Source organism: Sminthopsis crassicaudata, chromosome X (assembly GCF_048593235.1).
Source record: "Sminthopsis crassicaudata isolate SCR6 chromosome X, ASM4859323v1, whole genome shotgun sequence".
In the NCBI taxonomy this organism is placed as follows: Eukaryota; Metazoa; Chordata; class Mammalia; order Dasyuromorphia; family Dasyuridae; genus Sminthopsis; species Sminthopsis crassicaudata.
Window position 1 is genome coordinate 50941185 of NC_133623.1, and position 72089 is coordinate 51013273.

General features: G+C 41.6%; 2 protein-coding genes across 4 annotated transcripts; both read right to left on the reverse strand.

The window, feature by feature from the left end:
- Window positions 1–1478: 1478 nt before the first annotated feature.
- Window positions 1479–26236, reverse strand: SLC25A14 (solute carrier family 25 member 14). Of its 3 annotated transcripts, none has more exons than XM_074278206.1 (10): window positions 26093–26236; window positions 16101–16191; window positions 12485–12632; window positions 10902–10996; window positions 9759–9844; window positions 7831–7926; window positions 6490–6614; window positions 5571–5706; window positions 3133–3213; window positions 1479–1966 (listed from the first exon to the last, which is right to left on the reverse strand). In XM_074278206.1, the coding sequence occupies exons 2-10, from the start codon at window positions 16162–16164 to the stop codon at window positions 1925–1927; spliced, it is 873 nt and encodes a 290-aa protein (XP_074134307.1). In that variant the 5' UTR covers window positions 16165–16191; window positions 26093–26236; the 3' UTR covers window positions 1479–1924. The 3 variants fall into 3 exon arrangements, with proteins under 3 accessions (XP_074134307.1, XP_074134308.1, XP_074134306.1); XM_074278207.1 differs by lacking the exon at window positions 26093–26236 and adding an exon at window positions 21786–21927; XM_074278205.1 differs by lacking the exon at window positions 26093–26236 and adding an exon at window positions 16415–16724.
- A 20980-nt stretch (window positions 26237–47216) lies between these two features.
- Window positions 47217–60293, reverse strand: RAB33A (RAB33A, member RAS oncogene family). Its single transcript, XM_074278208.1, has 2 exons — window positions 59770–60293; window positions 47217–47793 (listed from the first exon to the last, which is right to left on the reverse strand). Exons 1-2 carry the CDS (start codon window positions 60037–60039, stop codon window positions 47338–47340), a joined length of 726 nt encoding a protein of 241 aa, XP_074134309.1. The 5' UTR covers window positions 60040–60293; the 3' UTR covers window positions 47217–47337.
- Between the last annotated feature and the right edge of the window lie 11796 nt (window positions 60294–72089).

Sequence of the window (72089 nt, forward strand, 5' to 3'; positions counted from 1 at the left end):
GTTCTGAAAATCCCCTGACCCGGTGCCGTGTACTTATATAGGGAGAAGTGTGATACAGAGGAGGTGGTGCTGTCTTCGTGGGGTGAGGGAAGTCTACAAGACTTGAATTCGAGCCCTGTTAAGTTACTAGCTGTGAGTCCGGACAAATCATTTTACCTCTTTTAAGCTTTTATGTCCTCTTCTGTAAATAATGGCTCCCTTGTAGGCTGTTGTGAGCCTCAAATGAAATAGCATAGGGGAAACTGTTTTCTAATTATAAAACATGCACAATATATATGTTTAGGAATGGACCTTATACACTGTTCATATGGCACAGGCATAAACATAAATTACTAGTCTTCACAGACTACTTCAAAATGTGCTTTTACTTCCTAAGTCTTCTGCATTTGCCTTTGTTCAATAAGTAGCTTGTGACTGACTATTGAGATGGAAGAGAAAGGGTGCAACTATTCTTTCACCTGGGCGGGGGGGGGAGTGAGAAAAATAAGATCAGAGGGCAGAGGGCTGAGGAATAAGGTCAAAAGGGCCCTTAGACAATGCCAAGTCCAAGGAAAATGGGAGGGGGGGCAAAAGTAATAGTGGGTAGCCAACAGCAGAGCTGAAATTCCCATGGGCCAACTCCTAAGGTCCCATGTGAGAGAATCATGAGAGGGGCAGATAGCTCGAGTGAGATTTCACTTTCACGAGTGAAAACCAGCTTGTAAATGAGGCCATCTGCTGGCCAAAATTCCAGCCACCAAAAATGATCTATTATGGTGAGGATCATATTTCTTACATAAACAGGAAAAAAAAAAGGGATGGAATCTGGAGGGAGACAAGCCAAAATACAGGAAGACCCTGACATCTGAAGAAATGCCAATACTAATAGCTTTCTACATCAGAGGAAGCATCGTTCACCGTGGTGGAATAGCTTGTAAGCAGCAAGCCTCCATGGGAAGTCTGGTCTCCAGACTCTGACTTCAGTCTTGTTCCTTTCCCCCACCCCTTTTGCTCCCTGCCCCTTCATTAAGGAGTCAGGATCTGAAGGGAAAACTAGAACCACCACCACAAAGATACATCTGTATGGCATTTTACAGTTCAGAAAATACTTTCCTGCCTACTCTCTCACAGGGAGCCTCGGGATCCTTTTGCCTACGGGGCAGGGACTTTAAACCCCATCTTCCAGAAGAGGAAATCCAAGCTAACGGAGGTCAAATGCCTTGAAGGTCATTGACGGATCACGTGGTATGGTCCCTGCACACAAATCCTTCTACCTAGTAGTAGGAAATACAAGTTTCATGCAAACTGAGAATTTTGTCATTAATATAAAGCACCTGGAAAGCACATCATCCAGGGTCTAACCTCAAACAAGACGACTTTAAGAGAATTCGGGCGATATCCCTCTCCTCCTGCCCTCCCTTCCCCACCGTGACCTCCCTCCTTTATGGAGTATATGCCAGTCAAGGAGCAAAGAGGAAATAATGACAAGACCAAAGCAATCCTGTCAATAAATACTTTAATGGGAAACAAGGTCTGCAAGACTACAACAGCAGGAACTGCCCTGGCCTCTGCCTTCTGCTCTACCCCAAGGCAGGGGCTATCTTACTACATTTGGACCCAACTTGGGAGGAAAGTCAATTCTGAAATCCCCTGTTAGTATCCATCTTCACAGAAGATACCAGTCTGGGGCCAGAGAGTCTCACTTTTGACACTTTACTTCATGAAAAAGGCAACCACATAAAAACACAAACACAAAACACAACTCCAAATCCTTTGCACCGTCCAGTCTTCTTCATCCAGGATGCCTTCGGGAACTACGTGCTCAAAAGATATATAGATTCTTGTCAAAAGTGCGCCAAAACACAGGGAGCAGGAGAAAAGGTGGTGGGGTTGGCAGCGCTGGGCTCACACACATGTGAGCTACTACGAACAGCGTCACTTGCCTCTAAAAGGCAAACCTCTTAAGCTGCTCATAGGTAATAAAAAACTGAAGACCGAGTCATGGAAGAGACACAAAATTGGGACACTCAATCACAGCCAAACAAGTTCCCTTAGTCCCTCATTTACTTAGGGCCCACTACTCTTAAGCTGCACTCATTCATTGACAATATACCCATTACCCAACTGTATATCTGGCTGGCACTGTATCAGGCACAGCAGAAAAGCAGGTCTGGTGACTATGTAGGCTGTGTGTGTATACATATATATGTATGTATGTACATGCACGCACGCACGCACACACACATATATTTCTAAAGTCAAGCATACTTAACAAGGCTTCATAGAAGGAATATTCACGGTTGGACAAGTGTCCTGGTTTTTGGTTCAAAACCTATGGGTACGGTGAATATAAGCCACGGCCTTTCTCTTTAGCGAGTTTAAAATTTTGCTGGGACATTAACATTAAGCTACATGCAATGGCAGAGAACAACCTAAAGGCTGGGAGAAATGATTTGTACTACCAGTGGCAATCACTACTGTAGGTCTGGTTGACCTGTTTTGGGGAAACATACGTGGGTCAGGAAGTACGGAGTATCAGGTGGGAAATATCTGCTGCGTCAGAACAAAATATATCCAAGGTTACGTGTGTGGTAGACTGTATAGTATAAAAGCTCCCCCCCCCACTTCCTAGCACCATCCCTTCACTTATAGCTAGACTCCAAACAATCAGGGAACGTGCTTTCTGTTAACCTTCCAACGAACACACCGATGTTCAATAAATGATTATCACAGCGTCCTCCATGTTGAATGCTACTCTGATCTTCCCGATGTCACCTTGCAAAACCACCCAAATCTGCTGTGTCCTCTGGGGACTTCCACAAAGCTTTTTTGGAAACCCTGTGACTCAGGAGCCATATCATTGCCACTCACAAGTCAAGAACAGTTTTTAAAATAGAAACAAGCCCAGCCAAAACAGTTTGCCCATCTATTCCTCTTTGTGCATCTGCCTTTAGAGATCTATGGCTCCCCAGTTCAGCCTCATCCAACAAGCTGTTTCAATCTCTAACCCACTTGGGACATGGGGAGTTTTGTTTAAACCTTAGTTCATTTCTGCTACCACTTGTGCCCTTGAGTTTCTCATCACCAAAATCTCCAACAGGGTTACCTGGCATTTTACAGCACCTGCTTCCCTTCTCAAGTTTCAAAGGATACAATAATGTTCCAGGGGCCCAGGCGGAGCCAGTTTGGCCAAAATCCCTTATACAGGGCAAAGAAGCCCTCACTCTTCCAAGTCTGGGGAGACAGAAAACAAAAAGCAGAGTGTATTTATTTTGCCTTAGTCTTCATTTCAAACAATCCTCCCCTCCTCCCTACAGAGATTATGATTACCTTCCAAAGCAGCCAAAGTTCTTGACACTGCTAGAATGACCTGGTTTGTAAACAAGTTTGTACCTCCTAACCAACCTCTCCCAATAGCCCACACCGAGCAATGATCGTTTCTGACTTTACCTGAAACTTTGTAATAGTTTGTATTTTTTTAGGATGGACCATATACGTTCATGTGTGTATTAAATATGCCCCACTCTATGCTGCAAAAGACACTGGAAGTGCTGGAGAAAAATACCCTTTTCTGACCAGTTTTCTGGATCCCTGAGGATAAAGCTCAATTTGGGAAGTAACTCTATTTCAGGGGCAGAGCTAGAATGAGATCCACCTAGTGACTGTTCAGGAGCTGCCTAGAGAAGGAATTCTCTATGGGTGGCCTGTGTACACTCCCCTTACCCAAGGCCTTAAAAACTTGTTCACCAGGTGACAATTATAGCACCCAAGTCATTCTTTTGTGCCTAGATGCAGAAAAGGATGAAAGGAAGCCCAAATGAAATCCAGCTGAATTAAGCAGCCAGAAGTAAAAGGTACAGAGGACAATGGGATAGACCAATTGGTTGGCTTCCAAAAGGTCAGCTTCCTGGAGGCCCACTGCCACCATCACCCCCAAAATAATCTTGATACTCTTGCTTGATACTCTTGTTTTGAGACAGAATAAGGCAAGAACAGCCAAGGCAAGGAAGCGTTCTTCATTTCCTTGCTTTCTACAAGTCAGTCTATGGTACTCAAAGATAATGAACACCAAAATAAGCAGAATTTGACCTTCCTTCTCAGATACAAAAAGTCAAATTCATAGATACCTGCTGGGTACTTTTAGGCTTACGATCATTTGAACATAAACAAATCCTGGGTGTATGGCAAATAATAATAATAATAATAATAATAATACTTTTTTTCTGAGACAATTGGGGTTAAGTGACTTGCCCAGATTCACACAGCTAGGAAGTGTTAAGTCTCTGAGGTCACATTTGAACTTAGGTCCTCCTGACTTCAGGGCTGGCGCTCCATCCACTGCACCATCTAGCTGCCCCACCCTGACACATTTTAAAATCCTTTGTGATATCAAAAACTGTGCTGGTGATTGAAAATTTACTGAAGATATAATGAATTAAGGGGAACTGCAATAATTCAAAACAGACTTCCTCTGCACATTTTCCTTTGTTTTTTATTATGAGGGAAAGAGACAATAATGATTTTTAAAAGCAATTCATGGTTTTTGTCAGGTCCTTAGAAATGACAGTGTATTTCAGCACCTAGAGCAATGATAGTAAGTTCCTGTGGCATCCCTTTCTACCAAGGGATAAGGCTGTGTCGGTCACTAAATGGGCCAGGCAACTAGGAGGCAGGTCCAAGATCTCTTGCAGCGAGAGAAGTACAGCTATGATGTGACAGCTGTTAAATGTCAGATCATTTCATTTGGCTAATATTTCTTTGCTGGTAGGCAACTGTTGCCCTGGCTGGCAGCACATATTGATGGAAAGGTAAATAATTTGGTGTTTAAAGAAAAAAAGGCGAAACTATTAAGTCCATGGGTTAAGGTGTTAGGAAAACAATTTTCAACTTTGTATATACTTTTGTATCCATGAATTTATTCATGTGTTCCTTAAAATATGGCATTTTTGCCCATCAGATCTTTTTTATTTTAAGAAAATTGGGGGAGATTGTTATTTAAAGATATTTGTGCCTGAGAATTTGTTCCAAGGTTGACTTTGATGTCCCTGTATATTTTTAGACTAAGAGAAAACTAGACTGAAAACAAAGTTAACAAAAAAGGAGGATGGAGAAAAGAGAGTAAAATGATACAAGAAAATGTGCTAAATTTCAGAGAACTTTCTCCCCTCTCCCTCTCTGTCTCTTTCTGTATCTCTCTCCCTGCCCTGCTCTCCCAGCTCCTCCCAATAAACTGGTCAAAACAAGATATCCCAAAATAACCAAATCAAGCTTTGGAGCTCCAACAATCCAAACAGCTTGGGGAGGTTGAACTTTCTCAAACCCAGGGCCAGATTCTTACTTTGTTTTCAGAGCTCATACCAACAATCATAGCTGCTTTCAAACCTGATTTGTATCAATATACAGATGTGGCCAAAGATTTCTACAAGAACATTTGAGCCTGAAGGTAAGACAACCCAATCTTTTGCCACCCCACTCCCCCAGGCAAAACTATAAGGGTGGGAAGCAATTTCAGCAAGCTAAACAAAGTATTCTGAAGCCATCTTTTAAGATGGCATTTAGAAGCTCCCTCATCCCATCTAAATGCTCCATACCTTGAGCAGGCCATCCAACGTTCCCTTGTACAGTTCCACATTGCCCACGATGGCCCGCTGGTTCATCATACGGGTTCGCACCACATCAACTGGGTTAGAAGCAAGTGCTCCAGCCAAGCCACAGGAAAAGCTAGAACTGAAGATATAAACTGTCAGAGAAGAGCTCACTAGGCCCAAATGTACCCCATGGCTCCCTAGGCCTAAAAAGGCCAACCCTTTGGGAAGAACTGGGTGCTTTCTCCTTTGTATCTATCAAAGGAGACAGAAAGGGCTCTTATTCAGGAAGAAAAAAAAAACCTCTAACCAACTCGCAAGTTATTAACATGGACTGAACCCGCTGCTTGGGAAGGGCAGATAACAAGCTGAAATAGGCTGCCTGAGCAGGAAGCGTCACGCACCATCCATTAGTTAGTTACCAACGCTTTTCAAACCATAGCTTCAAAAGCATAATGCACTTGTTTAGCAGACTATCGGATTGACTACAGGAATAAGCAAGAAAATCCAAGAGAAAAGGAAAAACTCCCCAGTGTTCAGCCAGGACCCTTTGGTTCTGATCCATGCACCCTAAAAATTTCAGCTTTTTCCTAACTCCCACTGAGCAGTTTCCTTTGTAAATACATGTCAGGCCAAAGCAGTTTCCAGATGTGCGGCTCCACTAGGGGCTCCATACCAACAGGTACCAAGCCTCTAGCATGTGGTTTGCTGCTGTTTGGGGTGCTGCCCAGGCTTGGGAATCTCTGAGAGGAACACTTCTCAGAAGGCTTTGGATATGGGTAACAGGAGAGATTTTTGCCCATGTTGACCACATATTGGCCACAAAGCGCCACAGACTGATTTCATGGGAAGAATGCAGTGAATGAGGCCTTAGGAGTGCTCAAAATCCAGAGTACAAAGAGTGGGAGCCACACGGCATACTTACACAAAGTGGGTTAAGATTGTGTCTCCCAGCAGCCCTGACAATATTAAGTGCTTTTTGGTAATATCATAGACCGGCAGCTCCACTCCCACAACGATGGCAGCACGCTGAGCGGTCGGGACCACACCCTGCCAAACACAAGTGTCAGTGAATGCAGGGGAAGAGCACAGCTACCAGGATGGGGCAGAGAGTGGCAAACAGTCTGGGAACTGGGAAGGGCCAAAACAGCCCAGGCTAAAAAGCCACAAATGGCTCTTTTGGAGCGAGAGCACTGGTGCTAGGATATCAGAATTCTTATTCAGTCCTCTGATAAAACAAAACAAAACAAAACATATGCAGCAAGATCAGCCAACAAGGAAGAAAGCTCATCCCAAGGCTCTTCCATCCACATCTAGTATGATCAGGAAGGATGCATGCTGGAAAGGCAGCAAAGGCAGAAGGCAGATGGGCAATGAGTCCATGCAATTAGGCCCCATCTTGGAGCTTCATTCCCAGCCAGCACTGCCGCAGAGTCTCGCTAGGCCACAATTGATAGTAGTGCAGGGGCTTAAGCGCCTCCAAAACCCTATTTTTCTGCTCTTTGGTCCTCCCTTGCTTTGAGCAAGCAGGTGCAGGGGTTTCTTTTGCTGCTCTAGCTAGGCCAATCAGGATGGCTATAGCCTGTCATTAACAAATGGTAAGCCCATCTTTTTATTTCAAACTATGTGGAAGGATTTTCTCTCTCTTCTTCCCTCTCTCTTTCTTTGTCTCTCTGTCTCTATCTCCCTCCATCTCTCTTTCTGTCTCTCTATTTCTCTGTCTATCTCTCTTTTCCTCCCTCCCTCCCTCTCTCCTCTCTACCCAGGGCACAGCAGGCTTGTGAAGGTGAGTCTCATTTGTCTTTATTCACAAGGGTCCCAAAGCTCTTGGACATAAATCACCATTCAGTATCAGGGAAAAGAGCAGCCAAGGAAATAAACCCAGTCATATCCTAGTATAATATATCAAAACTAAACAATAGAGGCAATTCACTGTACCACAAATCAGGAGACCTGCCCTATGACTTTCTGCAGTTAAGTTTCCTCCTCTGTTATGTTAAATTATCTCCACAAACTTTCTTTCTTGGCCTAAAGTTCTTTAATTCTGAGCAAAATTAGATGTAGTAAACTTCCAATAAATATTTACCTTAAGATTATTTGCAAAGTTTCATCCTTTCATAAACAATTTGATGCCATAAAGGGCTTGTTACTGAATGTTCTTGAATTACCCAAGAAATGATAACTGCTTAGCAACAGCAGGATCTATTTAAAAAACCAATTCCCACCACCATTCACACAGAATAATGCCCAGAAAAGCAATGCTCACCCTCCACAGACCCCTTGTGCCTTCTTGCTGGTATATATCGATGAAGCTGCCAATCATGCCCCCTTGGAACAAACTTCCTTGAGCCTGCATTCGAATCTAAGACAAGAAAAGGGCAACATCTCATTCTGACCAGAGGGAACTCAGAAGGAACTTTATGGTTAAGAAAATGAAAACTGACCATGGTGATGAAATAGATATGTCACATTTCATGAAGGTATAGGGGGAAAGAAAGACTTTTCTTGCCTCACTCACATTACTCACAAGCAAATTCTGCCATGACTGAAAGAGGAAACTAATTCTGAGGGACTGGAGCTGGTGCCTTCAATCAGGAAATGAAAAGAACACATTTTGACCCTCCAACGGAGGTGGGCTGCTCGTGAATGACAGAGAAGGATCAAAATGCATGGGTGACACCCCAGAAGGCTGTGTCCTGAATCCCACTGGCAGTCAGAGGAGGCCCTTCCCAAAGATACTCCTCCTGGCAGCTTTCCTCAGTGGAAGCCCTACTGAAAACTACAGTTGAGATGCAACAAAGTGGGGATGACTCTGGATCACCAACAGACCCAGAGAGGGTGCTCAGAAATAAGATACACTGTTGAGTCTGAGAACCCCAGGGACTCAAAGAAAATACTACGTGTGGAAAGGACCACAAAGTACAAAGAAAGAAAGGCCATTCTCAACTTGGGAGTGAGAAGCAGGAGAGGGGCCACAAAAGGCTTCATGATGGAAATTCCATTTTGTCTTTCTGTGAAGTTCAAGTTATTTCTCTATTTCAATTTCCCATCAGTGTAAGTCTATCTAAATATTAATTGGGAAGCACAGGGAGGGGTTAGACAATGATGTCACTAGTGTTGGGAATTTCAGGGCTCCCCCTGAAAACTCTCTTCTGCAACTTCTAGCTTTTGAGAGCTGTCTGGGGCACTGAAGAGAGGAGGGGTTCACATAGCCAATCCGGATCAGAGGGGAGACTTTAACATCGGGCTCCCTGAAGTCAAGGGCAGCTTCCAATGCACTACATCACAATGCTTCAATAGCCTTTCACATTATTGCCAACTGTAGATATTGGACTAGATGATCTCGAATATGAAAGCACATGTTAGCCTAAGGAAGCCTGGCCTCGGAGTCAAAAGACCTGGCCTCAGCTCTGCTACTTGATGAGTTGTGTAACCTTCGGCGAGCTGCAATCTCTCTGGGTCTCGGTTTTCTTCTCTGTACGCTAAAATCCCTTTCCACTCTGACAATCCAATATTCTGTGATTCCTAGTCCTCCTAGTATTAGCAGTGGGGCAAATTCTTTTTAGAAATTAGCAACAAAAATTACTCCCATTTATAAAGAAGATTAAATGCTTTTCTCCCAACATTCCTGTGAGGAATGTTTGAGAAAGAAAGTTATTTTTCTCATTCTGAGCTTGAGGAAACTGAGGCTCAGGAAAGAGAAATGACTCAGCCAGGATCACATAACTAGTAAAGGTCAAGTCCAATATTGGATCTCATGTCTCCTGATTCCTCTACCAGGAGTTAACTTAGGGGTTCCTGGATAGATTTCCGAGAATCTGTGACCTTGGAAGGAAAAATAGATCATCTTTATTTTCCCTGCTCTAAATTTAGCTGAAATGTAGTCTTTCATTCAATGATTTAAAACCAGGACTTTGAGAAGGGGTCCATTCCTAGATTTCTTGAGACTTTTGCTCCAGGGGTCCAGAACACATAAAGGAAGTGAAGAAGCCCTGAACTATGCTCTCAGCCTTTCATAAACCAGAATTCTCAAGTGAACTTGAGCACTCTTCCTCTGCTACCTCTGTTGCTTCTCAGACTTCCTGAATTTAAAGGGAGATTTGTTCCTTCCCTACGAGGCCAGTTACCTTGGGTTTTCTCCAAGCACCAAATCAAACCACATACTCCTATCAGTCTGAGACACCACATACTTACCTTTAACACATCGGTGGGGTTGGCTATAGTAGACGATATCACTCCAGACACCACCCCACATATCATATTAATTAGCAGCGTTTCATCTGGAAAGAAAAAAAGAGGATAGAAGTTCACTCACTGGGATTCATGCCAGAATCCCAGACCACAGTGCTGGGACAGTGGAGGAAGAGAGCCATGGGACCAGCAGAGATTGCCTTAAAGTAGAACTACCGATCTTTTGCCAAAGAAATCCAAAGATTTCAGATGTCACCTTAGATCCCTCAGCCTTTTATGTTCTTAGAAGTCTCGATCTTAAACTTAGGCCTAAAGAAGAAATGAGAAAATGTATCTCACTCCTCTTTGCAGAGGTGGGGAATCAATCACTTGACCAATAAACATTTATTAAGGGCCTACAACATGTGCCTGACACTGTGCCGAGCACTGGACAGACAAAAAGAGGCCTTGAGGAACTCAAGTGCTAGTGGGGGAGATTATAAACAAACTTTACCCAGGATAAAGAGGAAATGGTGACAAAAGTAAAGACAGTAGAATTAAGGAGGGCTTGGAAAGGTTTCTGGTAAAAGGTAGAATTTTAGTTGGTTCTTAAAGGAAGCCAGGGAGGTCGGTGGTTGGAGCAGGCATGGCAGACAGCCAGAGACAACAGCCAGAGCCGAGACATGGAGTCTCTTGTGTACGGAACAGCCAGGAGGCCAGTGTCACTGTATCAGAGAATACGTGTGATGAAGAATAAAATGTAAGAAGACTGGAAAGGTAGAAAGGGACCAGGGTATAGAAGACTCTGAACACCAAACAGAGGGAAATAATCTTCTGAAAGCATTCTCCAGCAGAGGAGAGAACAAAAGGGGCTGCTGGTCTCCTCTGAGAGGATCACCTTAGCTGTTTGCTGAGCAATAGGGATTCTACCACAGGCCCTCCAGGAGGGCCAGGAAAAGAAGGGGTGAGCCTGAAGGACAACTCCACAGTATGCAGAAGTCAGCTCCCCAGGGACAGTCAAGCTAAGTGAGAACATTTCCCCGCCAAGCATACAAGGTGAGTGGGCTATCATCTGTCGCACTGAGGCCTGGCATCAGCTCTCAGGAATGGAGGGTTCCAATAACACTTTCCAATAGACCCCCCCCTGAGAAAACTACCCACACTGACCTTCTAAACGATCTACAAACAAACGCTTCAAGCTCTGATAGATGCCAATCTTGATGGTGCCATAGGATGCCTGTCTTAGTAAAGCAGGAGCAATTCTGCAAAAGAGGCAAGGACAGTAGTGACCATCTGCAAAGGGGCCGGCCAGCATCATATAGGCTTTCTTTAGATCTCAGGGACTTCATCCAATATACACTCATCAAGCACATATGACCAGCCCTTTCCTAGCTGCTGGAGGACATACGGACATGGTCCATGCCCTAGAGAAGCTTACAAGCTAGTGATTCAGAAGGCCTGTATTCAAATAAATAGAAACCAAATTAGAAAGTAATTACATAATTGGAATATAAAGCACTATGAAATCAGAAGATGGAACAAACACTGACAGCTGGAAGGGAAAATCAAGGAAGACTGGCTAGAAAAGTAGCATTTTAACTGGGGATGTCAACAGAAGAAGTGGGGAAGGAGAGCATTTCAGGCACAGGGAACAGGATCCGAGACAAAGAGCTGCAGGAGCATGGGACATACTCAGAGGAAGTAAGTAGTCTCGTTTAGCATTGAGTATGTGATGGAGTAGAGCAGGTTAGAAAGCTGGCTTAAGTTGTAAATGCCAGGCTAACGAGCTTATTTTTCTTTTAGTATGTAATGGGGAACCCAAAAGGGCTTTTGTGAAACAGTTTTATCTGTAAAAGAATTAGATTTTTTTGGAATTCTCCCTTACTTCATAAACAATAGACAATTCATCTTCAAGAGATATGAGAGCAGGGGGTCTTAATATGGGGTCTGTGAACTTGTTTTTATTACTCTGATTTTCCCAGTGCAGCTGGCTTCCTCTGTTAACTTGTGTACTTTATTGTATGCATTCTGAGAAGACCTTAACCAGGCAGACTCCCAAAAAGGTCCTTGACATAAAGAAGGTTAAGAACTTGTGTTCTAGACCTAAGCTCCTGAAAGACCCTCCTCCTTTAAAAGGCTGCTCAGTACCCAAGGAATTTTGTCTCATCTATCTCAGAAAATTTCTCCAGTAGATGGAGCTGTAGCTTCTCTCTCCACTGGCCAAACATACATGTCTTCTCTATCCTGAAAGCTCCCCTTGGCTCACTCACCCCTTCCAACTCTCACCCTGTGTCTCACCTCCCTTTTGCTGCCAAACTCTTAGAATGTTCTGTATTTGCTGTCATTATTTGTTACCAAGCCCAATTCTGAATGCCTTGGAATCGAGCTTCTGCCCCCGCTGCTCAAAGCGGCCCTCTCAAGAGTAATTAACCATCTCACAGCTACTAAATAAATCTAATAGCTTTTTCCTCAGATCTCATCCTCCCTGACTTCTCTACAATTTCTAACGCTACTGACTGGCTCCTAAATGCTTTCCATGACACTATCTGCCTACCTATCTGACTATTCATTTTTAACTTTTCCTTTTTAGCTTTTCATCCATCTCCTGTCCCCTAAGTGTACATGTCCCCTAAACCTCTGTCCTTGTCTTCCTTCTCTGGTATGTTAGTTAACATAACATAACCATATATTGGGAATTCTGTGGCTTCTTTGAAAATTCTACCTATCATAAAAAAGAAAAACAGTCTTACCCAGAATACAGGGCTAGAATACCTTCTTCTTTATAGATCCGGAATAAAGCATGGAACATTCCTTTATATTTGATCTCTTTAAAGCGAGCATCGATGGTTTGGCCTTGAACCTGAAGACGTGTTTTGGTAAGATCCACTGGAAATGTTCCTGGGTAGGGAAACATTCTTTCAGAAATATTTACAAAGAATACCAGGAGAAAATCTGAGCACAAGAACTGAGTCTAAATATATTACAATTTTAAAAACGATTACTCTCATAACCAATAATACAAAACTGGATTAGGAATCAGGAGATCATAGTTGTAACTTGAATGTTGACTAGCTATGTGATCTCGGACAAAATGACTGCTCTTCTCAAGGTTTTAGCTTCTCCATCTATAAAATGCAAGAGTTAGATAATAACAAGGTCTTTCCCTTCCAGCTCTATAGTACTATGACTCTATACTGCCACAAAGAGCTATCAGAAGACCAGGCTTCTTTGTGTTAAAGTGAAAACACCCTTTCCAATATAATATATATGTAAAGTACTATATATAAAAAGTATTACATTATTATAATCACATATTACCTACCATATTGCTAGATGACTTTCAGTATTAATACTATTGAACTCATGGTATAGCAAGACATTTTATGGCACTGTTTTAATTCATTGCTAATTCTATGAAATTTAATAAATGACCAAAATATGTGCTGGATAAGTATATGTGTAGTATACTATTAGGACTGAGGTTCTGCCTCACAAAATGCTCCAAAAATCCCACAAATAAGTGCAGAACTGATGCTGAGAAGCCTGAGAATTATCTGTTTCGTTAAACTCTAACTCTCCCGTCATACTGCAAGCTTATATATTTCCAGACAATTGTTTTCTTAGATGAATAGTCCAACCAGTTTTTAAATTCAATCAATTACCTGCTCTTCTTCAAAGATGGAGGTCCCCAGGTGTACATCAATGCATATAAACTCTGGGGCTTTTTAATATGTTGATTGGTTTTGCTAAATTTTTTTCTCTTGTTCCTCTTTAAAAAGACTTTATCATAAGGCTGGCTCTCCAGGAGGAGAAGGGGAAGAGACAGGGGAAATGGTGATGCAAAAAAAAAAACAAAAAAAAAAACAGCAACAAAAAAGATACCAATAAAATCTACTTAGAAAAAAAGAATGTCAATTATTTCCTACCGAATTTAGAACCATAGTGGACCTCAAAGACTTTTCCTTTTAGATTGTTTTAAAAAGTCTAAGGGAAGCTACAAAAAATAATAAGCAAGACAAAGTCCATCCAAGTGTTTACAATCTAATATGAAAAAGAGACAACAAATAACACAAATTAGAAAAGAACTGTATGAAAGGAAACTAAAGTACTACAAGACCAAATTAGGGAGAAATTACTTCCAGCTAGAGAGGTGGGTAGAGAAAAGGGGAGAGGCAATGCCAAATGAAGGAAGAAAGATACAAAGAGCTTAGTATTTGATATGATTCTTGAAGGAAGGCAATAAGGAAGAAAGGTACTACAAGGATAAGAAATAATTTAAGTGACAAGGTAAAAAAGAGAAAGCATGGCTATGTTGGCTTAATAGCAAATCTGGCGTTAACAGTCCAGTCTGGCTAGGCTATAGAACAAGAGGGAATAGGGACAAAGTCTGAAAAGCAGGTTGGGGCCAAAATGAAAGAAAGCTCTGATTGACTCCACTGAACTTGGTCTCTTTGGCAGTACAGAACTCATCCCAAAAGATCTAGAAAACTAAGTATCGTTTAGTTATACCCCTCTTCCACTACTGTAAAATTATAAAAGGGGTCGTTATAAATTAAATGGGCTAAATTGAAGCAAGAATTATTTCAAGGATTCTAAGTTCCCAAGATGATGGTCTTTGGTGGTACAAGTAACAAAAATAACCCATATAATAAGTATAAGAGAAAAGATAAGAAAATGTGCCATTCTCTTCAATCTAGAAACTTAAAATCTATTAGAAGTGATATGGAATCTAACTGAATCTACCTATTTTATTTAGCTCTCCATTTTCATGCACTTCCTCTAGATGACGATCCCAATTGGGATCAATAAATTAAATAAATAAATAAAGCTCAGATGTCAGAAATGGCTCTGTTAAATCTGGTTTTTCATACTTCATCTGCCTACAATTAAGCATAAATTCCATCAATGTGTGGCTTAAGAAGCAAAACCAGGTATTGGAAAGGGCCCAAAATTTTGAGTAAGAAGCTCTGCGTTTTAAGTTTCATCTCTGATATTTAGTTGATATGTGACCTTTTCTCTCTAGATCTCCATTTCTTCCCCAATCAAGTAGAGTTAATAGGACTTGCCTTTATACAACTTACAAGGTTACTCGTTCTTTATCTGAGCCCACGATTTTATCAGTACAGGGAGAGCTCCCGATGAAAAGATTCCCTCTACCTGAATCTGTAACTGAGTTACAGAGAGCTGCCTGGGGTACCGAGAGATTCAATGACCAGCCCAGAGTGTCATATACACACAACTGGGATGTGTCTGAGGCAGGACTTGAATCCTGCTTTGAAGGTCTCTCTGGCTCTGAGGCCAAATCATCCCTCTCTATTGGTATGAAGACTAACTGAGGCATGTTTATAAGCTATAAAGCACCAACAAGTGAAGGACTGACTGAGATGATGGTGTTGACAATGTGCTACTATATCCTTATTTAGCTTCCCATTCCCATGGGTGCTTAAGTAGAACACCTACTGTCATGATTATCACTTTTCTCCCTCAAAGCTTACTTATACAAAGCTCAGGGATGACCTCTAATCATACTCTTAATAACAAGCAAGACTCCCTTAGAAGAAATGGAGTAGCTCTCACAGTCAATAAAAAAGGGGGGGGAGCAGTACTGGGGCATAATCTCAAAAATGACCAAATGATAAACCATTCGACATTACAGTAATAAAAGTCTATGATGCCAAAGAAGCCAAAGCTGATCAGTTCTATAATGGCCTCCAAAGCTGATCAGTTCTATAATGGCCTACATCTAGAAATAACACCAAAAAAGATACCACATTCATCAAGGAGATTGGAAGTAGCATTTCAAGGATCCGAGCTTACATTAAGGAACAAAATCAAAAGATAATTGAAATAATAGGCAAGTTTGGCCTTGAAGTACTAAATGAAGCAGGACAGAGACTAACCAAGTTTTTGTCAAGATAACTTGCTGGCCAAAGCAAACGTTTTTTTCACCAACTCAAAACATATCTTTACACATGGACATCACCAGATAATCAATACTGGAATCAGAATGATTATATACTTAGCAGCCAAAAATGGAGAAGCTCTATACAGTCAGTTAAATATCTGAGTACCAATCCAACAAAGTTCATTAAGGCTCATCAACAAGTTGGTTGAAGGGGGATATATATTTTTGACCTCAGCTACTTTTGAAAAACATGTTTGAAGTCAGAAAAATGTTAGAATCTGCTTGTATAGAAGGAGTGTTCACACCAAAACATATTGAAATATTAAAGAAAATGATTTTAAGACAACCATTTCTTATACAAATGAGCTACCATATTTGTTTCCTTTGGCTAAGTTTATAATCCAAGCCTAGAACCAACTGCTACAAGGAAAACAGATTCCAAACTTTCACAAGATCCTTACCAAACTCTGCGACAATAGAAGCAAGGCCTCCATAGACAAAGGGTTTCCAATTCAGTCCAGACATCTCATGACCTAGAGTGGTCCCCGGTTGCTGTAAAGAAATAAAGAAATAAATAAGAGGGGGGACAGGAGAGAGAGCAGGCAGTTAAACGGAGAAATAACAGTAATATAATAAATTAAACATTTGTTCATCAGAATCTATCAGATTTAGTCAATGGAACAGGTCCAGGTAAAACCAGCCTCATTAAAAAATCATTAACATATAAGAAATAACAAGCAGGATAATTTCTTTAAAAAATCTTGGAGAGACTTACCGGAACTGATACACAATGAGATGAGTAAACCCAGGAGACCATCATACAAAGCAACAGGAATACTGTAAGATGATCAACTGTGAATAACCTAGCTATTCTCAGCAATATCATAATCCAAGACAATCCCAAAGAATTCATGATGAAAAATGCTATCCACTTCCAGAGAAATAACTGGAGTCTGAATGCAGATCAAAGCTTACTACCTTTCACTCCCTGTAAGCTTTTTCTTTTGGTCTGCGTCTTCTTTCAAAACGAGACTAATATGGAAATATGCTTTGCATGATTGCACATGTATGACCAGTATCAGATTGCTTACCGTTTCAGGGAGGGGTCAGGGGAGGGGTCAGGGGAGGGGATAAAAAGGAGAGAATTTGGAACTCAACATTTTTTTAATGAATTTTACATTTAGCTGAGGAAAATAGCAGCAATGACATGCAATGGGTCATCAGGTAGCATCTCAGCCCCTGAGATATCTTGAGTTCCTTCATCTGCAAGCATCCAAGAAGAAAAAGGAAGATGACCGTCATTTTAAAGCAAGCCCCAACCCATATCTTCCACCATATACTGCAGTGAATTCCAGCTGGAGAGACAAACATAAAAAAGGATATTAGAAAAAAAATTAAATTGTGTATTTGTCCCAATTGTGCCAGGGAAGTGAACTTTTTTGTTATTCAACAAACTGAAGAAAATAAGAACAAGGTAAACTGTTTGACTATGAAAATGTTTTAAAGTTCTTCACACACAAAAAGAGAGAGAAGAGAAAATACAGATTATTAAAAAATTACAGCAACCATGTCAAAGAAAATAGCATCTAAAAACATAAGGAACTGTGAAAAATCCACAAAGCTAACTCCCAGTCCATGATCAAAATCTATGAATAGGACATTTTTGAAGAGGAATCATAAACTGTTAATAACCTCTTGAAAAAATGCTCAACTTCACTAATAATCAATAAAATGTAAATTAAACCAACTGTGAGGCACTATCCCACACTTATCAAATTGGAAAAATAATTATGAGCAACAAACAATGCTGGTAGGGGGTGAGAGCAGGGGAAAATTAGAGAGAAGCAGATACATGCACATAGTGCTGGTGGCATTAAAACATCTGTAGAATTTCCAGGAGAAAGCAAACTGGTAAGTAAAAGTATACAGCAACGTTAATAAGACATCCTGAAGATATTTTTTTTGGGGGGGAACTGTTCTTTATTCAAAAACTTTCTTATGTAAATAAAAAAACCAGGAATAATCTAAACATCAAAGAATTGGGGGTGGTTAAATAAATTATAGCACATTAGTGCTACAGAATGCTACATTTTTTGAGAAATATAAAGAAATCTGGGAATAACTTCATGAAATACAATGCAAATTTAAGAGGATCTACATTATATCCATATTGGAAAAAGTGAATAACTGTAGACTTTTGCCATTTATATATTCAAATTCATCTAATTGTACATAAACACATTTAGTTATTTATTGTAAGAGTCAATATAAACTCTTCAATTAATAATTCCATTTTGAAAAAACCCAAATTTTCCTCAATGACTTCATCAGCAGTATCCTCAGCCTTTCTCCTGTTGCAGACCCACACATAAATGTCCCAGCTAAATTTGATTGTGGTACAAGAGACTTAAAAGTTAGATTTAAAACTGAAGTAACTCATAAGCACCATTCCTGGTGTTCTGTTAGCTGCATTCAGGTTGAAAGCAGTAACTTATAACACTGTTGTGAAAGGCTTTCCAGTAACAAAAACAGGTCTTTCCTTCCTGCTATCTATCTTCTCCAGCAGAATCCAGGACAGCAGTCTTTTTGCCTATCTATCTTCTAGTTGTGGAAAGAAGCTATTCAATTTTTTTCAAATTCTTCCTCCCACTATCCTGCTCCAGGAGGAATGAGAGTAGCAAAGGACACTGTTATCTTCTCTTTGGTCGATAACAAAACAAATGTCCTTTTTCTTTTATCTGGACTAGCATACCCAGGAACATTCAATTCTCCTTTTTGGACTGGTTCCTCTATATTTCTTGGCTTTCTCCCTAATTCCTCCCTTCTGCTTCTTACTTTTGATTCTCTGTTGCCTCCCTATGTCCTTGGTTCATTCTTTGTTTCAACTCCTTTATTTGGGGAGGGGGAGCTTTCATTTTTAAAAACTCTTTAGAGTTTTTAGAGAAATGGTTTGATGCTTTCTTAAGACACTGACTTCAAACTTGGAGCTGATCTCTATATTTCCCAGTCTCTGAAAAGAGAGACTGGGTTTTTACGTAGAGAATTGTCTGCAAGAAAGCAAGACAGAGGAATTTCCCCCACAGGCAGGTGACAACGGGCTAGAGGCCAAGAAAGGGGCCTACATTATATGGTATGCAGGTTTTCTTTTAAAAAATATGGACTTACTTGACACAGTACATCAGCCTTTCAGGGACAGGGATGTTAAAAAGAGAAGTCCAAAAGACACGGTAGCAACAGGAAGGCAAGGGGACTTTTGCAGAAGATTGTTGGTCATGCAGATAATCTCCAGCTACATTCCCACATGCTGATGAAATCGCCATTAGTAATATTTTTGGGATACAAATAGTAACAGCAGAAAAAACAGACTGATATGGCAGAACAAAGACTGCAATGAATCTGCTACATATTAACTGGGGAACCTTACAAAAGTCAACATGGAGTTCCTAGGTCTTCTTTTCTTTATCAGTAAAGTCTTATTCAGTCCTAATGTCCCAAGGTCTACACAGTTGTGGGAGCAGGAAAACACTCCGCACACCTCCTACAATGACTCAGCTGAGGAGGTATTGACTCCTCAAGATAAAAGTACAAAATATCCTCCCCATTCACATCACAGGCGATACAGAGGAAATGATCCCATCAAACAGACTTGTGGCCTTCACAAAATGCTTGAGACAGCAATTTTATCTCTCTCCGAGATCCTCCAGTTTTCAGGACCTGAATTTACTTGTTATATATCTCTTGTAGAATGTAATTCCCCCAAGGGATCATTTTTTTTGCCTTCATAGCCCAAAACATCTGGCACACCACCCCCATATACGGTGGGTGCTTAAAAGTTGTTGAACTGAATATACTTTTTTAAAAAATCAAAATGGCTAGGACTTAAAGAGTTTCTGGGCCACAATCCCTCTAATTTTGCCCACCTGCATTTTGGATTTCCTTCACAGACTAATTGTACACTATTTCAAAATCCGATTCTTTTTGTACAGCAAAATAACTGTTTGGACATGTATACATATATTGTACTTAATTTATACTCTAAAATATTTAATATGTATTGGTCAACCTGCAGGGGAAGGAGGGGAAAAATTAGAACAAAAGGTTTGGCAATTGTCAATGTTGTAAAATTACCCATGCATATATCTGGTAAATAAAAACTATTAAAATACTAAGAGAGAGAGAGAGAGAGAGAGAGAGAGAGAGAGAGAGAGAGAGAGAGAGAGAGAGAGAGAGAGAGAGAGAGGAGAGAGAGAGAGAGAGAGAGAGAGAGAGAGAGAGAGAGAGAGAGAGAGTGTGTGTGTGTGTGTGTGTGTGTGTGTGTGTGTGTGTGTGTGTTAGTTTCTGGGCCAAGGTTAAGAGCATGGGAATGCCTAAAACAAGAAGGAGCTGAATCTGACTGGAGCAATCTGATAGGGTATTACATCCCGTAAATTGGGTAATTTGGTAAATTGGGCTGAAGAGGTAAGGTAGGGGCCTTGTCCCCCTGGAGTACCAAGCAAAGTATCTTGGCCAGGCCGTGGTAGACATTAAGAAGATATTGCAGGGTCTTTAACATAAGAATGACATGGTCAAAATGGGCTTTAATAGCATATTGTAATAAAAGAGGGGGCAGTATGGCATAGTGGATAGTGAACCACTCTAAGAGTCAGAGAGAACTAGGTTCAGGCCTTGCCTCTTAAATCTACTGTGTGACACTAGATAAGTCACAGCATTTCTATGTCTCAGGAAACTAAGAACAGTTACAGATCTACCATGGTAGAGCAATTTCCTGACCAGGAATTCCCTATGCTAAAGAAAACCCAAGTCCAGCAAAAAACAAAGCAAAACAAAACCAAAAAAAAAAAAAACCCAAAAACAGAAATAATAAAACATTTCTTCCTGTTGTTATGGTAATCAAGGCTTGAAGTGATGAGAGTCTAGCCTTAGTTAATGGAAACAAAAAGAGAAATGAAAGGCCAAACCCAATAGCCATTTTAAAGAAAACTAACAAGACTTGGCAAACAATATATATAAGTATAAATGCAATACATAAAAGGGAAGAGTCAAAGATGACTCCAGGGTTCCTAGACTAGAAGAACCATTAAATTAAATTCAAATATTTTTAAGCACCTACTTTGTGCAAGGCTCTGGGATAGGTACTAGGGAAAAAGACAAAAAGAAAAGTGTCCATCAAAGAGCTTATAATTCTATTTGGAGGATACAAAATGTAAAATCTAAGTAAATAAAAGATAATTTAATGAGGGAAAAAGTCACTACAACTGGAGAAGAGATCATGAAGGATTAGGAGGTAACACTTAAGCTGAGCCTTGAAGGAACATGGGGAGTCTAAAACATGGAAGGAAGGAGGTAGGGTATTTCAAGCACTGGTTATAGCCAAGGCTCTGAGGTTGTTTGGGAAATAGCTAGGCCAGTTTGGCTGGAAAGGGAAACATAAAAGACCAGGAGAATCACTTATATAAAGACTACAGTAATGCATGATAAAATAAAGAAAAACACCAAAGATCTCAGAAAAGTGATCAATGCAATGACCAATCAGGACTTTAGAAAACAGTCAGTGAAGCAAGTCTCCCATTTCTCAGTTGAGAGGTAAGGAACAATGAATCTAGAATGAGGCATACATCTTTAGACGAGACTAGTTAATAGATCTCTTTTGCTCGACTGTCATCCAAGCAGCAATTTTTAAAAAGCCATCAACAAGACATGTAAAAAGAACAAAATAAGATACAATAAATAGGTTTGGAACGATAGGTGAGAGAGCCAGATTGTAAAAGCTGAGGAGGTTGTGTTTTATCCCAGAGGCAAGAAAGAGGAAGACAGTAAAAATTTCTGAGCAGGGGAATAACAGTTAGAGTCGTGTTTTAGGAATGGTAATTTGACAGTTTTGAAGAGGGTGGATTACAGAAGAGAAAGGCTGGAAGCAGAGATACCAATTAAAAGGCTATTATAGAAATAGAAGCAAGATGCAATGAGGATCTGAAGTTGAAGAGTAGGCATAGGAATAGAAAGAAGGAGACCAATGGAGGAGATGCTGGAGAGGTAGAATTGATTTGATCTGACAATCTGGATATGGGAATGGAAAAAGATGAGAGGGAAGGAACAGTCAAGGATGATTCCAAGGTTCTGAGCCTGAGTGATGAGGATATGGTTACCTTCTAGAATGTAGTGTGAATGAAATGATTCAGGCCAATTCCAATGGTCTTGTGATGAAGAGAGCCATCTGCACCCAGAAAGAGGACTGTGGGAACTGAATGTGGCTCACAACATAGCATTTTCACTTTTTTGTTGCCATTTGCTTGCATTTTGCTTTTTCTCATTTTCTCCTTTTTGATGTGATTTTTTCTTGTGCAGCAAGATAACTGTGGAAATATGTATAGAAGAATCACACATGTTTAATCCATATTGCATTAGTTGTTGTCTAGGGAAGGGGGGCAGGGAGGGAAAAAATTTGGAATGCTAAGTTTTGCAAGGGTGAATGTTGAAAATTATCTATGTATATGTTTTGAAAATGAAAAGCTTTAATAAAAAAGAAAAGAAAATAGCATGGAAGGAAGGCAAGTGTGAGGCAGGGAGATGAATTGTGTTCCAGATAATGCTGTTTGAGGTACAGCTACAATATGGAGGTAGAGATGTCTGACGGACAATTATTGATATAAGACTGGAGTTCAGGAGAGAAATAAAAGCTAGATATATGAATTTGGGATTCACCTGGATCCACTGGATACAGTAATCTCATGGGAACTGATGAAATCAAGAAAGAAAATGTAAAGAAGAAAGAGAAGTGGGCCTAGGAGATTACACTGAGCTTGACATAAACTTAGAGGGCAGAAGATAAAATGATGATCAAGCAAAGAAGATAGTGAAGGAACAAGAAGACAGGAAGAGAACCTAGAGAAAGGGGTACCACCAAAGCCAAGAGAAGAGAGTACTATTGGGGAAAGTTGAGGGAGGAAACATTATTAAAAGCTGCAGAAAGGTGAAGAAACATGAAAACTGGGAAGACCTTTAAACTCAGCAGATTAGAGAGGCTGTTGTTGACCTTGAAGAGAATGGGACTGGAAGACCTTGTGAAGGATTTCAAAGGAAACAGAATGAGAAAAAACAAAGTCAAGGAGCCCAGGTCATCCCTTCAAGGAATCTGGCTATCAAAGGGAGGAGACATGGTAAAATAGCTTGAAGGAATGTCAGAGTCAAGTGGAAGTTATCTAAGAATGGAGGAGTCCTGGGAATGCTTCTAGACTGCAGGGAAGGAAGCAATATGATCATGGGAAAATACTGGATTGAGGGTCAAAAGACCTGTGTCCATAGATCAGGAGTGGAAAAGAACTTTAGGGATAATGTATTTCAACCCCTTCATTTTATAGCTGAACAAAGTAATACTGAAAGATTAAGTGTTAAGATTATACAGGTGACAGTCATAGGATTCCAACTCATCCAGTCCTCATCCCACAGACAGGACCCCTCAGAATGCGCTCATCCTGAGCTGCAGTGTTCCTGGCCACACTCTTTCAACACAATTCCACTCTTTTTATTCATCTATTCATCCAAGTGAGTCAAAATATTCTCCTTACATCTACACTGGTCTCTTTAGACAACTGTACTTTTCTTGCTCACTGAAGTGTCTTTTTAGCTATTATTATTTCATCCTTGAGACTTCCCCTTGGGCTAACCAACCTTGTAGAATGGAAAACCCTAGATCCTACATAGTCTAATCTCTGAACTCTGAGAGATGCAGAATGGTGAAAGCTGAATCCAGAAGGCTTAGGCTACTGGGGCTCATCAAGCTCAAAGCAAAACAAAGCTTCCCAGATTGGGAGCATGTTAATGGTAGTAGCAGGAGGGGGAAGATGATAAGTTTGGACTGAACAATAGGCAAAATTTAGCTAATCCAATTAAATTTCCCTTTTCTTTCACACAAATGAAAATCTAAACCCAAGTCAAATTACTATCATCTGTCTCTATTCTTTTGAAAGAGCTTATCAAAGGACAGTGATGGAGGAATACCCTTGAAAGATATTTTGCTATAAATAAATATAAGGTTTCTTAAAAGCTATTCAAGCTCAAAACCGCACTGGGATTTTTAGGCTACCTGTAATTAATAATGGCCAAAACAATGGCCTCAAGTACCTGCTCAGGAAAATTTCCCAGAAAACCATTCTTATCAATATCCTTCCTCAACTTTAGGACCTGACCCCTAACCATGGAGGTTCTGGTTCCACCCCTTACTACCTTCCTGAACTTGGGCAAGTCACAACCTCCCTGAACCTGAGTTTCTCAAGTGAAATTCTAAAGTGAAGTGATTGGATTAGAAGATCTCTTTAAGGTCCCTGCCACCTCACAATCTATAATCCTAAAATGAGAAAAAGGAAGAACACCAAGGGTACCGAAAACAGAAAAGGATATTTGTAGTCACACTTCAATTGTTAGCTAGCCTGGAAAAAGTATAATCAACAGGAATAAGCTTATTACCGCTAGGAATATGCTCCAAGGGGAACCATCGGAAGAGTGAAAGGTTCTCATTGGCTGATTAATGGCTAAACAATGTGTATTGTCAAGGACTTTTATATCGTAAAACAAATGATAAATATGAAGAATTCAGGGAAATTTGATACAACTTTTATGAAGATGATACAGAGTAATAAGCAGATCTGGGCTAACTAACGATTTACACAATGACCACAATGTGAAGAACAACAACACTGAAAGGCAAGAGAAGCCTGATCAATGCAATGACCTCTCATGACTTAAAAGGTAAATCTGAGAGATCAGAGAAAATCAGTAACTGGAATGGTAAGAAACAGATGCTGGCAACTATGGATGCAGTGACTAAAGCACTTAGTCTGTTGTCAGGAAAACCTGAGGTCAAATTTGACCTCAGTAAGTTGTATGATCTTGAGCAAGTCACTTAATGTCTGCCTCAATTTCCTTCACCTCCTAGGGTTGTTATGAAGATCAAATGAGATGTTTCTAAAGTGCTTAGCACAGTGTCTGGCATAGAAATGCTAGCTATTATTAAATACAGTCACCATTAAATTGTGTTTAACTGAGTTTTTTTTTTTTATTATTATTAAATTAACAGGAATCTGCCTTCCTTCTCTCTCACCCTTTCTCAATTGAGAAAGCAAGAAAAATAAAACCCTTGTTACAAACAGGTTTGGTTGATCAAACAACTACACTGACCATATCCAAAAAAATACATCTCACTCTGCAGTCTGAATCCATTATCTAATCTCTCCATCAGGAAGCAAGCAGCTTCTTAATTGCATTAGGTGGCATAGTGAATACAGAACTGGGTCTAAAATGAGAAAGCCTGAGTTCAAATCCAGCCTTCCTCACTTAGGCTCTCTGAGACACTGAATAAGTCACTTACCTTGAGCCAACCTGTTTCACCAACTGAAAAAATAATTTCCTAATAGCACCTACTTCACAGGCTTGTTGTGAGGATCAAATGAAATATTTGTAAAGGGCTTGGCACCCAGTATGAGCTTTAAAAATGCTTGCTCCCAGTTCAAATCTGGTCTCAGACACTTCACACTCCCTAGCTGTGTGACCCTGGGCAAGTCACTTAACCCCAGCCTCAAAAAAAAAAAAAAAATGCTTGCTCCCTTCCTCTTTTTCTTTCTCTCTCTCTCTCTCTCTCTCTCTCTCTCTCTCTCTCTCTCTCTCTCTCTCTCTCTCTCTCTCTCTCTCTCTCTCTCTCTCTCTCTCTCTCTCTCTCTTTTTTTTTTTTTTTTTTTTTTTTTTTTTTTTGGCCACATTGGAGGGTCTGCTGGAGGATAGGAGAATCATCTTAAAGGAGTGGTTTTTTTGTTTTGTTTTGTTTTTTTTAATTAGAATATATCATCCCTTCCAGGGAACATGTTTATAATAATGGGGACCCTTGAATGCATTAATGCAAAGGAAAAGCTACTGTGGGAATTTCAATATTGGTAACAGAGTAATGGATTCGAGATTTAGGGACTGGGGGCAGTCTGAGGCAGCACCCCTGCAATCGTGCCGGAGAAAAGCACTGAAAGAAAGGCAAAAGACGCGAGTTCTAGTCCCCGTTAAGCCCTGGCCTCGCTCTTGTGACCTCGAGCTCTCTTGGAGCCTCAGTTTCCTCCACCAAACAGCCTAATCCGGGCACTGCCTTCCTCGAAGGGTCCCCAGCAGGCAGGCGCCGGCTCCCTCGCTCGCTTCGTCCTCGGCCGCAGCCTCAGGCCAGGCCGGCACGTGGGCTGGGAGGAAAGGGCGCTACCCCGAGGCCGGGCAGCAGGAGCAGGCGCTGGCCAGCTCCGCGGACACGTGCTAGGGCCCCACGGGCAGTAGGGGAGGGGGAGGGACCGAGCGGGGAGGGGAGCGGGGGCGCGCAGCCGCCCGCCAGGCCCAGCGAATGAACAGCTGATGGGAGCCGAAACGGTCCCGAGCTCGGGCGGACGGATGCGCCGATGGCCCGGGCCCGCGGGGAGCGGCCACTCACCGGCTCGGGTTCATCAGTCCACGACGGGACCGGAGACTAGGCGGGAGACGGGGCGGGAGACCGGACGGGAGATTCTAGCGGGCGAAGACACCGCAACGCCGACCCGGAAGCGGAGCGGAGCACCCGACGGAAGTGGCCAAGCTGTTGCCGAGGCAACAGTGGCCGATGGAGGGGGAGTGTGGAAAGGGGGGGTCCCCCATCAGTGACTGGTTCACCCGAAATCCCGTGAGCCGAAGCCGAGCAAGGAAAGGCGGGACGGGGGCGGGGCAGCTCGGCTTCTGCAGAGAGAGGGGCTCTGCGGAGAGAGGGGCTAACTCTTCAGCAGGGAAAAGAGCAACGTCACGTCAAATCGTGTTACGTCACTTAACGTCACGTCTCTGTGCGTCTGCCGCCCCCGAGGGCTACTGAACTCGGGACTGCGCGGAAGGGGGCCAGAAAAAGGAGAGGGGGAGCTGGGGGAGGGGTGCGGGAAAAGGCCCAGGTGGAGCTTGTGCACCTGCTGGGCAGGCTCCAACGGACCAGTTCGAAGCCCAGTGAAATAAAACCCGTTCCCATTTCTGTCTCCCTGGGAAATTGGCCGTTTCATCACAAGCACCTGGGAGTGACAAGGGACAAACATGGGCATCCCTCCTTTGCAAAGGAGAAAACGGGGGCTCACAAAGGGGAGATGATACAGCTGCTGGGAATTGTGGGAGCCGAGAGGCAGCATCAGAAGCCTTGGGTTCAAATCCTAACCCACCACTGCTCTTCCATTACCCTTGGATATATATATATGTACCTATATATATAAAATTTCCCCTCTCTGAGCCTGTTTCCTCCTCTGTAAAATGACTGAACTAGGTAGTCTCTAAGGCCCTAATCTCTTTATCTTATTTTTTCATTTCGCCTCCCTGAGCTTCAATTTCCTCATCTGTAAAATGTCCAGCATCACACACACAAACGCCCCCCACACCACATCCCAGGTTTTGTTCTCCAGGAATTTCCATTCCAGATAGGAACAAGGGATTAGGGTATTGAAAGGTTAAGGAATGAAGAGGTATAAAATAAAAAGACATTGGAGGAGACAGATTCATCCTTGAGATCCATTTTTCAAAAATGATATATGAAGAAATGATGGCTCTGCAGTCACTGGACACAGTAAATAATTATTGATCTCTCCTTCATCCCTTGCAAAAGAAAAAAAGATATAAACAACAAATTAGGGTTATCTGTAGTGGGTCTTCCACCTTGTAGATTTTGAGTTTCTTGAGGAAAAGGAACCATCTTTGTATCTACTTCAGCATTGAAAACATTGACTTAGTAAATTTTAGTTCCGTGAATGAATATATGAAGAGCCCACAAGTGTTCCAACAGTCCCTTCTTTCCATCTTTTCATTTCTATATGCCTTTCTTCCAAATGACCAATAAAATGAATAAACCATTAGCTAACAACCAAAAAGGAAATTTAAAAAAAAATTACTAAAACCAAAAATGGGAAAGGGAAAATCACAACAAATAATAAAGGCACAAAGGAAATTATTGAAAAATAGTACATACAATTATATGCCTCCAAAACCAATAATGTAACAGAAATATGGGAAGTGAAGAGATACATTCTGAATCTAAGTTGCATCATCTATCTAAAAAAAATGGAGAAAGTGAACTAGACAATCTCTATGTCACTTTTCTAACGTAGGATGAGAGGGAGAATGTCCCAAACTTAAAATATAACAAATTTTTAAAAATAAATTAAAGCAGACAACTGCTTTCTTCAGATCAGAAGAAAAACAACCCAACATATTATACTGAATTACAATAATGTTAATATGGAAGTACTAAAGGTCAAGACTATCAGGAAAAGCTATGAAAAAGAAAGATTACTTCCCTTCTTCCTCTTCCTTTCCCCCTCTTTTCCCTCTCCTTCTGTTTCTCACCCTCCTTAGCTCCTTCTAGCTTTTTTTCTCTTCTAATTCCTCATCTTTCACTATCCTTTTTTTTTCCTTTTTTCTTCCTTTTTCTTCTCCTCTTTTCATCTTTATCCTGCCCTTCCCTCTCTTTTTTTTCTTGGCTCTTTCTCTTTTTCTCTCCTCCTTCTTTACCTTTTCTTTACCTTTTCTCTCTTCCCTCTTCCTCCTTCTCTCTATCCTTCCCTTTTCCCAACCCCATATTTTCCTTCTCTCTTCTCTTTTCCCTTTCTTCTTCCCATTTCTATTCCTTGATCTCCAATTTCTTCCTCTTTAATTTCTCAGAATTTCCTTTCTTCTTTTCTAATTGACTCACCCCTCTGAGAATAGGGATCTTGTGTTTCCATATCAATCTGGTCAGTAGGAAAATTCTTTCTTCCCCTCCCTTCCAGCTTTCTGATTTCCTCCCACCCCCAAAATGAGGCTCATCTGCATAAATTGTGAGCTATATTCTGAGAATGCAATCTCCTCATCTATATCCTTAAAAGAAGAGCAAGTCTCCTTTCAGCTGAAAGCATTGCATCAAAAGTGGAGACCCAGCAGTTCTGCCATCTCAATATATAGTGTTTCCTTTGCTCACTCTCACTTCAGCCTTTCTGGAGAGTTGGAGCAGAGTTGGTGCATCTGAGAATGCCTCCCAGAATCAACTTAGCACACCACCACCTTCCCTGTCCCCAATATTGAGATAAATCTGGGAGTTTATCAAGCAGAGTTTTGGAAGGCTGGGTGGGAACGATAATTTCCAACAAATGAAGCTCTCCTACCTTCCTGTGGGCATTTTAACAAATCAATCAATAAAGATGAAGCAGACAGGTAGATTCCCTGACACTGAGCAGAGAATCCAAGAGTCCCTTGACATCTACTCACCTTATGGTAAGCTCAAAATCATCTTATCCAATCAGGACAAGATTTATAGCCAAAATGAGTTTAATGTTTGCTAAATTAGGCTCGAAACTGGGAAAATACAAGCAAGGAAACAGGTATCTAGTCACATCCAGGTACTGGGCCATTGCAAAATCCAAGAGGTCCAAATCAAGTTAGAGAAGATAGAATGAGGAATAAGGACTAAGCCCTGCAGAATATGGCTATTGGATCATTTGTTCAGATCAGCTCTGCTACAAATTTAATTTTTTTTCTTTTTTCTTCCTTTTTCTTCTCCTCTTTTTACCTTTATCCTGCCCTTCTCTCTCTTTTTTCCTAGCCCTTTCTCTTTTTCTCTCCTCCTTCTTTACTCTTTCTTTACCTTTTCTCTCTTCCCTCTTCCTTCTTCACTCTATCTTTCCCTTTTCCCTTTTCACAATAAAAATGATCTGTACCCAGAACTGGCCTACCAAGCATAAGGCTTTTGTCAAGGAGCTAGGTCAAACCAGAGCTTCCCACAATGTGAGAACTTTCAACAAACCTCTAGGCTGTTCTACCTTTCCCCCCACTTTGAGTCTCCTTCTGGATTCATCAACCCCTCCATGGCAGGGCCAAAGTGTGACCAGCTCCAAGCTTTGGATGCTGGAGTTCTCTGCTTTCTTGGAACAGCAGCAAAACCCAGACACATAAAACAAGCACTGCTTTGTTCACATTGAGCAATCCAGCCCCACCTTTGTTGACCTCCTACCTCAAAGTTGTAGCTATCCACCAGATCTACAAAATAATCCTGAGAAGACTAAAGGAATTCTTAGAATAAGAATCTCCCAATGTTTTCTTCCTCTCAGGTTCGGGGATTTCTTCAAAACCAACATCAAGGCAGCTCTTTTTATGGGATCTCTAGTTAGTGCAAGAATCCTGAGCACATAATCATCAACCACCAAAGGCTGCTTCTTTGGCAAACAGGTGGAAGAGAAAATGATGTAGTGGTATAAGAGCAAAAGCCCTTGTCTACTATATAAGAAAGCAGATTATAAACTGTATGGATATGTATACATGTATTATATTTAACATATACTTTAACATTTTTAACATGTATTGGTCTACCTGCCATATAGGGGAGAGGATGGGGGTAAGAAGGAAAAAAGTTGGAACAGAAGGTTTTGCAGGGGTCAATGCTGAAAAATTACCCATGCTTATATCTTGCAAATAAAAAAGCTATAATTTAAAAAGAAAGCAGATTATTATATAAACAGACGCTTCTAAGAAGAAAAAAATTATCACTAACCCCACAAGAATTTTCAAAATATCTAATAACTACACCGTATCTGCTTTGACCACTTTACTCTCCTAGTTAGTAACTCGAGTAGCTCCCTGTTGCCTCTCATATAAAATCTAAACACTTTTCACTTTTAAAGCCTTTCAAAACCTGGCCCCACACTATGTTTACAGCCCAATCATACATTACTTCTGCTTGTGAATTCTGCAACCAAGCCAAAATGGAATTTTCTCAGTTCTATGAACACAGAACTCTATCTCCCATTCCCAATCTTTACACTGGCTATTGTTCTTGCCTGGAATTCATTTCCTCCTCATCTAGACTTCATAGATTCCCTCTCTTCCTTCAACATGAATCTCAAGTCCCATTTTCTAAATGATCTCCTCATCAGTTACCACTTTCCTTTCTCATTCCCAAGCTATCTTGTATTTATATTTGCATTTATTCTCAGAGTATTTTTTCTGTCTATAGTCATATATGTATTTGTTGTCTCCCGTGCTAGAATATAAGTTGTTTGAGTTACAGACCGTTTCATTCCTTGTACTTGTATCTTAGTACTCGAAACAATAGGGCACACAATAGGAGCTTGTTGTTTGATAGAAAAAATCAGAAAAAATGTAAATTGAAACAATTCTGAGATCTTACCTAATACTTGTCACAATGATAATGGTAAAATAAACAATGAAAAAAATTAGTTCCTGCCATGGCTATGGTAAACATAGACACATTATTATGTTGCTGATGGAATTTTGAACTGGTCCAACATTTTTTGGAAAATAATATGGAATAACCATTTAAAAACAATTATAAAGATGTATCAAAAACAAGTATAAAGATGTATAAAGAAGTGGATATCCACTTAAACCCACTGGTCCTAGAAGTGTACCACCAAAGAAGTTATTGAGAGAGGAAAAAGGATCTACTTGTACAATAATATTCTTAGCAGCATAACTTATAATAGCAAAAACTTAGTAAAAAAAACAAACTAGGTATCCACTAATTGTTTTTCCTTGTCAAAGAGGATCAAAATGGCATCACTATGTTACAGTAGAGTCACAGTGTGTCCGACTGTGACTGATCAGACCAATATAAGCTCGGAATGCTCTGCCACAGGTTGGGTACAAGTAGTCCATATGAACATTTGAGGTGAATGTTCTAGCTTTGTGCATCTCCCATTTCTTCTGTGCTACTTCAATTTTGCTTTGCTCATTTTTTTGCACCTTCTCTGTTGAGGGCATGCCATGCTGGGCGGTTCTGTGCCAATATCTCCCCTGTCATGCAATCAATTCTAAAGTTCTTAAGAGAGACCCTGTATCACTTTTTCTGACCACCTTGTGTTTGCCTTGGGTGAGTTCTCCATAAAATAGTCTTTTTGGCAAAAGCACATTTGGCATTCAAACAATGTGGGCAGCCCAACAGAGTTGTGCTCTCTGCAGTAGAGTTGGAATTCTGGGCAGTTTAGTTTGAGAAAGGACCTCAGTGTCTGGTATCTTATTCTGTCAGGTGATCTTCAGAGTCTTCCTAAGATAATTCAATTGGAAATAACTCAAGTTTCCTGGCATGGCGCTGGTGACTATCTCAGTTTCATAGGTATACAACAATGAGGTCAGGTAGATCTACAGTATAGTAGTCAGTTTAATACCTCTCCCCCACACTTTCCTTTAGAGCCCCCCAAACAGTCAGCTAGCTCTGGTAATATGTATATCAACCTTATTCTCAATGTGGACATCCCTGGAAAGTATACTGGCAAGGTAAGTGAACTTATCCATGACATTCAAAACTCATGGTTCCACATATGGATAGTACAGTGCTGGCTGATGGAGGACCTGTGTTTTCTTGGTGCTAATTCTTAGGCCAAAGTTAGCACAAGCAACAGAGAATTGAGCCATACTTTGTTGCATCTCAGCTTTTTTGGAGGCTCTATTGAGTGCACAATTATCTGCAAACAAAAAAAAATCATGCACCATCACTCCCTCCACTTAAGTTTTGGCTTGTAGCCTTTTCAAGTTAAAGAATTTACCATTAGTGTGGTTGCTGACCTCGATGCCATGTTCATTCTCTTTGAAGGCATCTGACAACATAGCCGAAGATATCATGCTGAAAAGCAATGGGAGCAAGCCCACGGCCTTGTTTTACTCCATTGGGAATGCTTAAGAGCACTGTCTGTCTTCCAGAACCTGGGCAAGCAAGCTAGTGTAAAAATGAGGTACGATACTGATGAACTCTTTGGGGCAACCAAATTTTGACATAATTTTCCATGAACCCTTGCGGCTGACAGTATCAAAGTCTTTGGTCAGATCTACAAATGTTGTGTACAGAACTCCATTCTGCTCCTGGCATTTCTCTGGAGAACTTAAGATATGTGAATATAATGGAATGGTATTTTATCCAGAGCACCACCATCCTTCCTAGTCCACCAAAGCTCATACCCTGAATTGCTGATTAACTTGTGAGATAATACGGGCACATCTGGTTCTCTGAGTATTTGCCAGGTAAGATCAAAATGGCACAAACAGCACAGAAAGTTCAGGGACCAGTGAAAGGGGGTTCAAAGGCATGACTATGGGGGAGATGGGCAAAGGTAAAGGAGGGCAATGTGGGAAGAGGATGAAATCAGGGAGAAGCGTGAATGATCACTCAAGTAACCATGAATTGGAGTTGGGTGTACTTGGCAGAATGGACTCGATGGAGAAAGAAAAAGACTCAAAGGTCAGGAGTTTGAAGTCTCATTTTTATAGGATTTGGAGGAGAACAAACTAATTCTTATATGTATCTCCTTGGGATTTAGTTCATTATCAAATCCAAATTATCTCAAAATTGTTGGTAAAACTTTAAAGTGAACAACATGTCCATGTCATCTTAGAATTATCAGCAGCATTCGATGTTCTGCTTGTCTTACTATGAAGGTCTGAAATGTGTCTAGGAGATAGAAAGATGGATACAGACAAACAGGATACAAAAGCAAATTAGATAGTAAATACCAACAGACTGATTAGGTGGAGATATAAGTACATAAATACATAGACAAGATAGATTAGAGGGACAGATACCTACATGCATAAACGGGACAAAGAGATAGATTAGATAGGATGGATAGACAGAAAGACAGGATAGAGCAATATAGACATACATATAGACAAAACAGGCTAGATAGATAGATCTCATAAGATCAAAAATCCTGAGAGATGGCTTCCCCTGATTCAGTACAGATTACCAGGATGCAGTTTTTAAAATTGTATTTCATTAAATTTTCTTTTTTTATTTTTCCAAATACAAGTGAAAAGTTTTCAACATTCACTTTTGTAAAACTTTGTGTTCCAAATTTTTCTCCCTCCCTTCTTTACCTTCCCAAGACAGAAAGCAAACTGATATAGATTCTATGGAATTCCTTTAATATATTTAATATTTTATATATTATATAAATATTTATTAATTATATATTAATATAATAAATATATTAAATATATTTCTATATTTGTCATGTTATACAAGAAAAAATATATCAAAAGGGAAAAAAACAAGAGAAAGAAAAAAACCAAGCAAACAAACAACAATATTAAAAGGTAAAAATGCTATGCTTTGATCCACATTCAGTATCCACAATTCTTTCTCAAGGTACAGATGGTTCTTTCCATCCCAAGCCTATTGGAATTGGCCTAAACCACCTCCCTGTTGAGAAGAGCCATCACAGTTGATCAGCACATAATCTTGTACTGTGTAAATATTCTCTTGGTTCTGCCAAAGGGACTTCAAGGTTTCCCTATACCACTTGCTGGTATTATTCCTTAAAAACTTATACTTATATAAAAGTTATATATTATATTATAAACTTATTACTTACAAACTTCCTATACTGGTTAGAAAGAGGCAAATTCAGGAGATCAGAACAAGATATGATTTTAGCACACAATTTAAGGGCCATCCTGAACTTGTCACTCTGAACCCTCATTTTCAATCTGTTGCTAAATCCATTTAATACTGCCTTCCAAACCTCTCTCTTATTTATCCCCTTTTCTTCTCTAACCCTGCCTCTAACCCTTCTTTAACAAGCCCTCCCCACCTCCTACCTGTACTATTACAATGGCTTTCTCTTTCCACTCCAATCTATCTTCCACTAAACTACCAAAGTGATCTTCCTAAATCACAGGTCTGATCAGATCACTGCCCTATTCAATAAATGTCAGTTTCTCCCTATTATCTCTCAGATCAAATATGAGATCCTCTGTCTGGCATCCAAAACCCTTCATAACCTAATTCCTTTCCACCTTTCCAGTCTTTTTTTTTTACTTTATTCTCCTCCATACACTCTAGTTAGGTGGTATTTTAGTGGATAGAGTACTGGGCTGGGTAATCAAGAAGACTCTTCTTCCTGAGTTCAAATCTGACCTCAGACATTACCTGTGTGATTCAGGTCAAGTCATTTCATCCTGCTTGCCTTAGTTTCCTCATCTATAAGATGGGCAGGAAAAGGAAATGGCAAACCACTCCAGTGTCTTTACCAAGAAAACCTCAATTGTGTTCATGGAGAGTCAGAAATGATGGAAATAACTGAATGACAAATACTCTCCAAGTCAGCTACATTGGCATAGTTGAAGTTCCTTGAACAAACTCCATCCCCCATCTTCACGCCTTTGCATTGACTGTCCTCCATGTCTACTCCTCTCCTTCCGCTGGCTTCTCTGACTTGTTTTATGTCTCAACTAAAACTCCATCATCTGCAAGTGATGTTTCCCCATCTCCCTTAATGCCAGAGCCTTCCCTCTGTTTCTTACCTCCTACTTACCCTTACACCTCTATCTCATTTGGACATAATTGTTTGTATATAGTCTCGCCATCCAACTGCGAGCTCCCCAAGGGCGGGGACTGTTTTTGTCCCTGTTAGCACAGTGCCTGACACAGAGTACATGCTTAACACTCACTGACTGACTACCAAAAATTGTAAATTGGACCAATTCAAAGAAATATTGAAGACATGAAATAATACAGAGTAAAGAAATACAGAGCCAGAAAAACAACATACATGTACTAACTACAACAAAACAGTAATGACAACCAAAGCACATTACAGACACAGGAAAGAAGGTGATAAAGGAGAATGAATATCTGCATAAGTTCTGGGAGGAGGTTCACAGAATCAAACTTCCCGGTGGAAGGGACCTTAAAGGTCATCTCCAAAAGGAAATGGGCCTCCAAGAGGTTTGGTAACTTGACCAAGCTCTCACAAATAAGAAGAGGCAGCAACAGGATTTGAAGCTGGGTTCTCTGCCTCCATAGTACCACAACAATGTGTCAACAATAAGTGTACAGATACATGTGAAGCCATTTGCAATCTCTTGATCTTTGCTTCATCTTGTATTTCCTTTTTCTTATTCCCTTATCCATGAAAATGCTAGAAAGAGCTACCATTCTGTCAAGGAAGGGAACTCATCCTTCCAGCAATGCAAATGGCTTAGCAAATGACTTAGCAAATAAATCCAAAGGAGTTTCCTGAGGCTCAAGGGGATGAGGTATCTTAGAGAGAATCAGAGATTTCCATCCTAGTTTCACACAGCTAGTATGTGTCAGATTATAAATTCATAAGAAGGAACCATAGAAACTATATAGTCCAACCTATTCATTTTACACATGAGGAAACTGAGGCCCAGAGACAAAGTGACTTGCCTAAGGTTACATAAGTAGTAAGGATCAGAAGATTTAAATCCTAGTCTTACTGACTTTATCCACTATACCACACTGCCTTTTCTTTTCTCAAGCTTTTTTACATTTTTAATCTTTCTACTTGTCAATGGTAGTTAAAAAAATAATAATAAATATATATATATATATTTATGTATGTATACACACACACACACACACACACACATCCACATATATAAGACGAATATTCTGTGGATACCAGCATAGCCCACTTTAATTTCTTCTTCTCCCAACATGAATAATACAAGTCTTTTGCTGATCGTACATATCCTGGATTGTTATGGCAATCAAGGAGTTAAAATGACTAAGGGCTGGAGCAATATGGACCAGAACTGGCTTGGGTCCAAGGACACAACGTGTGACAATGCACCTGGTAGCTTAAGGGAAGCCAAAAGAGCTGTGCTGTTCCTTGTTTATCAGGAGATGTGTCTACATTCTGAGGACAGATAACCAGTTAGCTGGCTTAGAGTAGCAAAAGGAAAAGGAAAAAAAAGAGATAATGAGGAAGAATTATGGCTACTGCCAAAAACTACAACCAGATTGAGCTCCAAATCTGAGGAAGAACAGTATGTGTAAGAAGCTTGAGCCTTTGTCCAGAGATAGGGGCAAGGGCTATCCTGGTGCTCAGTAACGATAGCAGATTGAGGGTCAACAGAAACTAAGGGAAGAGATTCCAGAGGGGTGATTGAGTGATATTTGAAGTGGGCCAGGCGAGGAGGGATATCTCTGAGCATCATGGAAATCAATGGGAGAAGAGGGCAATGGGATACTTCATCCTCTCCTACTCCCAGGTATACAGAGCTGACTGCCTAAGCAAAAACCAAACCAAACCAAACACCCAAGTCCCCTGCTACCATTCCTCACCCTCCCAAGCCTCCTCCAACTCTGCCTTCCAAGTCCCCATCGGCCCATGCCTTCCCCTTCCATTGGACTTACATGCATCTTTGGAATTAATGGCTACTTATTCTAGAATTTATATTAGATTTTCCTTCTCATAATAAAAGCTTCCTCTGTATCATTATAAATTTCATTCTTACAAGTGTAAGTGGGGAGTTGGTCTCAGTATACTATGCATGTGTTTTATAGCATATATACTTTTGCTAACTTTCCTGGTGGGAGAGGGATTGAGACAAGAAAATAAGAATATACCCCAAAATACACCTGAGAGAGCATCTCTGAAACTTTTTTTTAAAGTTTCCAGAGAATACTTTAACATATTTAACATGTATTGGTCTACCTGCCATCTGGGGCAGGGGGTGAGAGAAGGAGGGGAAAAAGTGGAACAAAAGGTTTTACAAGGGTCAATGCTGAAAAATTACCCATGCATACATCTTCTAAATAAAAAGCTATATAATAAAAAATAAAGTTTCCAGAGATTAGAACCTGGAAAAATCACATCCATATATACTAGGAAATACCTGATAAAAAACCTATAATGGCTGGTTTGCCATTGTTTTACAGATCAAGTTAAAACTCCTCAACCTGGATTTCAAGGAGCTCCATTATTTTGTTCCAGCGTACTGTTTCAACTTTATCTCCCATTGTACCCTAGCATTTTCTTTTGGCCTTTCCACACATCCAACTTATTCTGATCCTCGTGTCTTTGGTTACATTGTTCTCTACTCCTAAAATTCCCTGCGTCATTTTTTTCCTCCCTTTCTTCCTCGCTTTCTAGTGCAAATCTGATGTTTCCTTATGAGTCCATTTTTTAAAAAATAAAATTTTATTGATACTTTCTGTTAATCACATCACCATAATTATCTCAAATATAGGGGCAGCTAGGTGGTGCAGTGGATAGAACACTAGCCCTGAATTCAGGAGGACCCGAGTTCAAATCTGATCTCAGACACTTAACACTTCCTAGCTGTGTGACCCTGGGCAAGTCACTTAACCCTTCCTAGCTGTGTGACCCTGGGCAAGTCACTTAACCCCAACCTCAGGGGAAAAAAATTATCTCAAATATCCCTCTCTCTCCCAGAGAGCCATCTCATATGACAAGTAGTATTTTAAGGAAGAAAAAGAGGTCAACACAACTGATTGATATGTCAAAAGAAAGTCCAAAAGCACGTACAATGCTTATGGACCTCTCACCTCCATGAAGATGTATGCTGGGGTTGTCTTCTGAAATCTCTTCCTTCGAGTCTTGCTTGATCCTGATAATTTTATTATTTTACAACAATATTGTAACAATCATCTGTAAAAGACATAGTAATTCTGATCAATACAATGATCCATAATAATTGCAAAGGACTCATGATGAAAAATACTATTCATCTCCAGATAGAGAACTAGGAAACTCTGAGCGCAGATTAAAGCATATTGTTTTCACTTTCTCTGTTTTTCTTACTATTTTCCTGCAACAAAATGTTTGTAGCAGCCCTTTTTGTAGTGGCAAGGAACTGGAAACTGAGTGGATGCCCATTAGTTAGGGAATGACTGAACGAGTGATGGCATATGAATGTTATGGAATATTATTGTTCTATAAGAAATGATCAGCAGGATGATTTCAGAAAGGCCTAGAGAGACTTACATGAACTGATGCTAAGTGAAGTGAGCAGAACCAGGAGATCATTATATACATGGCAACAAGACTATATGATGATCAGTTCTGATGGACTTGGCTTTTCTCAACAATGAGGTGATTGACCAAGTAGGATTTATACCAGGAATTCAGCTGGTTCAATATCAGGAAAACTATAGCATAATTGACTATATTAATAACCAAACTAACAGAAATCATCTGATTATATCAACAGATGCTGAAAAAAATTAACAAAATATAATACCCATTCCTATTAAAAACACTAGAGAGCATAGGAATAAATGGAGTTTTCCTTAAAATGATCAGTAGCATCTATCTGAAATCATTAGAAAGCATCCTATGTAATGGGCATAAACCAGAACCACTCCCAATAAGATCAAGGGTGAAACAAGGTTGTCCACTATCACCATTATTATTCAATATTGTATTAGAAATGTTAGCCTTAGCAATAAGAAAAGGAAAAGAAATTCAAAGAATCAGAGTAGATAATAAGGAAGCAAAATCATCACTCTGCAATGATAGGATGGTATTCTTAGAGAACCGTAGAGAATCAACTAAAAAACTACTAAAAACAATTAACAACTTTAGCAAAGTTGCAGTATATAAAATAAATTCACATAAATCATCAGCATTTCCATATGTCTCTACTGGGTCTGTATCCTAAGGAAGTCATAAAGAAGGGAAAGGGACCCACATGTGCAAAAATGTTTGTAGCAACTGTTTGTAGAAGCAAGGAACTGGAAACTGAGTGGATAACCCATCAGTTGGGGGATGGCTGAACAAGTTATAGTATATGAATGTCATGGAATATTATTGTTCTATGAGAAACGGCCAACAGGCTGGTTTCAGAAAGGCCTTGAGAGACTTACATGAACTATGCTAAGTGAAATGAGTAGAATCAAGAGAATGTTGTACACAGCAACAACAAGATTATGTGATGATCAACTGTGATGGACTTGGCTCTTTTCAATAATGAGGTGATTCAGGCCAATTCCCATAGACTTAGGATGCAAAGAGCCATCCACATCCATAGAGAGGACAATGGAGACTGAATGTGGATCACAGAAGAGTATTTTCACCTTTATGTTGTTTTTTATTTGCTTGGGTTTTTTTCTTTCCCATTTTTTTTCTCTTTTGATCTGATTCATCTTACACAGCATTATAAATATGGAAATATGTTTAGAAGAATTGTACATGTTTAATCTATATGGATTACTTGCTATCTTGGGAAGAAGTGGGAGGGAGAGAGAAAAATTTGTGACAGAAGGTTTTGTGAAGGTGAATATTGAAAACTATCATTGCATGTATTTGGAAAAATAAAATACTATTTATTTTTTTAAATGTTTACAGTTTTGCTGTTAGTATATAAAATCATTCTCCTGGTTCTTCTCACTTTACCCTACATCGGTTCACACAAGTCTCCTCAAGTCTCACTGAAACCAGTGATAACTTTTGATCATGTTGTATAGAAAAAGTATTCTATTACATTCGTATAGCATAATTTTTCAGCCATTCACCACTTGATAGATACCTCCTTAGTTTTCAGTTCTTTGACACTTACAAAGAAAGATGTTATAAAATATCTTTGTACAGATGAGCCCTTTTTCTTTTTTGTTTGATTGCTTTGGGATATAGGCTTAGTGATAGAATTGTTGGGTTCAGTGATACCAGGGCCAAGCACTGTGCTATACTCCGGGAATACAAAGAATGGCAAAAGATAGTGCCTGTCCTCAAGTTGTTTTTTGTTTTGTTTTGTTTTGTTTTGATTTGGTTTTGATATGGAGTATCTTGTGAGAGGAACAGCAAGGCTAGTGTCACTACATCACATTGTACAAAGGGGTGGCAAAGCACAAGAAGAATAGAAATATAATAGGGGATCAGGTTATTTTTTTTTTTTTTTTTTTTTTAATTTATTTTTATTTTATTTTATAATTATAACATTTTTTGACAGTACATATGCATGGGTAATTTTTTACAACATTATCCCTTGCACTTACTTCTATTCAGATTTTTTCCCTTCCTCCCCCAAACCCCTCCCCCAGATGGCAAGCAGTCTTATATATGTTAAATATATTACAGTATAATTTAGATACAATATATGTGTGTAGAACCGAATTTTTTTTTGTTGCACAGGAAGAATTGGATTCAGAAGGTAAAAATAACAGTTTACATTCATTTCCCATTGTTCCTTTTCTGGATGTAGCTGGTTCTTTCCATCATTAATCAATTGGAATTGGATTAGCTCTTCTCTATGTTGAAGAAATCCACTTCCATCAGCATACATCCTCGTACAGTATCATTGTTGAAGTGTATAATGATCTTCTGGTTCTGCTCGTTTCACTCAGCATCAGTTGATGTAAGTCTCTCCAAGCCTCTCTATATTTCTCCTGTTGGTCATTTCTTATAGAACAATAATATTCCATAACATTCATATACCATAGTTTACCCAACCATTCTCCAATTGATGGACAGGGGATCAGGTTATAAAGAGGATTTCATGTGTGATCCTGGAGGTGATAGAGAGCCAGTGGAGTTTATTCAACAGGAGGATTTTATGGTCAGACTTGCACTTTGATCAATGGAGGAAAGACTGGAGTAGAGCAAGATTTGTAGCAGGCAGACCAAGCAAACACCTATTGCAATAATCCAGGTATTAGGTGATGAAGGCCTAAACCTGGGTGGTAGTAGGGCCAGAGGAGAGATACTAGAGATAACTGGATGTTACAAAGGTAGATTCAACAGGATTTGGCAAAAGATTGGATCTGGGGGTGGGGGAGAAGGGTCATCGTGAGAGAGTAAGAAACTAAAGATGAGACCTAGATTTCCAGTCTGGGTAACAAGAAAGATGGTGCTGCCTTTCATAGTAAATTAGGAAGAGGGGAGAGTTTGGGGAAGGAAAGACAATGAGTTCAGTTTTGAACATGTGTTTAAGATATCTATGGGATAATCAGTTCAAGATGTCCAAAGGGCAGTTGGAGATATGAATCTGGAGATTAGGGCTGGATAAGTAGATCTGAGAATGATTAATATAGAGATAATAGAATCCATGGCAGTTTATGAGATCATCAAGCACTTAAAGAGAGAGTATAAAGGAGGAAAGGGTGTTCAACAGTGTCAAAGGCAGCAGAGAAGCCAGTAAGGATGAGGCTTGAGAAAGGACAACTAAGAGATCATTAGTAACTTTGGAGAGAGCATGATGAGGTCAGAAACCTGGCTATATAGAGTTAAGGAGAGTAAAAGGAAATGAAGTGGAAGCACCTATTGTATCCTTCTCAAAATTTTAGCCACACAGGGAACTGGAATGTCCATCGATTGGGGATGGCTGGATAAGTTATGTATATGAATGTGATGGAATATTATTTTTCTATAAGAAATCAGCAGGATGCTTTTATCTTACTTTGTTTTATTATTATAGCTTTTTATTTACAAGATATATGCATGGGTAATTTTTCATCATTGACAATTGCAAAGCCGTCTGTTCCGATTTTTCCCCTCCTTCCCCCCACCCCTTCCCCTACATGGCAAGTTGACCAATGAAGGTTAAATATGTTAAAGCGTAAGTTAAATACAATTACGTATACATGTCCATACAGTTGTTTTGCTGTACAAAAAGAATCGGACTTTGAAATAGTGTACAATTAACCTGTGAAGGAAATAAAAAATGCAGGCGGACAAAATTAGAGGGATTGGGAATTCTATATAGTGGTTCATACTCATTTCCCAGAGTTCTTTCGCTGGGTGTAGCTGGTTCAGTTCATTACTGCTCTATTGGAACTGATTTGGTTCATCTCATTGTTGGAGAGGGCCACGTCCGTCACAATTGATCATCATATAGTATTGTTGTTGAAGTATATAATGATCTCCTGATCCTGCTCATTTCACTCAGCATCAGTTCCTGTAAGTCTCTCCAGGCCTCTCTGAAATCCTCCTGCTGTTCATTTCTTACAGAACAACAATATTCCATAACATTCATATACCACAATTTATTCAGCCACTCTCCAATTGATGGGCATCTGCTCAGTTTCCAGTTTCTGGCCACTACAAAGAGGGCCAGCAGGAGGATTTTAGAGACCTGGAGAGACTTACATGAATTGATGCTGAGTGAAATGGGCAGAACCAGGAGATCGTTGCACACAGCAAAAGCAAGATTATATGATGATCAAGTCTGATGGACTTGGCTCTTTTTAACAATGAGGAGATTCAAGACAATTCCAAAAAACTTGTGATGGAAAGAACTATCTGCATCCAGAGAGAGAGCTATGGAGACTCAACATGGATCACAAAATAATATTTTCACCTTTGTTATTGTTGTTTGTTTGCTTGGTTTTTTTTATCTCATTTTTCTTACATGGCATAATGATATAGAAATATGTTTAGAAGAACTGCATTAACTTATTTGGATTGTTTGCTGTCTTGGAGAGAAGAGAGAGAGAGAGAGAGAGAGAGAGAGAGAGAGAGAGAGAGAGAGAAGGAGAGGAAATTGGAACACAAGGTTTTACAAAAGTGAATGTTGAAAACTATCTTTGCATGTATTTTGAAAAATAAAAAACTATTATTATTAAATAAGTAAATACAGATTTGTAGTATAAAAGAAAAGGATTTTAGCCACAAAAGACAGAAAAGATATGGGACAATAGCTACTAAGGATGGGTGAATTAAGCAATAGCTTTTAGAGCATGGGATCTACATGGATATATTTGAAATCATTGGGGAAGCAGCAAGTAGACAGGAAGAGATTGAAGATAAATGAGAGAATGGGAATGATAGAAGGAACAATCTATTGGAGGAGATGGGATGAAATGGGATCCCTTATACATGTAGAGAGGGGTTTGTCTTGGCAAGGAGAAGGTCCAATTCTTCATGTGAGACAAGGGTAAAAGAGATACTGAAGGAAGGCATATGAGTAATGTGAAATAAGAGGGAAGACGAGCAAATTTTTGGTGAATGGTTTCATTTTTTCAGTGAAATGTGAGACAGTTTTCAGCTGAGAATTTTCTTGGTAAGAAGGGGAAGCAATAGGAAGTTTGAAATGGGAAAAAAAAAAAAAGATTTAGAAAAGTCACTGTGATGAATAGGGCAGTGTTCCATTAGGGATGTGTAAAAAGATTGCCTTCCCATAGTGAACTCAAGAAGTTAAATTTGTAGTAGAGTTAGCATGGTTTCACAATTTTCTCCAGCTTCATTTAGTAGCAGCTGAGTAGGAACAAAGGTAGTGGATGGTAAAAAAATAATCCAAAACTGAGGTCTGGCAGAGCAAAATCTTGATGAAATAAGGGAGCAAGTGACTCAATAGAAAAAGATTGCATAAAATTTAACTCAATCACCAAGGGATCATCAACATGGGGAAAGAAGGAAAGTGTGGAGAAGTGATAATCTGGAAAAGAACTATGGAATCTAGGTATTAGAAGTCACAGCAGAGATGAAGATAAGCACTGAAAACTGCAAGGCAAAGATAGAGAAAGAATGACAAGAGACTGTGATTAGGTGAGGGAATTTCAGAATTTTTGAGTGTGGAAGTGAAACATTTAATGACAGCAACATCATAATTATGACCATCTCTGTGATAGGATGAAAATGAGTAAGTTGGAGAACTGGGAGGTTAAGGTATTTGAGGGAGTATCAGTGTATATACTGAAGTCCCTTCGAAGGAATGCCCATCAATTGGAGAATGGTTGGGTAAATTATGGTATATGAATGTTATGGAATATTACTGTTCTGTAAGAAATGTCCAGCAGGAGGATTTCAGAAAGGCCTGGAGAGACTGAACTGATGCTGAGTGAAATGAGCAGGACCAGGAGATCATTATATACTTCAACAACAATACTGTATGAGGATGTATTCTGATGGAAGTGGAAATCTTCAACAATGAGATGAACCAAATCAGTTCCAATAGAGCAGTAATGAACTAAACCAGCTACACCCAGGGAAAGAACTCTGGGAGACGACTATGAACCACTACATAGAATTCCCAATCCCTCTAATTTTGTCCCCCTGCATTTTTGCTTTCCTTCACGGGTTAATTGTACACTATTTCAAAGTCCGATTCTTTTTGTACAGCAAAATAACTGTCTGGGCATGTGTACATTATGTTTAATTTTTACTTTAATATATTTAACATGTACTGGTCTACCTGCCATCAGGTAGAAGGGGTGGGGGGAAGGAGGGGGAAAATTGGAACAAAAGGTTTGGCAATGGTCAATGCTGAAAAATTACCCATAATTACCTATAATAATAAAAAAAAAGAAACCATGACTCAGAGACCTGAAAAAAAGAGGGCAGAAACTGGGGAGGGGAAAAAGACTCTGAGTCAGGTAGAGAACTCATTCAAAAAAAGAAAGGAGGAACTTGAATAGATAGATAACAGCTAACAGAATCCTTATTGGGTGGTAAATATGAGTGAACCTCAGAGGAGGAGAGCTACTATGTGATGGTGGTAGAGGGAAAGCGTGGACATGACAATGAGTAACAAGGCATAACAACTCCCTCACTTCAACTAGTGAATTGGGGAAATGAGTAAAAGTGCAACTAGTGTTGAAAAGGGTGCCCAAGGAGGCTGTGTCATCAGAAAGGAGCCAGCTTTTATTGAGGGTAGAAGACTGAAGAAGTAGGAGAGGAAAAAATTTGAATGAAAGAACTTTGGAATTAATCAGGAGACATGGGAGATGGTGGCGTGGGACAGTACAGCATGGCACGTTCACTTCAAAGAAGGCAAAACAAAGAAGCAATTGTGGTAGTTCAAAGGAAAAATAACAGCGCACAAAGTTAGAGACATTTCCATTTCAAATGTTCAAGTGGACTATTTGTGCCCAATTTATGGTAGCATCACAAGCTTCTGATCTTGTACTGGTCAGATAAACCATAGACACACTGTTCCTTAACCTCAACATAGTGATGTCATTTTGATCCTCTTGGAGAAAGGGTGACAACCAACCAACTGTGAAAATTTCTGTTTCTCCTACACTACCAAAGTTACTGGTTTTTCCTCCTTGGTGGATTAGAGGGCTTTTGTCCCATTTGTCTCCTCCCTCCCCAAATGTGTCAGTAGTGTTCATCCTACTTAGTCATCATCTCCCATTGAGTCTGGGGTGGGGAGCAGTTAAGGGCATGAAGTGAAAAACCCTTTCCACTTGCCTTTTCCTTTCTTCTACACCTCTGGCTTTTACAAAGATCTTCAAAAGGGAAGGGGAAGAGTCTGCAAATGCTTCCAGTACCTGTATGTATAACTAAGAGGAAGAGGGACCCCACTTGGGCAATACAGCAAAGATTCATTGTCCTAAGACGATAACTAGAAGAATGGGGAACAGGATCCAAATATCCTGAAAAGTAATCCACATTTGAATTTTAGAAGAAGGAGCAGTAGCAGCAGCATGGTAGATGTAAAGCGTTCAGTTCTCCCAGGTGCTGCTTTGGGAAGTATAGGGGAAGATGCGAGTCTCTTAGGCCATTTTCTACCTAGATGATACCCAATGGGAACGTCTAGAGATAGGAAATATTAATAAGTGAACACCACAATTGTCTTTTTCTCCCCAAGCTCTGTACAATGACGAAGTTGCACAGGATGATCTTTAGACGTCTTTCCAGATCTAATATTTTGTGATTAATTTAATGAAAGTCTTTTCCAAACTTCTTTGGACTTTGCCGAGTGTGCTTTACCTGAAGTTGAGTAAGCCTTTGGAAATTTTGCTTAGCAGAATCATGGAAATCTCTTTGGTCTGCTTTGTAGAGATCATAGCACCTCCTTCCCCCCATGATGAGAAAGCAAAATTCTGTTTCAACTTATATCCATATATACATCCTCTAATGAACAAAATACCTACCAGATTTTCTTACAAAGACATGCTTGGATAATTGAGGCATGGGCCAATCTAAAATCAATCTAATGAAAGGAGGCTCTACTTAAAACTGTTAGATAAGACACATTTTTGTCTAATGGAATGAGTTTATAATTTGAAGAAGTGGATTCAAACCCCAAATCCATAACTTTCTAGCTAGGTTACTTTGGCCAGGTAATTTTCCTCCTTAAAGGTTCAGTCTCCTCGTCTGAAAAATGAGAATAATAATATAATCGACCCCATTCATTCGACAAATATTGATTAAGCATCTATTATGTTTAGGTTTCTGGGGAACTGAGATGAAGAATGGCAGTTTGTGATGTGCCAGAGCTTACTATATAAAGGGAGATTGGTTATGAGGAGAAATGAAAGCATGTCTAGAAAGTGTTTAAAAATTTAACCTCTTATCAGAATCATAACTAAGGCAGGATAGTGAGTGCTTTACTCCTTGGCTCTGAAATTTAGAACATATGGACAGGACAAGCTCATCCCAAGGCTTTCTCCCTCCCTTCCCTTTCCCCAGCAGCTCCACCCACCTACCCCTCCTCTCAATGATATAGCCTTAGGGAAAAGCAGGGGGCACTTGGACTCCCTCCTGGACCCTAGTCCCTATATCATCCCCCATTTTCCCAGCATAGAGAAATACAATTCAGTGACATAGAAATATCAGGCCATTCTGGGATCTACTTTTTCACCCTGCTGGGACCGCCCCAAGTGAGCTCCCTCTCATCCCATTATTGCCATAGCTCAATCCTAGTGCAAATAATTCCAAGTTTCACACACCCACACCCACACACACACCCACACCCACACACACACCCACACACACCCACACACACACACACTTATCCTTCTCTACCTCCCATAATCACTGTGAAGAAAATACTTTGTCAAAATCATTGTGTAAAGTTATCCCTGAATCTAGAAAACCCAAATGCCCACCAAAAAGAAAACAAAAGAGGAATCCAAGTGATAATCTATATAAATCATATTTTAATGTCAACTTGTACAGAAACAAGTTGTGTTCATCAGTTTGGTGGAGTCACAGGAAAAGGGAAGAAATTGTAACAATAGCTCATCTGAAACCATTTGCTTCAACAGGGACAGGAAGTTTTATTATTTGGGTCTTGTGGGAACTCCAGTTTCTGCACCTTCCCTGGCTGCTTCTCCAGATCCCGGTACAGCAGTGATTTCTGAGCCTTCAAACGGCAGGCCAAGGACATAAAAATCGACTCCACGTTTTGGCTCTCTTTGGGGTCCTTGGCTGATGTTTCAAATAAGAGCATGTTGTGAGCATCAGCAAATTTCAAAGCCAGGCTGGAGGGTACCTGAATCTGTCCCCTCAAGTCACACTTGTTGCCCACAAGCACCCTAGGGACAAGGGGAGAGACAGCATGCCCATTGCATTCCTGGATCCACATCTTAAGGTTGATAAAGGAAGTCATTTTGGTGACATCATAGACAAAGACCACAGCGTGCACATTTCGGTAGTAGTGTTCCACCATGCTCTTGCGGAACCGTTCTTGACCTGCAGTATCCCAAACTTGCACCTGCAAGATAGGAGAATCGGGATCTCGACTCAGAAAGGAGAAGACACAAAGACAGAAAAAGGACCATGGCCTGTGGACATTGCAAACAGAGAAGAAGCTGGATAATTACTGGCACCTCACAGAAAGGGGCGCATTTTCAAAAAAGTAATATGGCTTGCCAAAGTACTGAAGAAAGTTTAATTTGGGGCTTGACAAAACTCACTTAAAACAGTTTTACTGAGTTAAATGAAATCAATAAAATAATCCCCCACTTTTTAAAAGCTCTGTGAAAGGTTCATTTAATGGCTAAGTAAAACTTATGTTTCTCCCTTCCTCTCCCCCAGTAACAAATTTAATTGTATTTGCTCATGTAATAAGGATTTCCCCTTCCATATCTTGTCATTTCTTTCAGAATGATCCATCTCTGCCTCTCCAACCCTCTGCCCAGAGAGGCTGGTTAGGTGACTCAGACCGTGTCACACAGCTAATAAGTGGCAGGAGCTGTGTTTCAAACCCCAATCTAGAGTTTCTTTTACTTCCCTATGTTGCTTCTACTTACTAAAAAGGGGAAATAGATTCCAACATTAGCAACAAGACGGTCTTCGATGGCTGACACCTTTTTCTGAATCTTTTTCTTTAAGATTCATCTCAAATCTCATCTACTTCAGGAAGTCTTTGTTGTTCCCCTTTCCTGCCCCAGTCCCCAGTTGCTACTGGCTTCCTTTCTCCAAGGGCCATCCATCTACCTTGTTTCTTGTTTTGATCTATTTTTATGTTGTCTCTCCCATTAAAAAGCAAGCTTCTTGGGATGGGGATTATTTTTGCTTTTCTCTGTATCCCTAGTACTTTGCAAAGTGCTTAAAATATAGTAATCACTTAATAAATATTTGTTGAAGAAACAAGCTGGGTCCCAAAGAAGAGATACAAAAGGATATCTCCTTCCTTTGTAGCATGGATGGTCCATGAGTGTGAGAATTTTTCACAGAAGGACAGATTTTTTTTAAAAGGTACTGATTGATTTTGCTGGATTCTTTTTGTCTTTTTCTTTAAAAAAAAAACTATTATATGGTTCTGTGAAAGGGGGCAAATTTAGGTGGTGTAACATATCAAAGAAATTTATTTTTAAAAAATGATTGTTCTGATCTCAGACACTTAACACTTCCTAACTGTGTGACCCTGGGCAAGTCATTTAACCCCAGCCTCAGGGGGAAAAAAATGATTGTTAACTTATTGTTAGTTAACTAAAAATGAGATTATCCTAAAACTTCCTCCCTCCCACCTACTCCCCATTTCCTGGAAATATCAGTTCAAAGTTTCCCTCTATTTTACTTCAAAATCACCTTAAGGTGGATAAGGGAATAACATGATGCAGGAAATGGCTGAAGGTACATGGGTGCTTACTCCAGAATGTGAGCTCTAGGCAAGCAGGGAACCAAGTCCCTTGCCCCTGTCTGGGCCTCAGTTTATATTTTTTGTAAAAGGAGAGGACTGGATTCAATGATCTCTGAGGATCCTTTCTTCTCTGACATTTTTGCTTTCTAGAAGCTTATGATTGGAGTAAATACATACAGAAAAAATACCAATTAGTTGGATGAATGGACAGTCCCTCTCAGAAATAATTTTTTCTCTTTTTTCTTGGCTCCCTGATTTAAGCTTGTTTTTTCCTTTTGCCTTTTTCTCCTAAAAACCGAGAACTGTAGGACAGGTTCTTTGAGAGCATTAGTTAATCTAGATTGTATTCTATGAAGAAATTGTGCTTCGGTGGATATGACCTCAGAAGGATTTTGTTCCTCAGCAATGTTCTTGGGAAATGAGGTCTCTCCCTCCTGGGGCCCAAAGAAAGAATCCCCAGCTGTCCAGAAATCTGTGTGGAAAAGGGTGAAGAAGTAAAAGAACACATTTGTCTGTAAGTGCCATTGGGGGTGGAGGAAACGTGGCTCAACCAGATTCTTCGGAATGTCAGCTGGACAAACACAAGCCAGAAAACGGTAGGAGCTCAAAGGACGGGAAATCAAGAGCAACCATTCCAAGAAACTCACAAAACCAGTGGCCCTACTTAGCATCTAGAAACCATTCCACTGAATGTGGAATGTGAAGTGTACCCGTACATATTACGTTTTAATAAATGCTTTTTGACATTTACACACAGAGATATGTTGCCGGGAATATAGAGTGTGATCCACTTAAAGCAAATCTGTTATGTGAAAAATCAGTATTTAGTAAACACCTAAATTAGGTGGTGATCATTTACTTTGCAAAAGGATTATGTTAAATTCCCAACTTCTCTGCTGAATATGTAGTAAAGAGAGTTCAAGATTCAGAATCAGAAGACCTGCTTTTGAACCCAGCTTTGCTCTTTACTTCCTGTAGGATCTATGGGAAATCACCTTTCTTCTCTGGACCAGAATCTCCCCATCTGTAAAATAAGGGGTTTGAATTAGGGGCCCCTCTACTTCTGAGTCAGCTCTGTGATCCAAGTATGAGCTCATACCTAGTTTAGAAACACCCTCCTTCTCTAGTATCCCTGAAGGCTTCTGCTTCAATATTCCATGACCCTTAGAGATCACCCAACGGTGTTTAGTAAACGTACGGTTAATAGCACTGAGTCCAGTGCAGATATCCCTGCAGGAGGTCATCCAGCCTCTGTAGAAAATTTGCTTGTGGCGGCAGAGTAAAGACTGTGGCCTCCTCCCAGTGGAAGAGACCACTACCCCCTTAACAGTTTAACAGTAGGAAAGGCCAAGGGAAGCCCAAATCAGGCTGGGGAGCAGGAGGAGGTTAGCAGGTACAATTCTCAAGTAGAAATCTGTGGCCCTGTTACTTTTTATACTCCAAGAAGCTGAATCCCAAAAAGCCCGAAGGTATAAAGAGATGCATTAACACTAAGGCTCTAAAAATACCTGGTAAGGGGGGGGGGGTGGCGTGGAAAGGGAGTGGAAGAAGTATTTGGTTTCCTCATTGTGATACTCTAATTGTTTCAGGACAAGAGGGTGCACCCCTTCTGGAAGCTTGCTTTGCTACTTCCAAAATAGTTGGACCCCTCTTGGGGTAGTAGATAGAAACGACTAGTTTGGGATTCACCAGACCCAAGTTCTAGTCTCAGTTCTTACACCGACTAGCTATGACTAAAGACCAAGCAATATCACTTCTGGGCCTCAGTTTCTTGCTTTGTAAACTAGATAACATCCATTGGATTAGATGCCAAGTCATTGAACCTCTCTGTGCCTCAGTTTCCTCATCTGCAAAATGAGTCTAACCTACCTCACAGGGCTGTGACATGGAAACCGCTTTTTAAGATCAAAGTATTAGATACACAAGTCATCATTCTTGTTGTTCCGATTTAAACTCTGCCCTGATATCCCCGCCCCGGTTACTTACAACAGCCTCCTCAATACAGATAGGCAAGCAGCTGAGAGCAAACAAAAATATTACATTTCTCTCCACATTTGAAAGGGGGGAGAAAAACAAGTACTTATTGAGGGCCTACTGTGTGCTGGGCACTGTTCTCATGTAATTGAAGGCCATGTGAAAACAGTATCATCTTGTTTCTCCCCTCCCCAATAAACCCTTTATACAGTTGCTGCCAAAATATCTCTCTCTCTCTCCCTCTCCCCCCCCCCCCCTCTCTCTCTCTCTCTCTCTCTCTCTCTCTCTCTCTCTCTCTCTCTCTCTCTCTCTCTCTCTCTCTCTCTCTCTCTCACTCACACACACACACACACACACACACACACACACACACACACACACACACACACACACCCCTCCCTCCTATCAATTCCCAGCTCCAGGCTATGTACTTTCACATCTGTGCCCTCATTTACACCTTGAAAAGTGAGATCACATGGGAGAACTGGGGCTCAAAGGTCCTGGCCAACTGTTGAGGGAGCCAGGATTGGAGCCTTGTGGTTTCAAGAGAGTAGCTCCAGGGCCTCTGCCTGTCCCTAGACCCAGGAGGGGAAAGTTCTCCCTGAGCCAACTAGATTCATCCTGAAAGGCTAGGTCTTCCCTTTTCCCTTGCCTAAGGGTAGTCCTGGAATTCTGGGCGGGGGAAGGTGGCTTGGTTCAGTGTCTGGAAATTATCTTCCAAGCCAGGCTAAGATTTCTCTTTGTTACCATAGCTTTTTACCAAACGCTTATTAAGCACTAGCTGTGTATAAAACACTGTTTTGGGCACCGAGGGCTATACAATTTGAGGTTAAGATCCAGTCCCTGTTCTCATAATCTAGTAAGGAACTAAGACACATATTCACTAACTAGAGAAACGAATTACATGAGAAGACAAAGGTCCTAGATTTGAATCCTAGCTCTGTCTCTACCTATACAATATGGGGCACGACACAAAATTTCTCTGGTCCTCAGTTTCCTCATGTGTAAAATAAGACAGTTGGACTAGATCCTCTTAAACTATGGTTGGTGACCTCATATGAGGTCTTGTAACAATGTGGACGCCATGAAATTATGATTTATCCTCAGTAAATGTTTGATTTATATTCCTATTTTATATACCTATTCACTCAGGGTCACATAAAAATTTCTCAGGCCAAAAGATGTTGCCAGTGGGAAAAGCTGAAGAAGCCCTGGCCTGGATGACCTATAACACACCTATAGTCTGGTTTTTTCATATCTTCCCATCTACAGTGTCTAGCACAGGGCCTGGCACATGATCAGACATTTAATAGATGTTTGTTGATCAAAGTGACCATCACCAGCCCCAAATCTCTGTCTCCTCATCCTGCTGCTGCTGCTGCTGGCAATTGTTTCTCTTCATTCTTCACTTTGTCCAGGCTGTAGGAAATGTGAAATGTATTAGATTCACTGGGATTAACAAGCCTTTTCTTTCAAAAATAGATAATTTTTGGAGGATTACAGGACCATCAGTCATACTTACCTAAATATAAATCAAGCCCTTTTCCTCCTAACACTCTGCGAAGATCTGCTTTCCTTCTGGAATTAGCAGTTCTAATGGGGAAGGGGGAGGACGAAAAGGGAGACAACTGCTGCAAGAGCCCTCAGACACTAGACCAGGAGGAGAGGCAGCACTGGCTTCTCCTTCCAAAGAAACGAAAGACTTGGCGAGAAGAGATTTATCCAGGGATTGTCCAATTGGTAACATGAAACCTGAACCTTCTAAACCCAAATTGGATTCACATTTCCACTCACTGAGGAGCAGGATGGCCAAGGCAGGCCTGGGAGAGAGGGTGATACAGTGGGCAGCATGAGGTCACTGGGAAACTCAATGGGGCCATAGAAACGGGAGAGAGAAAATGAGAACTACCAAGTCCCAATGCCACCTAGTTCCAAATTTTGCCCAAGGCTGGCCTTGGATCTAAGCACAGGAAACTTTGTCTTCTTCTTTCTCCTCCTTTGTTATCTCTCCATACCCTGAATAAGTACAATGGGTACTCCATCTCAGCTACACTGTGGACTAAGTAGGCCACCATGGGCCGGACTGGTAATCACATCAGTCCATATTACAATGTTTCTATAAAAACAAAAGTTCCAAACTTCAAACAACGTACTCCCAATAAAATCTTCTGGAACATGGATAAGCTGGGGACCATTTGTACTGTGTAAAGATTGAAGTATTTCTATTATTTACTGTCAAGGGCGAGTGGAGGTGGAGAGAGGAAGGGGAATTTGGAATCTATAAAACAAAATATAATAACTACCAAGCTCTTCAAACCCCCTCAAAACCTTTAAAGAAGTAGGATGATGGCTCTAGAATTCCATTTGCCCACCTGGTCAGCATACCAACCAGGATATGGCTGGGGAAATGGGCTCTCCAACATTAGGACTGGGCCCCCCTTCTTAAAACACTAATGGTGTTGGTTTTGAATAATTTCAAAAGTAGCCTTACTTTTTAATGGAAAAACTGATGGAACTGGTTGGTTGCCGTGAGAAGTCTTACAGGCAGAATGCTACAAAACCCCTGGATGGCTGACTCACAATGGATTATTAGTATTGGAAATAAAAGTATTTGGAGCACTTCAAATTTGTTAGCCGGTGATGTGAGCAAGTCATTTGACTACTCTGGGCCTTAGCTTCTTCATCTGTAAAGAAGGGAGCTCTCCCCAGCTCTCAATCCCATGATCCAACTCAAAAAAGGACATCTCGGGCCTCCCTCAGTCTTTGTCTGGATCTGGATAGCCACATCACAGGGAAAATTCCGGACTGGAAAAGTCATCTCTTCATTTTACCCAAGAAAGCCTAGACTCAGTGAAAGAAAGTGTTCTACCTCCCAAATAGATGCTGATCTGGCAAAGCCAGGCCCACTGCCTATTCCCATTGCACTAGCCTCCCTTCACATGCCCTTTTCAACTTTGACCACCCAAAGAGTTGGGATTCCCTGACATCCCTCTCTTGGATCATTCTAAGGGACTCAGGGAGTCGTGGGGAAACATGTTCTCTCAGCTCCCAACTTGCAGAGGCATTGTCTCCTAGGAGTGAGCAACAGGATGGCTCCTTTCCCAAGTCCCCAAGATCTGGGAGACCAGGTCCCAATTAGGTGGAGGGTGGCTGGGAAGGGGAGCCTGCCAGAAGGTGCTAAAAAAAGTCATCCACTCCATTAAGTGAGGGGAGACAAAAGGGTCCTGGTTGCCTAGTACCCAAAGTGTACCCCCCTTTTTAGGATTCCCTCCTCCTTCCAGACTGCCCCAGGTTTTCTAGAGTTCAGAGACTTCTCCACCTTTGGGAAGCTCCTTGAAGGCCTTGGACAGTGGCTGCGGAAACCCATAGCTTCCTTTTCACAATCATGCCTTTAAATGCACAAAATAAAATACAATTCTATTGAAATACAGCGATCAATAGGGTTTTTTTTTTTTAAGTTAAGGGCTCTCAGGTTCAGTACCTTTCTAGTGTAAGGCTCCCTCGAATTTCATTGAAGGGGAAACTGAGGTCCACAGAGAGGATGGGATTGGCCCAAGAGCACTCACTGAGTAAGGGCCAAGATGGGAATCATTTTACCCAGGTTGCACCTGACTGAAGAATGGGGAGGGAACAGAGGCAGAAGAGGCAGGCATGGCCAGTGTTCTACTGTGGAGAGGGGGGTTAAAGACAAAGGATACTTCTTCATATGCTTTGCTGGAAATGCACTTATCTGTAAGCCTGGAAAATCCTGCTCTCTCTGGTCCACTGGGATTTATTTTTTAATAAATCACGTGTGTTTCTCAAAGCCTCTAGGGAACAGTAACACTCAAGGAGCATCATTTTCAAATGTGGACGGGATAGCCTATGCATAATTTTTAAACCTTGCCAAAGGCACACAGATGCCCAGTCCAATCTCTGGAGGGGGGAGGGGTCTTCTTGGTTCTGCAGCCCCCCACCAATGACCTGGCTGTCAATCAGGGCTAGGGCTCCACCCTCTCCAAGAGAGAGACCAGCAGAACACAGAGAATAGAGGGGGGGGCGGAACTAAGAGAACAATTTATCTAATAATCAGGCTGTTGGAAAGGGAAATAGCACATGGAAGGGAAAGACATCAGAACTCTGATAGATGCTGTGACCAATCCTACCTTCAGCAGACTGAGGAGGAAGCAGAGATGTGGTGGACTACAGGTGCAGAATGAGACATAGATCGTCAAACATGGCCAACTGGTCCTGGTCTGTTACACGGGAGGGGTGATGTCAATGGGAAGCGACATTTATGGGTTGGTGGTTTTTAAAGAGCATCAATTAAACAAAAAAGGAAATTTGTGTAGCCCTGGGCACCTTCCTCACTTCCGTGCTTCAAGTTTCTCATCAGAGAAAGAAGAACAATGGACAGGGACTTCCACCCCATATCTCCCAGGGGGTTGTTGATAAAAGTGCTTTGCCAACCTTAAAGCCCATAAAAGAGCCTCTATCATCAAATCACTGTTCACCCCTCTACCCCAGATCCCCTGAAGGGATGATCTACATGTTATTCTGGGAGACCAAATAGGACAGGCTTTGGGCCAGAGTGGGAGCTGGGTCTGCAGAACTCTTCCCCAGTTTTCTCATGACATCCTAGGTTTCTTTCTCTCCCATGGTACCCTGCACTTCAGTCCAGCTCTATCATGACTCTTTTGAGGTCCCGGATATCCTCATCCAGCTCTCCTGTGCTCCCCCCCAATCTCCCTCCTCTCTTCTGTGACTCCCCAGGACCCACATCTACTGTGATCCTCAGACCTCTGTTCATTTCTTCCACCATAATTTCCAATATTCCTATGAATCCTTAATATTGAGCCTTCAGCTATAGTAAACAGGCACTTCTACTCTGGCCTCTCTTCTAGGGCTAGCTCACTACATTCTGAGTATTAGCCAGCAGAATCTCTCTCACAAAGGGGGAACCTTTGGCAGGCACCCCCTAGCTGGGTGGTTTTGGCACTCCCTCCTTGAGAAGTGCCAAAGTAGGAGAGGAAGGAAGTGGGAGAAAGGATAACCAAGGAAATATCTTCTCCAAACCTCAAAGTACTCTAGCTGATCTGTTTTCTGCCACCTTCATTCATGAATGCTGGCCTTTCAGAGGCTTCTAAAAGGCAAGGTCACAGCTCCCACTCTCCAATTCCTTTGGGGACAATGGCAGACAGAAGTCTGCTGCAGTAATGGGACCCTTTCTCCATCTCCCTCTCTCCCTCCCTGTCTCTCTCTGTCTCTGTCTCTCTGTCTCTCTGTCTCTCTCTCTCTCTCTCACACACACACACACACACACACACAGAGATGGCACAAAGCCCACCAAAATACTGCTTTATGGCCCTGGGACTGGCCTCCTCCCCCTCTCTAATAGGAACTTCTCTCTTCTCCCAGTCATCTCTCTCCTCCTATACCAATGTCTCCAACCTGCCGGGTGGCACTTCACTGTCCAGCTACTGATGCTCAAAGCTAATAAAGCCCAAAAGGAGATCAGGATCAGGGTCCTCCAATCAAAGCTCAGCAGCCCTGATAGGAAAGTCTCCCTAGTTCTTTTGTGGTAGTTTGTGGTAGAGCAGGACATAGGCTAAACTTGCAATCCACTGAAATTCCTTACTAGCTCTGGCTTCAGTGATGAGAGCACAGGCCTCTCCTTGAGTTGTAGCCTCTCCTTGAGCCTCAGTTTCCTCTTTTGTAAAATGAGAAAATGATCCCTTTACTCCTTCATAGGGCTATGTATGTGTATGTACACACACACACACACACCCACACACACACACGTGTTTGTTGATGCGGTTTTTTAAAATATCTCTGTCATTTTCCAATGACTCACTCGCCCCCACCAACACACACACACAGCCGCACCAGCACCATCATCCTAGAACCCTCCCTTGTAAGAAGGAAGTAGCCATTAAACAAAGCAGATTAACACACTGGCCTTGTCTGGCAACAAATGCCTCATTGAGTACCTTTGCCTTAGAGGGCACACTTCACTGTCAAGCCTCTGAGGTCACAGTTGGTCACTGCATTGATCAGAGTTCCCCACAGGGCTATTGTCCAGGAACGGGCTTTGTAAATGTCAGAAGCCTGGAGAAACAGAAGCCGCTTGTGCTTTGAGCCACTATGGGAGGTCTGAAATCCTTCTCGTGTGCATGTGCCAGATTCTCCCAAATCACCAGCCTGGCTTTGGGAAGGAAGAACAATGCCCTGTGTACTAAGTGATGGACTTGAAGAGTTTCAGCTGCGGTGACTGGAATCATAAGAAAAACTCCCATTTCTCCCACGTTTTCAGGCTGACAAAGCATTTTCTCACAAGCCAGCAAAGGAGTGAGTGCAGAGACCACGGTCCCCACCGTTGTGGTCCCAGAGAAGGAAGTGACTTGCTCAGGATCACACTAATAAGCAGCAAAGTGAAATTAAATGATCCCAGCCATCCCAAGGAAGTCAAGTATATGCAGACAGAGAAGGTAAAGTGTACTTTTTGTAGCAGCGAACAATTGGAAGGAAAATAGATGTACCTTTGGTTAGGGAAAGGCCCGACAAAAAGAAATGTAAGGTTATCGCTCTATGGGAAAATAATGAATGTGAGGGATCCAAGGTAACATGACTGGTGCAGGTCAAAAGAAGTAGAACTAGGAGAATAATAAACATAATTAATAACGTAAACAAACGCATACCCCCCACTAAAATGAAAGCTTTGTTATGGTCATGATCAGAGAAGTGGGGGCCTACAGGGGCTGAGTGTTGTATCTGCTTCAGAAGCGATGGCTGCTGTCAAGAGCCTTGTACTTAACTGCTTCTCTTTGTTAACAAGGGAAGCCTCAGCTGGCTGGTGGGTAAGATGATATGTCTAGAGAGGACTATACTTTAAAAATGAAAGTCATCGAGAAAACATTGATGCTTTAAAAGGGGGAATGGGCTGTTTGGGAAGGATGAACTCTTCATTAGTGAAGAGCTCCAAAAAAGGGTAAGATCTTTAAAAAACCAAAACGAAACAGAATAAATGTGGCAGAGGTCCCTGTTGATGGACAGAACTAGGTGACCTCTGAGGTCTCTCAGTTTTATAATTCCACTCCCGTGGGTTTGTTCCTGTTTTCCCCCGACCACCATTCTAGAATGGTTTTCACTTCATCCACAAGCAGACACACTGGGGGATCCCCGATACCCCGCTAAACATGATCGCTCTCGGGGCTCACTCGACTAACCCACGAACACTGGAACGTCCCTGACCTGGATCTTATCTCTAAGCTGTCAGCTAGCTAATGGAAATCCTCTTGTTTTGGGAGGGGGCCCGGAGGACATCTTTCTGCTTCCAGATATTCTGCAGAGCCGATGAGACAACGCCAATGACTAATAATAATGCAACATGGGAAGCAAGTTGGGCGTCAGGAAAAGTTTGGGGCACTCAGGGTTGGGGAGCCTCTCCAATCCCTCCACACAAGGCTCCCTACGGGCTTTGTTAAGCACAGCAAGGGTCTCCAAGAGCCTTTTCTCAGGCCAGCTAAGCTTAATTCAATTCCAATATAAAATCGAGCAGCCTTCTTCCCTGCTGCCTGCCATTCTTCCGCCCCCCCCCCCAAGCACCGCTTGGCCCAACTGGCTCCGAGCTTAATGGCAGCCAAGGTCCGGAAGGAAATCTGCCCGCCTACAAAGTGCTTTGGGATCCATTCCACGGAAGGCGAAATGCCCTACGATAAGTCTGTGGGCAATTCTGCACCTTGAAAGGGCTACACTGTTTGGGGTGGGAGACCTCCCCCCTCCCTTTCAAGAACAATGTATTTTATATCGTTCTCTTATAATGGGGGCTTCATTTCAGCAAAGCTCAGGGAATGGTTGTCTGCATCTGTCAGGGGCACTGGCTGGGGGGGGGGGGGACTGGCAACGCTGCCCGTGGGGACGGAGAATAGACAGCAGAGCCTCTTGTTCTCGAGGCTGGGGACTCTTGGGAGTCCGGAGTCATTTAGGGAGTACAAAGAGTTTTTCTCCTAGGGAAACACCCTTTCTCCGGTGCTGGACAGCGGCCGCGCTGTCAGACTGGGGACTCACTTAGCGGCGAGTGGGGCCAGGGAGAGGACCCGGCTTGATATCAGGGCTGTGAGATCTCGAGTTGTGCGGTTCGGGTCAGATTCCCCCCCCCTCTCCCGGCCTCAGTTTCCCCGTGTCTAAAAATGAGGAGGTCTGACTGAGAGGATCGCTAAGGCTTCTGCAGTTCCCCATCTCTGGAAGCGGCCTCATAAACCACTCCCCCCTCCTCCAGAGCACCTGCAGCAGCCCCCAGGCGGACCTCCGATCTCCTCCCCGCCCCACCCCGCCCCACCCCAGGAGCAAGCCCGGTCCGTTAGGGGTCAGAGGTCAGGGGTGGGGTCAAGCATCCTTCCAGGCATCCCCTTGGGACCGGGTTATCAGGGCAAGAAAGAATTGGCTCCCGAAAACAAATCACCCCCCGAGGGGCCCCGAAATGGTTTTTTTGGGGGGGACCAGTAAAGGGAGATGGCAAGGGTGGGTGCGGGAACGGTGTGGCTCGACAAGATGCCGAGCTGGCGCCGGCCGGTCCCCGAGCCCCAGCCGCAGAGCCGGGGGCCGGAGATTCAGCCGGTCGCCGGGGCCCAGCGCCCTCCCTGCCCCCATCACCTTGATCTTCTCGCCCTCGATGTCGACCGTCTTCTCCTTGAAGTCCACGCCGATGGTGGCTTCGGTCTTGTCGGGGAAGGTGCCGCCGCAGAAGCGGAACGTCAGGCACGTCTTGCCCACGTTCGAGTCGCCGATCACGATGATCTTGAAGATGCGGACCTGCACATAGTGCTCCATGGCCGCCGAGTCGAGCTCCAGGGAGGCCAGGCTGGCGCCGGCCGGGTCCGGGGAGGAGGCGGCGGCGCTGGCGGCGGCGGCGCGATGCGGCATGGCCCCGCGGGCCGGGTCCGAGGGCGGCCCTGGCCGGCCGGCCGGCCGCGGCCACACAAAGGAGAAGGGGCCGCCGCGGCTGTTCGCCGGCGCCTCGGGGCACAGGGCGGAGGGAGGCAGCGGGGTGTGTGCCGCGCGGGGCTGGCTGAGCGTGTGCGGGGACGCGCGGGTGTGCGTGTGTGTGCGGGGAGCGCGCGCGGCACAAAAGGCGGACGGCGGGAGGCGGCGGCGGTGGCGCGTGGGCAGTGCCGAGGGGGGCAGGTCTAACAGTCAGGTGGCGCTCGCGGCGGCGGCCGCCCAGGCTGCCGCTCCCGTCCGAGCCCTCGCCTCTCGGGGCTCGCTGACGGGGGAGGGGCCGGCGACGGCTCGCCAGACGTCAGGCTCCCCGTGCCAGGCTCCGGCCTCCCCCCCCTTCCTCCAGTCACCCCGAGAGCGCCCCTCGCCCGGGGCTCCCATTGGCTACTCGGGTGGGTTGCCTCCGGCTAGCCAATGGGAACAAAGCCCCGCACGCGGAGGCAGGGGCAGGGGCGGGCTGTGAGGGGCAGCGCCTCGGACCTCAGAAGCAAGAGTCGGTCCACCCCGGCTTGGGCCCCCCCTCCCCCCGCCCCGGCTTATTAACGCTAGCTTGCTGTAGGGCAGCGGCTAGGTCCCTTCGCCAGTCTAAGCGAGCCTCAGTTTCCTCCCGGAGCCAGAAGTCAGTCACAGCTGGCGTAGCCTTGCGGCTTCTCCCAGTGGCTTGCGCAAGAGCACCGAGGTGGGGTAGAGCAGGGACGTCAAAGCCGGCGAGTTGCCCCCGGGCCGTGAGCCACACATCAAGGGGAGCGCGGTCAGCCGCCCCTCTCCGTGTGACGCTACAGCGCGGGCTAGAGCGGGGGAAAGGGCGCACCTGGCCACTGCTCTGAGGGCGTGCTACACGTCCAGGGGCCTGGCCCCCGGTGAAGTGGCTGCCACCGTAGCGGCTCCCTTCCTTTCTAGTACACATTTCACCACGCCGTCCTGTGAAGGTAGTTACAGGGGGGAGAGCCGCAGCCCTCAAGCATTCACTTCCTTCAAAGAAGCCAGCCAAGCCTTCTCCTCCCCTTCAGCCTCCTTCCGAGTGAAGCCGGGCAAAGCCCTGTGTCCCACGCTCCCCAATCTCCGCCTCTTCCCTCCCATCAGCCACAGTCCGGCACCTCCATGTCCAGTCAACACAGAAAAAAAAGCAGCGTGTGGCCATGGGATTCGATTCGTTCTTTTTGGCCAAATAATTTAGGCTAAATAGACCTCAATTCCAAATTCCCCGAACACATAGCAGGAAAAAATCAAACTCTCCAAATGGCGCCCCAAAGAGGTTATCTGGGCAAGCGGGAAGCTTCCCTATACCGGACCAGGAACTCCTCGGTGTTTATTTCATGGCAATATCATCCAGTGAACTCCTGTTGGAGTCTGGGTTGGATTTGATGATTTCTGAGGTCCTTTCAAACTCTGAAATTCTGGGAGAACTTGGAAAGGCTCTGCCAGTTTGCAGAGTTGCCGTGATTCTCTCCAAGAGGGAAGCTGGCATTTGCCGCTTCTGCAGGAATCGCTCCAAGGCTTCCACTTGCATTTTTCAACAAGCGACCCTGAATACCACAGTAACAAAGCCTCACAAGATAGGAGGGAATTGGGGGGGGGGAGGGCCAGGGCTCCCTTACCAAGTTTCATCCACTGAAGCTGAGTATTGGATATAAGCACTGGAGTTTATTATTATTTTTTAAATTTTCATAAAGAAAACCTTATTTAGCACATACATTTTCCCATTAATATCACTACTTTGGGGAATATTCCAAATAAGACAATGCAATTATTAACAAGTATCCCCCATACACCTCCACAAGCTTCTCATATAATTGTGGAGGTGCATGCACCAACTTTGGCTACCTGTGCCCTAATGCCACACAAGGAGGGCGTATTTTATCTTTGGCACCTTATCTGAACAGAGAGCTAAAAGCCAATGGATTCCCCCAGCAGAGACAGAACTAAATTTTAAAAGCCTGTCTCTGTCACCAAATCAGCGTGCGGCCTTATGTGAATCATTCCCCATTGCCACTCCTGGAAAATGAAGGTGACTGGCAGATCTTTAAGTCGCCCTACAACCATAGAACCCTTTTGTCAGAGCCTCAATATCCAAGAACTCATATTATCCTTGGAAGATGTTGAATGGGAACAACTTTCACTACGGCAAGTGGCCAAAGCTTTTGGCTACACTCTGGCTTGTGGCCAAGTGCAGCTGCTTTCCCACGCCTAGGCCTGGCCCAGCTGCAGCCATTACTTGGTTGAGAGTTTTCTCTAGGTCCCTCACCTGCCCACAAGCCCCTTTTTGCAGACATACTCGCATGGAGGCACAAGGTTGTGGTTTCAATCTCCCCATGAGCCAGCTAAGTTTACTCTATTCCTGAGTGACAGGTGATCCCAGGGGACCAGACAAAAGTCATATCAATGGAGCGGTGCAAAGCACCCCCAGGACCAACAGCAGACTGTAGACATTACTGCAAGCTCATCTTTGTAAGAGAGAGCACCACACTATTGTAAACACAAAAATCCCATTTAAGCAAAGCAGCTAGATTATGGGGTGCCCTGGTTAATAAGTTATTGAACTGAGTTAGCCATTACATGCTGATGAAGAGTTTACCACAGATACCATACACAGAATATTCAATGAGCAATCAATTAGAACATGATAAAAATCTATAATAAAACAATGTAGAAATCAATCTTGCTTTGAACAAAACTCTTAGTACCTGGATTCTGAATAGCGCGGGTTTGCTGTCTTTGAAGACAATGTTCCTGATGGTGATCACGCTTTGTAAGCACCAGTGTGGTTGCCAAGATTAGGCCACAGTCTCACTTGGAAGTCTCAAAGGCAAACCTTACAACTATAACAATCAAGGGTACATTCTTCCTACTCTTTTTGAGTGACCCTAACATGGGCCTATATTTACCTGATTGCAAAGAGGCCGATTCCTGGGCTTCCCTCCTCTCTGGCCCTGGTAAAATATTCTCATTTTGTCTCTGTCTCTCTCTCTCTTTCTCTCTGATTCTTTCTCTGTCTCTCTGTCTCTAACTCTTTCTCTTTTTCTCTCCTTTCTCTCTCTCTCTCTCTCTCTCTCTCTCTCTCTCTCTCTCTCTCTCTCTCTCTCTCTCTCTCTCTCTCTCTCTCTCTTTCCTCCCTCCCTCTCCCACTGGGCCTGGCAGAATGGCAAATGAATAGGCCACGTATACTGTTTGTTGCCTAGAGTAATAAGATGTTCGAACAAGGATAAGCACAGCTGCCAAGCTGGGAGGCAAGGAAGTATGGGTAATGTTCTGTCTGGCTAGTGTGGCACAAGAGAAGACCCAGGGCAAATCGGAGGTGACAGGGAGAACTCTGGCCCAGGGTCTCAGGAGCCCTCTATTCCAGGATCAGTTCTACCACATTATCTTGGACAAGAATTCCCTAGTATATTTTTCATATTTAAAAGTCTCCTTGGCTTCTGGAATACCCAGGGATATGGATACAGCAGAGTGAAACAAAGAATAATGAACCAGAAAATAGGACCCAGCTTAACAGCCCAGCTAAGGGCCATTGCAACTTTTCTGGGTCTCAGTTGCCATCTCTGTAAAAAAGATTACCAGGACTTCTTAACCTTTTTGTGTTCTGGACCCTGTTATGTGCCCTCAGAATCACTTTTTAAATGCATAAAAGGAAGTATATAGGATTATAAAGGCGACCAGTTATATTGAAATACAATCATCAGAGGCAGCGAGGTGGCACAGTGGATAGAGCACCAGCCCTGAAGTGAGGAGGACCTGAGTTCAAATCTGATCTCAGACACTTAACACTTCCTAGCTGTGAGACCCTGGGCAAGTCACTTAACCTCAACTGCCTCAGTTTAAAAAAAAAATACAATCATCAAGAATTTTTACAAATAAATTCATGGGCCTCAGATTAAGAATCCCAGGTTAAGAATGAGCTATAGTATAGCTTCTGGCTCTACATTCTTGAATCTTAAAGGAGGTCGTCTGGGAAAAATAACTATCTGATCCCAATTTTCTGTTCACTGTATTTGTTGAGAGGAAGTGAAGAAAGAAAAGCCCCAGCAGATGCTTTTCCTCTACTTTCCACTTGCTAAAACTGTAGCTGTCAGAAGGGGGCAGCAGTTAATGGCACATAGAGCCCTAAAATGCCAGGACAAACCCATTCTCACAAGAGTTTGGCTTCCTCCCCACACCTAGGACACAGGTTAGAAAATGTAAGGTGTGTGAGTTTCAGAACATTCTCAAAACAAAGGCAGACACGGATGGATCGGCATCGTTGAAAGCCTTGCACTCACATTAGTGAGATCACTGGCCCATCACAATACACGATAAAGAGCCAAATAGAAGCATGTTTGTCTTGTTCTTGCCTCAGATCGTGTCACTTGGCATAGCATCTAGGCCTAGTGATTGCCAGCCATGCCCTGGAATTGTTTAGGCCTAGAAAAATGAGCCTAGCATCAGATAAAAGGAGCATGACAGGAAATTAGTCCCCAGGCCACCCTTATTGGGAGATACCTAAACTAGAAGTTGCCATTGTTGGTCTTTCATTCTCAAAGACAACCAGATATCAGTGGGATTAATGGTTGGAGCAGTGACCCAAAAGCCTGCTGCCATTCTCAGACACATCAAACTCTGCAAAATTGACATGGACCAGCCAGACTTTCCCAGCTGGGTTTCTAAGGAATGGTTCTCTGAACAAAAGGACTGATGGTCTGCCAGACACCTGAACCTTGTATACCTGGAAGCTCTTATGTGAGGTTTCAAAATGTATGAACTATCTTTCATTGCCTTCATATATAATCCATTGGCTAGGCCTGGACAGGGACCACTGCCACCTCTTGCCCCATTAAGGAAGTGGACTAGAGAAAGGGATGGGGCCCAACTGGCCCTGTAATTTCACTGACATACAGAAATCCTGGGTAATTCAAGTCAACACCTTCTCTGCAACTCTAACATCTTACAAAATTGCCTGAGGCAGAGAGGTCTAGTGGAAAGCTTTTTTTCCAGGTATAGGATTTTTTGGGGTTTTTTTTAGTTTTCAACATTCATCTTTGTAAGATTTGGTGTTCCAAATTTTTCCTCCCCCTCTCCTTTACCTCTCCCCTCCTCAAGACAGAAAGCAATCTGATATAGATTACACATGTACGATCATTTGAAACATATTTCCATGTTAGTCATGTTGTGAAAGAAACATCAGAATCAAAGGGAAAAATCATGAGAAAGAAAAAGCAAACCAGAAAAGATGAAAATAGTATGCTTTCATTCACATTCAGTCTCCATAATTCTTTCTCTGGATGTGGATGGCATTTTCCATCCCAAATCTATTGGAATTGTCTTGGATCCCAGAATTGCTGAGAAGAGCTAAACTGATAATCATATAATCTTCATACAATGTTCTGGTTCTGCTCACTTCACTCAGCATCGGTTCATGGAAGTCTTTCCAGGCTTTTCTGAAATCAGCCTGCTCATCATTTCTTATAGAACAATCATATTCCAATACCTTCATATACCGTAACTTATTCAGCCATTCCCCAATTGACGGGCATCTATTCAATTTCCAATTCCTTACCACCACAAAAAGGGCTGCCACAAACATTTTTAGGGCACAGCCTCTTAAACTATGGGTCACTACCCCATATGGGGTTTCATAACTGAATATGGGAGTCGTGGAAAATTTGGTAACAGTAAAAGGTTTCCGAATGCAACGACCAAAATTTAATTCAAAATCAATCTCGTAAAGGAGTCAAGGTATTTCTGGCAGCGCTTGCCCTTGGTTCTGAACATATAACATGTGCACTTTACACTGTGCATGCACAACTGCTGCCAGAAACATCTCTCAGCTCAGATTTGAGATGGGGTCACATAAAAATTTATCAGGCAAAGAAGAGATTCCAGTGGAAAAAGTTTAAGAAGGCCTGCTCTAGTGACTTGCGTAGAGGCAGAGTCAGTACATGTCAGACCTGAGACCCGGTCTCTGTGACCCAGAGTCTGACTTCTCTACTCACTAAAACACTGCCTCCAGTAGCACTGAGGAAACAGAAAATACCAAAAAATGGGAAGATCTCAGGGGAAATCAGGCTAAGTAAGGAGGCATTTGTCAGTTTTACATAGAGCAGTTTGACCACGCTTATGTCATAGAAGTCAGTCCCAATTAAGGTCTCCCAGCAAAAGGTGGAAATTATGGAAGTCATCCATAATTAAGGTCCAAGTAGGCCGTGAGGGCGCTCAGGCATCAGGCATCCAGTCAGAGTGCACACAGATGGACAAAGTAACAAATAAATGAATGAATGAAAAGGCATTAGGCCCTTGCTGTATGCAAAGCACTGAGCTCAGCCCTGGATATACAGATAGAAAGTGAAGACAATACCTTCTCTCAAGGAAATTGGCCATCAGGATAGCTTATCAACCGTGTAAGTGTCCATCAGGGCATCCAATCACACAGCCCTACTCTGCACAGGGGTCCCAGGAGACAGGGATGCTCCATATTACTCACCAAGGACATGGAGAAGGCTAGCCAGTCTTCCTCTGAGCACTCTAAGCAGGAGGGCAGTGAAATCTGGGGTTGACAGGGATAGGGTCAAGACTCAGAGCATTCTCAAGCTGAAAGTCAGGACCTATAACATACTTGTGTCCAACAGGCCTAAAAGAAAGATGAAAAGTAAATATTGTTGAGACCTATTACAGAGGCTTTAGTATCCAAGAGCAGGTAGAGATAGACATTTTTAGACATGGCCACTGTGTGAATTTGTTTTGCTTGACTATCCCCATTTAGGATCTGGAAGAATTTTTTTTAATTGGGAAAAGAGATTTCAAAGGAAGAGGAGAATAGGGATGCCAAAAAAAAAAAAAAGAGAACTATTGTAGCATTTTTTAATGCAAAAATTAGAATGGAAGGAGATTTAGGAGACACAGACATACAGGACAGCTTTGAAACGAATATGTTGGATTATATTCTTTTTTTAATGCAAACTGCACATAATAGAAATTCATGGTTTCATATACAATCTGTTTTGGTTCTAAGTATATGGAAATGTTCGTGTTTGATATTTGGCAAGTACAGAGTAAAAAAATGAAAATTGAAGTTATAAAAAGAGCTTGACTGATAAAAATTCTTGTTTCCTTCCCTGGCAAAGGGGGGAAGGGGAAAGGAGGAGGAAGGCTCAAAGGTCTCTGAGGACCCTTTCAGCTCGAGATCTCTGATCTAGTCTAATACTAGTTCCAGGCACAGTCACACAGCAATTATTTAGAATTGTACAGAAATAAACTGCTTCATTCCAGTGTGTGTGTGTGTATGTTTCTGTGTGTGTGTGTGTAAAACACTAAAATGTTTAGTAATTTTTAAATGCTGTATTGAAGCTTTTGTTTTTTTATACCACAGATATTTCCTCTTCTCATCCTCCTCCCTCCCCCATCCTTGAATTCTCTCTTGAAACAAAGAGAAATAGCTCAACCAAAGTGACAGATAAAATGACCTGGTCTGACAGTGACATTCTACTCCTGTAGCACCCCCTGCTCTGACTCTCTCTTGAGAAGACATAATATTTTTTCCTTAGCTATCTGACAGCAGGGCTTCTTAAATTTTTCCCACTGGCAGTCCCATTTTGCCCAAGAAATTTTTACAAAACCCCGGATATATACGTATAAGAAATAGGCATACAAATCAAATATTTACGGATAATAAATCATAAAAATGTATTAAAAACATTTCTTTGATATATGTATATATATGTGTGTGTGTACATATATATATATATGTAATTTGCCATTTATCATAAATTAAGCAAATTTGCACACTAATTCTATGGATGTGCTGGTTATTTTTATATAAACAATTAAATCTAGGCCAAATATTTGATACCTTTTACTGGTGCCAAATTTTTTGCCAACCCCACATTCAGTAAGTCCACCCCATAGAGGGTCTCATCCTACAGTTTAAGAAGCTTTCTCCTACAGGCCCCAGATTGCATTTTAACTATTTGTGATAGAGTTTTTATTTACCACAGAATATACACATTCACATTTTAATAGAGTACTCTGAAAGAATCTAGTGTTTCTCTCAGAGTACAGCAGCAAGAAAACTTGCCATGGAATTGAGACCCAAACCCTTTATCTCCTGATACCAGCACTTCCTAGCTGGGTGAATAGGGCCAATTCACTTCCTATCTCTGCCCCTGTTTCTTCACCTATAAAATGGGGAATAAACAAACATTTGCTTTACTGAACTCACAGGGTCTTTGCCCTCCTGGAGTGCTACCCCCCTACTGGGAGAGATAAACAAATCTGCAATAAACTCGATACAAAATATAATGATGTAAATAGAAAGTAAGTGTGGAGGGAGGGGGGAAAGTGCTAAATGGAGGAACTAGCCAAAGGCTTTATGTAGAAGGTAGGTCTTGCAGTGAGCCTTGAAGGCAGCTAGAGCTGAAAAGGAAGAGGTCCAGGCATGGGGACGGCCTGTACAGGAGATGAAAGAGCAAAGATGAGGAATAAGTAGACCAGTGTAGTTAGAATATCGAATGCATATAGAATAATGATGTGAATTCAATTTGGAAAGACAAACTAGAAAGGATTTTAAATGCCAAATGAATTTGTATTTTCTTCTAGAAGCAAGAGAAAGCCACTAGAGCTTCTTGAATACCACAGCAAAATAATCAGATGTGGGCTTTAGGGATGATACTAGATTTGACAGCTGAGTGGATGGTAGACTGAAAAAGGGAGAGAATGGAAGCAGAGAGACCAATTAGAAGGCAGTTACTGTAGTAGTCTAGGCCAGGGCTTCTTAAACTTTTTCCACTCGAAACCCTTTTGTGCCTGAGAAATTTTTATATGAACCTGGGTATAGAGATATATAAAATAGGTATACAAATCAAAGATTTACTGATAATAAATCATAAAGAAATTTATTTTTAAATAATTCTTTGATATCTATGTAATTTTACCATTTATTAAAGAGAAAGCAAATTTTCATACTAATGAGATGGATGTGCTGGTTTATTTTTACATAAAGAATTAAATGTTGAATCAGTTCCAATAGAGCAGTAATGAACTGAACCAGCTACACCCAGCAAAAGAACTCTAGGAGATGATTATGAACCACTAAATAGAATTCCCAATCCCTCTAATTTTGTCCGCCTGCATTTTGGATTTCCTTCACAGGCTAATTGTACACTATTTCAAAGTCTAATTCTTTTTGTGCAGCAAAACAACTGTTTGGACATGTAGACATATATTGTATTTAATTTATACTCTAGCATATTTGACATGTATTGGTCAACCTGCCATCTGGGGCGGGGGAAGGAGGGGAAAAATTGGAACAAGGGGTTTGGCAATTGTCAATGCTGAAAAAAATGACCCATGCATAGATCTGGTAAATAAAAATTATTTTTTAAAATTAAAAAAATAATAATTAAATGTTGGCCGAATATTTGATACCTTTTACTGTTGCCAAATTTTTCATGACTCCCATATTTCGTTATGAAACCTCATATGGGGTAGTGACCCATAGTTTAAGAAGTTCTGTACTACAAAAATGTTTGTAGCAGCTCTTTTTGTGATGGCAAGGAATTGGAAAGTGAATAATAGATGCCCGTCAATTGGGCAATGGCTGAATAAGTTATGGTATAGGAAGGTCATGGAATATGATTGTTCTATGAGAAATGTGACCCCATATGGCATCCTGACCCAGAGTTTAAGAAGATTTGATCTAGGTGAGAGATGAAAAAGGCCTGAACTCTATGAATGGAGAGAAAAGAACAGATTTAAGAAAAGTACAGGTGGAATCAACAAGTCTTGGCAACTAATTGGATATGGGAGAAGAGGGAGAATGAAAAAATCAAAGATACACCCCCAGAAAATTGGCAAAGATGACAAAAGACAAAAACGGTATATGTTAGGGAAGCTGTGGGAAGACAGGAAGCCTGGTGTACTGTTGGCAGAGCTATGAATTGGTTCTACCACTCGGGAAAACAAATTTGGAATCATGCTAGAAAAAGTCACTAAACTGCACCTACCCACATGTCTAGCAGCTGGTGATGTAAACCTGGAGCTTAGGAGATGAGGGTGTAGAGATGTACATATGGAGACCTGGGTGTCATCTGCAAAAAGATGATCTTGGAAACGAAAGAGATCACTGATGTACATAAATCAACACATGCTATGTTCTTTTTTTCTGTTTTTTTTTTCTCCTATGGTTTTCCCTTTTGTTCTGATTTTTCTCTCTCAACATGATTTATAAAGTAATGTGTATTAAAAATAAATAAATTTACTAGGAGATCACTGGTGTATAAGGACTGCAGTCCATGGAGGAGCATATATATATGTATACATATATATATGCTCCTCCATGCATGGACTGCAGTCCTTATACATATACATATATATAATACATATATATATTATACATATATATATATGTATGTATTAGAAGAAACTTCTTTTTCAGGTTCAATGACCTCTGAAGTACCTTCCAATTCATATTTGGTGATTCTGTAAAGTGACTTTAAAGATCATATAAGTCTCACCTACCCATCTTACAGAAGGGAAAACGAAGGTCCTAGAAGTCATTTATCTATACTCCACACGTGGGTGGCAAAGATAGAGATGGTATGAGACAACTCAATTTCTTGGAAAAGTCTCTTTATGCCCAATGTGAAAATAAAAGATTCCAGTTAAATATGAAAAGAAAACAAAGTCTCTGTCACTTGGATTTTTAATTATTTGCTACTTTTTGATAGAGTTCCAACATGTATACTGGATGATCTCTTGGGTAATGTGACAAAGCTGTGGTCCTAGAATCTATGGGCACAGTGCATATATATATATAAAGGATTTAGGCAATACAACAACTATTTATTTTCTGTAAAGTTAACAGATGAAAGATAACATTTTAAAATATTCATTGAAAATGATGAATTTTCTCCCTCCCCCACTCCTTGAGAAGGCAATTTATTTATTATATGTGTGGTTATACAAAATATATTTCCATATTAGCCATGTTGCAAAGAAAACACACCAAAAACCGTAAGAAAAATAGTTTTTACCAAAAAAATTAGCTTTTAAAGGTATGCTTCAAACTCATAGTTTATCAGTTCTGTCTGTAGAGGTGGATAGCGTGTTTTATCGGTCCTTTAGAATTCTCTTGGATCACTGTCTTGATCAGAGTAATTAAGTCTTTCACAGTTGATCTCTCTATAATGCTGTTGTTACTGGTTCTGCTCATTTCACTTTTCACTAGTTCATATAAGTCTTTCCAGATTTTTCTGAAACCATGCTGTTCATCCTTTTATATAGTCCAATAGTATTCCATCATAATCATATCCCCCAATTTGGTCAGCCACTCCCCAATTGATGGGCATCCCCTCAATTTCCAATTCTTTGCGACTACAAAAAAGCTGCTATAAATATTTTTCTACAAATAGATTCTTTTCCCTTTTCTTTAATCTCTTTGGAATACACACCTAATAATGGTATTATATCGCTGAATACACAATCTGATAGCCCCTTGGGTGCTTCCTTACTTCTAAGGAAAAGGAAGACCTTGATTCCAAAATAATCTTTCAATGAAAAGTGCAAAAAGATGGCAAACTGTAGTAGATAAAGTATTTTTTTTAGAATTACAAATTCAAATTTGGCCTCAGACAGTTGTGTGACCCTGGACAAGACACTTAATTCTGTTTGCCTCAGTTTCCTCAACTATAAAATTAGCTGGAGAAAGAAATGGCAAATCTCTCTTAACAGCTGTGCCAAGAAAACCCCAAATGGGGTCACAGAGACGGAAATGATCAAACAACATATAAGCAACAATATGTGCCATCTTGACACGCTTGATAACAATCACCAGCAATCTTATTTCATGGCATTCTATACCATCAGCACAGTCAAATTGTCATCTTGCTTAGAACCAAGGCCAAATAAACCATACCTCATCATAAGGACAGAAACTGCCAAATATGACCAAAACCAACCAGTGTATTTGTACTGAAAACTCTATTCCAGGCATAAACCATGCTTAGAAG

What these genes read in the sequence shown, in the direction of transcription:
- RAB33A (XM_074278208.1), bottom strand. Translation starts at nt 60,039, where the DNA reads ATGCCGCATCGCGCCGCCGCCGCCAGCGCCGCCGCCTCCTCCCCGGAC. An exon ending in TCGAGGGCGAGAAGATCAAG is followed by an intron (nt 47,794 to 59,769) that starts GTGATGGGGGCA and finishes CCTATCTTGCAG; the next exon opens with GTGCAAGTTTGGGATACTGC.
- SLC25A14 (XM_074278205.1), bottom strand. Translation starts at nt 16,552, where the DNA reads ATGAATTCTTTGGGATTGTCTTGGATTATGATATTGCTGAGAATAGCT. An exon ending in ACCCCACCGATGTGTTAAAG is followed by an intron (nt 7,927 to 9,758) that starts GTAAGTATGTGG and finishes TTCTTGTCTTAG; the next exon opens with ATTCGAATGCAGGCTCAAGG. An exon ending in GCACAAGGGGTCTGTGGAGG is followed by an intron (nt 6,615 to 7,830) that starts GTGAGCATTGCT and finishes TGTGTTTGGCAG; the next exon opens with GGTGTGGTCCCGACCGCTCA.